Source organism: Triticum urartu, chromosome 7A, assembly GCF_056163025.1.
Source record: "Triticum urartu cultivar PI428250 chromosome 7A, HENAU_Tu73, whole genome shotgun sequence".
Taxonomy (NCBI): Eukaryota; Viridiplantae; Streptophyta; class Magnoliopsida; order Poales; family Poaceae; genus Triticum; species Triticum urartu.
In genome coordinates this window covers 708,039,792-708,111,880 of record NC_141879.1, presented here as the reverse complement: position 1 = coordinate 708,111,880, position 72,089 = coordinate 708,039,792, and the positions used below count along the sequence as shown (strand labels likewise).

The 72,089-nt window shown below is 50.1% G+C and overlaps 1 protein-coding gene across 1 annotated transcript; it reads left to right on the top strand.

The window, feature by feature from the left end:
- Positions 1-30,372: 30,372 nt before the first annotated feature.
- LOC147961867 (uncharacterized) lies at positions 30,373-45,489 on the top strand. The gene is made up of 2 exons (XM_087533972.1): positions 30,373-30,505; positions 44,984-45,489. Exons 1-2 carry the CDS (start codon positions 30,373-30,375, stop codon positions 45,487-45,489), a joined length of 639 nt encoding a protein of 212 aa, XP_087390098.1.
- The last annotated feature ends 26,600 nt before the right edge of the window (positions 45,490-72,089 follow it).

The window sequence follows — 72,089 nt, the reverse complement described above, 5'->3', positions numbered from 1 at the left end:
TAGGAACACAACATGGCTCAATCAATTCCTACACATGCTAGTGGGTTTTAACTATTTACTGTGGCAATGACAGGTCATGCAGAGGAATGGGTTCAACTACCGCAGCATAAAGTAGCAGTTGAATTGTTGTTGTCCTAATGCAATAAATGAGAGCAGGAGCGAGAGAGTGGGATTGTATCGGAATGAACAAGGGGGGTTTTGCTTGCCTGGTAGATCAACAAGGAAAGCACTGCTCCTCAGACAGGTACTCTGGAACGGTCTTCGGAGCAGGACCTATCGAGAAGGAACGGTGTCGACAATCAATACACAAGCATATGCAAAAATATGATGCATGAACATGGCATAAAGATGTGATGTTGTTTGAGCTAATGCAAATAGCATTCATTTGGTTAAAGTCCATTTGAACTAAAGATTCAAATGCAACTCCAAAATAAGCTCTTAAATATGCCATAAGTGTGTTTTCACATATACAGCATGTATAGGTTGGTTTATCATTCATGAAAATGGTACAGATGGATAGATTGAATTTTTCTGATAATTTTTCATATATAAATTATCTCAATCTGAGCTACGGTTGAATTTCTATGAATTTTTGAAGTCTATATCATTTTCTGGAATTTCCTGATTAATTTTAATACCAGAAAATGATTTATTACATCAGCACAGCGTCATGCTTGCGTCAGCAAGTCAAAGGAGCAGACCAAGTCAAACCTGACGTGTGGGGTTCACACGTCAGTGTCTGTGGCTAATCCTAATTAAATTAAAACTAAACTGGCTTAGTGACCCAATTAATTAAAGGGTTAAATTAGTTGTTAAACTAATCCTAACTAAAGATTAATAGGGCCGGGCCCCACAAGTCAGCGACCCACGGGAGGTCAAACCTCCTGGTCAGCGGGGTCAACACCCGCCGGCGGCTTGACGCCAGCAAGCCAGACGCGGCGGAGGGGCTCGGGATCGCCGTTCCGGCGACCATTTGGGCAGCGGAGGCCACGGGTGAGGAGCCCGGGCTCGCCTGCATCGTTTGGAGCAAGCGGGGGCTGCGGGGGTGGCTTGAGCTCGCCGGAGCAGAGCTCGCGGCGGCGGCCGGAGCTCGGGCTCGCTCGGGGTCGAGGCTACAAGGCACGGGGAGGCAAGCGGAGAGGTTCTACGGGCTCCTGGCGTCACCAGGAGCACGGTGACACGCGCGGGTGCGGCTGGCTCGGCCCCTGGCCATGGTGGCGCCATTGCCGGCGGCGAGGAGCTCGCGGGCGCGGTGGTTGAGCTAGCTGGATGGGGCAAACGAGCACGGGGAGGAGGGGGAAACGAGGTAGAGCTCACGGCGGAGTTGCTGAGCAGGCCAGTGGGCTCAGGGAGGCGCTGAAGATGGCGAATCGGAGTCGGCGATCGGCGGCGTCCAAGGAGGAAGATGATGGCGACGGCGGCTCCACAGGGCGTCCGGCGTCTTGTGGCTTGACGAGGAGGGAGAGGGGATCGCGGAGGAGCTGTGGAGCGCGTCGGGGAGGCGAGGCCGTGGCTGTGGCCGCGGCAGCAGTGATCGGTGGCGGTGGTGGCGCTCGGCCGTGAGAGAGAGAGCGAGGGAGAGGAGAGGACTGGAGAGAGTGAGAGGGGTACGGGGCGGCGCGTGGCGTCGTTCGGGCGTTCCAGGGCGACGAGGAGGACGCCAGGCAGGCAGTTGCGTGCCGGCGCGCACGGCGTCGGGCACAGCTTCCCCTCTGCCTACTGGCAAGAGGAGGAAGATGCCCATGCCCCTGGTGGGCTGGGCCAGAACAGAGATGGGCCGGCCAGAGGCGCCAGGTAAGAAGCCCAGGTAAGTTCCTAAACTGTTTTCTGTTTCTTTTCTATTTTTCTGACATTTGTTCTGATTTAATAAAATACTAAATCACTTTTATATTCTTCTGAAAATTATTGTAGGAACTAATTGGATTATTCCAAAGCCCCACAGTAAAAATCAGAATTATTGGAGTATATTTGAATATATAACAAATATAAATCCAATGCAAATAATTATGCATTAATTCCAAATGGCCAAAATAAATATTTATGAGCTCCTGAAAATATTGGTTTGAATTTTACCTCTCACCAATATTTTCAGAGAGAGACATGAACATTTTCTTGGACCTTTTTGGAGCAATTTTTATCTGGGTCATTTTCAAAAATGATTTCTGAGGGTTTCACAAATCCCCATTTCAAATTTAAATGGAGTTTAAACATGATGCAAGCATGAAGGGCTAGCCTAGGTTATACCAGAACTAGGGATGTGACAGTCGAGGTGTTGCTGTGGACGACGTCGTCGGGGAAGAGGCTCCGGCTGGGTGGCAGACGGAGCAGAGTGTGGGGTTTCGTCGCGGGTTTTCGCGGCTCGGTGTACGAATGGGTGGGCGGATGGGATGGCAGTGGGGAACCATGGCTTAGAGACGCACTTGTCCAAAATGTAGGGTAAGTTACTATAGTACCCGCACCGATTTGAGGCGGTTCTTTCGGTTCAGGGGTACCACGGGCATTTCGCGTGTCGGGATTTCACAGGAGGTGGGAGTTTTCACGCGCTTTGTAATTTCGGAATAGCAAGGCGCGGGTTGAGCTGGAGGGAGTTGTCGAAGCACAATGAGACAAAGATATATCTTAAATATTTCGGGCTAACAAGGCGCGGGTTGAAGAGGCGGGAGTTTCGCAGCACGATAGACAAAGACGCTAGCTTGAATTTTCGGCATAACAAGGCGCGGCTTGAAATTTCGGAAGAACAAGCTTAACGTGTACAAAAAAAGACAATTTGCACCTCAACACGCACAACACACACACACACAAACACCATTTAGGCTAGAGTATGGTACACGTGCATTGCACACATGAGATTTGGCAACCAAATTATGAATAAATACCACATTATAGCATGCAAGCTTTGAGTCATATATGCATGTTGTAGATGTTCGTTTAATTCTTATAGTTCATTTCATTCTAAATCATCTAGTTTTTATAAGAAAGCTAATCTATTTTAAGATTCATGGAATTGTGCGTCGTAAGACATAAAGTAAAAACAAATAATGGCAAATCATGTAGAAAAACATTTGGGCAATTCTGATACGAAAGATTCTAGAACAAATAAGAAGTGCTTGTGTTTTCATGTTTGTGCATTATGCTTAAGTTCAACCATGGAGTCTTCTAGATTATACATGTGGCGAAATCTGGTGCAATCTAGATGATATCCAACGGCCAGTAGTGCTCAAATTTGCCATCTTTGGACCATCGGATTCGCCTCATCCAACGACCTTTCAAAGTTAAAGTTACCCGCACACAATATAAAAAAAATATATAATATCATATATATAGGGGTATAGATATAGATATGTGATGCAAAAGCCGCCCATCATCTCCAATTAGAATAGTGTGTCCATGCACAGATGCGACGTGGCCAAATGATGTCTTCCATCGGTATCTAATATTCAAATCAGTCTGACCTTGTTCAATGTGTATACATTACAACATGCTCGTTTCCAAACCACACCGCGCAGATCTCCGTTATATTCATGCATGCATCGGTTTCAAACATCAGGATCTCTTATTCAAATATTTGAATTCAACTTTACATTGATTGGGATCTGACCTATTCAGCTATTCTTTTACACCCACACAGTAGTCTTCTCTTTATAATTGTACCACTAACTTCCTCTCGTGCATGCATGCACACACACTACCAGTCGGCATTATCCATCGCACGCATGCAATCTTTTTCGTCAGGTCGGTCTCCCATGAAGGCACACACCAACACACACACCCCTCTCCATCATATCGGGCATTCTTTATCTCTCACGCGTGCATGCGCAACGATCGATGTTCCTCTATGTATGTGTGTATATAGCTAGGTCTTTGATAGTTTTTCACACAAATCGATCAATCGATATTTCCAGTGAGGTCTCACCCTCTTTCCCACATCCACATCGATCAATCTATACCTCTCTATATAGGATTAACATATATAGCTAATACACCCACATTAATTATGTATCCAACGTCCCCCGCTCATCATCCATGCCTTCCGCTTCATCTCTCAGAATCGTGCACAATGGCGAAGACAGGGGGCAGTAAGGGCCCTGCCCCCCTCCCCCCTAACATCACTATATATGAAGGCTAATATGAATGTGATCATTAAACAATTGCTGCTAAAAATGGTTTAAGTTCATGAATTGACCCTCCTTGTAAAGGATTAGCAATGCTTGGCCCCCTAGCTCATTTATTTTTCATGGCTCCGCCACTGCGCATCAGCGCACGTGTTCGCCCCCTCTCTCTAAATATCAATCTCGCACTTGTTCATCCCTCCTTGTCTCCCTCCACTCGGCCCCTCGCACCATCTTCTAGCCCCCCACCGGATTTTGCCACATGTACAATCTAGCAGACTCCATGGTTAAACTTAAGCATAATGCACAAACCTCAAAACAACAGTGGTTCTCTTTTGTTCTAGAATCTTCCGTATCATAACTGCCCAAACTTTTTTTCTAGTTGAATTGCCATTATTTGTTTTTACTTTATGCTTTACAACGCACAATTCCATGAATCATAAAATAGATTAAGGGCTTCTTTGATTCAAAGGATTCTCAAAGGAATTTTGGAGGATTCTAATCATTAGGAATTTTTCCTATCTTGGTTGTTTGATTCGTAGGATTGTAAACCACAGGAATTTTTCCATATGATTCATTTGCACTAGATTTCATAGGAAACATCCCATCCACTCAAACCTCTTTGAAATAATTCTACGTTTTTTCTATGCACAATCAAACACTCGTACAATCCTCTAGGATTCAAGACGACATTCCACTATAATCCCATGTTTTTCCTATTCCCGCGTTCTTAGCTTTTTTATAAAAACTAATTGATATTGAATGAGTGAACTATAAGAATTAAACGAAGGGCTACATCAGGCATATATGACTCAGAGCTTACATGCTACAGTGTGGTATTTATTCATAATTTGGTTGCAAAATCTGATGCGTGCAATGCACGTGTACCTTACTAGTACTTCGTGTTTGTGCAAAACACGTAAATTAGAATACCAATGGCACGCTACACAGTGTCTCTCTTACAGTTCATGAAGCCACGTGACATATGTGTAGGCGTTGTCGCGACCTCCTTGCGTGGATTGATCACAATGACATGCTGCTGGTTCCAGAAGAATGTACTCGTCCTCCCTGAGCCATACTGGCGGTACATGCACGAAGCGAAGATGTGCACGCACGTCATGCACGCACTCATTCCTCACACGCACATGCGGGTACACGGGCGGACGCAATTTTGTGCCAAGATCCACCCCATTTGATAATTTGACGCGTGTAAAGTCGTTCACTTCATTGATGGTCAATTAATACAGCGTATGCAAATTGAGTGGACGTGAGGGCAGAAGAAAGACATTATTACTCCACTGCGCGCATGCGAGTAGTGAAATCGTGGGTTGCTAGTAGTACTTCCATTGGTCTCCTTCGTATTTTGTGCCAATTTTTGACAGTAACATAATATTTACGCATTTGAGCAGTGTAGTACTTGAAATTTATGTTCCGCTAAACTCATCGGGAGCCGTTTCGGGCCTCGAAACCAAAACCATCAATTAATCTTTACCTTGTTCCCATCACATTCGAAAGCCTGCTCACACCTACTAGTAGTACGTACCAAACCTGAACGTGTTCCCACTATGCAAGTATTAGTACTAGTGCTAGTACTTAGGTTATAAAAAGGGGAATTACCTAAACGAAAATCACTCTACCTTTCATCCTCATAAGTGCTTCTTCTTCGTCCGTTGTTGCCATGGCCGGTGAGCAGAGCTCTAGGTCGAGAACTACTCGTAACAAGGAAGCGACAACCAAGGCTGCAGAAAAAAAAGAGAGGGCTCGCCGCCACGCAGAGACCTCGAAAGATCTCTCACGGGCAGGCGATGGCTCCCAGGAGCTACCTACCCGCGGAGGCGAACATGCCGAGCCGGCAGAGCTGGAGTCGTTATCCCTCGACGGCATGCCCGATCAGGTCAATAAGCAGAAGGAGTTGATCCAAGGCTTGATGGAGTTGCTGAAGGAGAGCCTCGATGACATGCCCACTGAGCTCAATCAGCAGGGGGAGTTGACCGTCGGCTTGGTGATGCTGCTGAAGAAGAGCATTTCCTCGGAGAAGAAGGTGACCGGTGAAATCCTGCGACTTCGGGAGGACAATGCGAAGCTCTGCCACGAGATCGACCTGTTGAAGGAGAAGAACGCCGGCTGGAAGAAGCTGCATGAGAATAGTAGTTCCTCGATGAAGATGCTGCAGGCCCTCGCCATGGAACAGAAGGAAGAGTTGGCGAAGCTCCGCATCGAGCACCTGGCTGCTGTCAAGGTACGTAATATGGCCGTGGAACATATGATGAAGGCTCGCGTCGAGAAATGCCGCGTCATTGACACAATGATGAAGATGGCGGAGGAGATGCGCAAGGAGATGGAGGTCGTGGAGGCGATGAAGAAGCAGTTACGACTCCGCGGCGAATTAGCTCATTTGGGGTGATAATCTTCTTTCTTCTTTTGCTCCTGTGTTTCATCTTTTGCTTCGGGTGTTTCACCGCACGTGTCACGTTCTCTGCAAGGCATGAATAGAACAATGTTTTTTTTGAGGGAATGAATAGAACAATGCTAACGATGGGATGACTAGCAAATTAGATCATTTTTTATCGCGATATGGCACTGGGCTGCCGTGTTTCGTGCTCCTCCGTCGGAGTACTACTCCAGTGGAAAACTTGAGTATACCGCACGGTTCTTTGCTCCTCCTCGATCAGGTCGTCGGCGCATTTATACGAGGCCCCGCCTTCCAGCAGTAATGAGCCATCAAATCACAAAGGCCCTCGCCTCTCGTGAAACCGACCAAGCTAGACTGCCCCGCCCTCTAGCCTTTTAAAAAAATGTATACTTTTGTACAACAGTAGTATCAATGGATTGCGCCATGGAGCAAAACTTGAAATTAAAAAAAAAGGTGGTATATATAGAGAGCGCTCGTCGCCAAATTATGCATATAGTACTATTCAAAAGGCTAGTCACAATAATGGTGTCTAGCACAACCTACCCCTCAAATAAAACTAAGAGGCTGCTTTGATACGTTTTAGTCCCATGACTAAAAGTAGTGGGACTAAAACATGCTAGCCTCACCCATGCTTGGATCCAAATACTAAAAAGGCTAAAATCAAGTTAATGAGCCTTTATTATCCTCCAAACCCTCCAATCCAGAACTCGTCTGTGTTAAAGGAGAGGAGTTAAATGAGTAGAGAGAGAGAGGACTAATCCACATTTTAGTAGGGGTACACCTGACTAAATTTTTTTAATCTCAGGACTAGTTTTAGCCCCTCTTTAGTCACGGGTGCTTGGAACTTTAGCCTCTTAAAGAGACTATTGTCGGTGTCAAAACCGGCGGATCTCGGGTAGGGGGTCCCGAACTATGCGTCTAGGCGGATGGTAACAGGAGACAAGGGACACAATGTTTTACCCAGGTTCGGGCCCTCTTGATGGAGGTAAAACCCTACGTCCTGCTTGATTAATATTGAAGATATGGGTAGTACAAGAGTAGATCTACCACGAGATCAAGGAGGCTAAACCCTAGAAGCTAGCCTATGGTATGATTGTTGTATGTTGTCCTACGGACTAAAACCCTCCGGTTTATATAGACACCGGAGAGGGTTAGGGTTACACAAAGTCGGTTAAAATTGTAGGAGATCTAAATATCCACATCGCCAAGCTTGCCTTCCACGCCAAGGAAAGTCCCATCTGGACACGGGACGAAGTCTTCAATCTTGTATCTTCATAGTCCAGGAGTCTGGCGGAAGATATAGTCCGGACACCCCCTAATCCAGGACTCGATCAGTAACCCCTGAACCAGGCTTCAATGACGACGAGTCCAGCACGCAGATTGTCTTCGGCATTTTAAGGCGGGTTCCTCCTCCAAGTACTTCATAAAAGATTGTAAACACTAAGGATAGTGTCCGGCTCTGCAATAAATTTCCACATATTGCCATAGAGAGAATAATATTTGCACAGATCTAATCTGCTGACGTATTCCATAGTGTGAAACCACACCACGGCCATGCCTTTATTCGAATCATTTTTGCTTCCCCACCTCAGCACATTTTGCGAGGCGGTTTCCTTGGCACGTCTTGTTAAAGCAGAGATCATGTCCCCTCATTTACGGGATTCTCATCAATACGGACGTGGGTAACCCAACCACGCCATTTATCACGGCGCTTGGGAAATAAGCGAGTTTTAGCAGGCTGGTGGGGACGCATACTCGCATCCGCCCATATAAGGGGATAAGGATCCACCTTTCTACCTACGCCTTCTTCCTCCTTTGCCTATCCATCTTCCACGCGAGCTCCAGCGCCCAAGTCCGCACTTCCCACCCCAACCTTCTCCAGCCATGTCCGCAGCGGGAGGCAAGTGGATGGTCTCCTCCGTCACGGAGGGCCACATCAAAAAACCGAGGAAGGCCGGATACTTTTCTAACGACATCGCGCACCGGCTTCCCGAAAAGGGGCAGCTCCTCCCCACCCCAAGGCCCCATGAGAGGGTAGTATTCCTTCCCCACTTCCTCCGCGGACTGGGTTTTCCTCTCCACCCGTTCGTCCTGGGGCTCATGTTCTACTATGGCCTGGATTTCCATGATCTGGCCCCGAACTTTGTCCTCAACATATCAGCGTTTATCGTCGTGTGCGAGGCTTTCCTCTGCATCCGCCCCCATTTCGGCCTATGGCTCAAGACCTTCAACATCAAGCCGAAGGTGGTGCGTGGCAACCAGGCAGAATGCGGAGGCGCCATGGCGGGCAAGATGGCCAACGTCCTATGGCTCGAGGGCTCCTTTGTGGAGACCCTGAAGGGGTGGCAGTTAGGGTGGTTTTACATCACCGAGCCACGCGATCCGGAATGGATCGCAGCCCCTGAGTTCCGGTCCGGGCCCCCTACACGGCTCACGTCCTGGAAAGAGACGGGCCTGTCGTGGGGCGACGAAGGAGAGGTGACTGGACTGCAGACATGCATCCAGTCCCTGGTGAACAAGCAGCTCAAGCTTGTCAATGTAGTCCAGGTTATGCTCATCCGTCGGATCCTCCCGTGTCAACAACGGGACTTCAACTTGTGGGAGTTCAACCCGGCGCAGCACCAAACTCTGAGCAGGCTCTTCGACACGATGTACGAAGATGCCTGGAAGGGGCTAACCAACGGCGCCGAGGCTCCCACATCCGCTTCCGAGGATCGCGGATTTAGCACGTAGCGTCAAGCTAGTGCGGTAAGCTATTTTTACCTTTTACAGGATGTTGGTTTTTCATAGTTCGACTCTATGCGGGATCTAAACTCCCTTGCCTTTGACAGGCTTGGCAGGTGAAGTCCGGACCGATTAACTATCCGGCTCCTTTGCCCGAAGACCCAGCCAATGCTCGCTTAGCGAAGCTGCTGGTTCCGGCACCTTATATGGTGCCGGAGAAGATGGCCAAGAAGAAGGCCACGGGGACTCGAAAGAGTGCCCGACGTCTGGAGGTGTTAGATTCATCATCCAACGAATCCGAGACGCACTCCTCCCGTGAAGACGAGGAGGAGGAAGAAGAAACCTCTCCCCCTCCAGCGGGGGGAGGAAAGAAGAGGAAGGCCGCCCCGACGGGGGTGGCAGAAGGGTCCAAGAAGGGGAAGACCCTCCCTCCGGACTACTCCACCGACGCCGACGAGGGCAAAGAGGAGTAGCCGCACAGGGCCAAGCGCCCAGCGGAATCGTAAGTATTCGGATGCCAGAGTAACTCATAGTATTTCTTTGTTGCACAGCTTTTCCTTATGTCGGATATAATTGTGCAGCCCGCCCAAGGCCGGGCTCGACGAGTCGTCGATTGGCTCCCTGGATTAATCGGACGTGAATTCAGTTCCGCCCGCTGCCTCCCCCCGCGCTGCGGACGACGCCGAAGTGGCGTCGCAACAAGTTCCGGGCCAAGAGGAGGTGGTCCTGGAGGAGCCGCAAGGCGACTTCCCGGACTCCGGGAGTAAGGGGGACAAGACCCCTCAGGGCTCCAAGTCCGGCTTTGCGCCGGACACCGCGCCGAAATCCTGAATGGTTCCGGACTGCGGCAGGCGACCTCCTTCTAAGAGGAGCAAGCCTACTGAGCCGGCGGCCTCCGTCTAGCCGGAGGCACCGGACAATCTGCTGGAGGTGCTTAAGGGCGCCTCCATTTACGAGGAGCACCGTACTATTATGAGTGCGGTGATCCAGAAGGTTCAGTCCGCCAAGAGCGGACTGACTGACGCTTGTGCCAGCCTTCTAACAGGCTTCGAGGTAAGCAAAAAATATGTAAGAATATTACCGCATAGACAGTAGCCCCTGATGCTCTGTTTGGCGTTCGGAAGGAAAAGCCGAATAGAGGATCTAATAAATTTCGCAGGAGTCTAACAAAAATGAGTCAATATGCGTATGCAGGCTTCGCTGCTTCCGACCGCCGCACTAACTGCGGAGGTGGGCACACTGAAAATTGGGGATTTCCATACCTTGAAAACCACCCATGAGTTATGTTTTTGCCCATGTGGTAAAACCCGTCCAAAACCTTCCCTCCTCCTTGAAAACAATCTAAGTTCTCTGTCCCAACTAGTCCAAACAAGTTTTGGATTTTATTTTAATTATTTCATCTCTCAAATCTTTTCTGACATCTATTTTGAACCTGAGTCATTTTCAAAGCAAGTACCCTTTTGCATTTGGGTTTGAACCTCAAACCAACTCTCCTGGATAGTCCTTGGTACCCTTAACCTAGAATCATCTTGACTCACTCCCCTTCTTTTCAAAATTTTCAAAATTCAGCCTCTGCAAGTTTGGACCAGATTTGCCAAATTTGGTCAAACTCATATTTCCACTTCTCCAAAAATCCTACCAAAAATCAGGCAGCCTACTGGAGCAATGAGAAGCCACTCCACCAAAAACCAGCCCAAGGAAAAATCCCTTCATGCCAAAATCATTCTGTCGAACACCTGGCATGCACTGTTGCCATTCATATTCAGTAAAATTCTGAGTTCAGTGTCGTTTCTTCGTCAGATTTTCAGTCACGAGGAAACTGTGCATTTGGCTCGTGCTCGCCGCCTCTTCCTCCTGTCTGGAGCACCACACGCGCACTTGGCGCCTTCCTGGCGTCGGTGGCGCCCTGGCCCGCCAGCTCCGGCGTGTCCCGCGGCGGCAGAGCCTCCATAGCGGCCGACAGGGGGCAACACTGCGGCATAACGCCGTTCAGCACCGGCCAAACCCCCTGAGGGCTCCGCGTGGCCACCTCCTTGCCAGCGCACGCATGCAGCACCGTCGCCGTGGCCTGGCACGCGCAGAGCGCGTTCTCTGCCGTCGGCGTGCCGTGCGGCCGTTCCGTCGAGGGCAGGCCGTAATCCTCCCTCCCGTGCTGAGTTGGACACTGGGATGGCACCAGTGCTTCACCTAGTCGATGCTCAAGCCCGTAAGCCAGCCGTCCACCCACAGTGCCGTCGTAATCGCCCGCCGGACTTATCCGTTCACGGCAACCGCCTCGGACCGCCTATATATAGCCCCCACGAGCTTGCTCTTGCCCCCGCACAACTCCACCACCTCGCCAGACCCCGCCTAGCCTCTGGAAGGGCCTCGAGGGGCCTTTCTTCCTCGACTCCGGCCACCTCCGCCCGCCTCGGGCTCCGGCAACATTCTCTCCAGTGAGAACTCCTCCGCCGCCCTGCTCTCGCCCGTAGCCTTCTCTTACACCTAGTGCTCTAACCCCCACCTCAATTTGATGCCTGCAGCCCTCTCCGGCGAGCTCCATCCACGCCCGAACCGCCGTCCGCCGGAGCAGGAGCCACCGTCGACGTGGTGCTCGCCAGTGACCACCACCACCACCAACCGATGCGGAATAGCACCCTGAGCATGTAGGTATCTTCCGTTCCCCCTGCCTCGCCGTGGATCGCCGCCGGCGATCGCCGCGGCTCTCTGGCGCCAAAAGCTCTGCCTCCGTTTTCAAACCCGACGGGTGGGACCGCCCCGTCAGATTTTTATTCTTTTCGAACCGTTTTCTGAAAACGCCTTCGGGCAAAGTATGCTTTCTCCTCTGAACTGGCGTATTCGGACTGAAGCGCTTGCTATTTTTATAAAGAAAACCCTAGAAAGTTTCTGTTTCATTACAGATGGGTCCCTGGACAAAAACCTTTATAACTTTTAAACAGGATAGTATTTTTGATTGATTCTTTTTCCGTCCTCTTTAAAATTTTGTCTAGTTTTTTATCAGATTTATTTGAAAAATATTTTGAATCATTTTTCTGCACCTCTCGGTATTTACGTTAGCGCGTGTGTTTTCTCTATACCGTAGATACCGACGGAGGTGACGGGACCGCGAACTTCGCCGAGCTAGAGTCCGACTACTCTGAACCAGGCAAGCATGTTGAGACTTTTGATATGAGGAGTGTTTTGGCATGTTTGCATTTAGCTAGTTTCATGGCATGTTGGTGAGCATACCGATAAACGTTAATTTTCATGCAAAGTTGATGCAAGTGAGTTCGATAATCCATACGTTGTTGGATGAGAATGTGCATGGCCATGTGTTGGCATGAGGATGGGTAAGATGGCAGTGTTGTAGCATGCCAGTCTTATGCCATACTGTTTGACTCAGTGTCAGCCCGTACCGGTTCGGTTCCCATCCATTTCCCTTCCCGTACTACCACAAGTTTTCCGCAAGGGATATGGCTTAGTAGGTTGCAAACCGCTTACCTGGTACACACCAAAAGGAGAGGCCGTGATGATGGTTCCATGGCCCTGGATTAAAGCCAGTCATGCGGTCAGGGGGCATGGGTATTTCCGGTTGGGACCGAGAGGCGGGCACCCCTTAGAGCGCGCGTATATAAATTTGATCCCATGCTATTCGAGATTGTGATCTCCCCGTCTCAAAAGTTTTTCTTGGACGATGTCTAGGGTGATTCCTGGCATCGAGAGGTTGGATGGGTGTGTACTGGTTAGCTGTGTTTTCTTCCAAAATACCGTAAACGGAACTAGTCCTTCGTGACTACGGAAATCCGTTAACTGTGGGAAAATTTTTGTACAAACTCTGCAGAGTCATAAATCTTCAAATCATCTTATCCATGTCCAAGTTCTGTGCTAACTTATTCTGACGAGTGCCAGTTTTGGTGACAGATATTCCGGTGAATCACATGAGTGCTAAGTCCGGTTAAGTGTTTATTCCTGTGGATGGACTAACCCGTTTATTTTTTTCAAAAGTTGAATATTTATTATGAGTATTATTTCCTTTTCAGTAAAAGCCCTTTCTGCGATGTCGCTTAGACGTCCGACTGTGGCATTTTTATTATTTACGTTTTTCTTTTTAAGCCCTTTATGTGGTGTCTCTTAGACGCCCGACTGTGGCATTTCTTTTAAGCCCTTTCTGTGATGTCGCCCCGACGTCCGACTGTGGCCTTTCTTTATAAGCCCTTTATGTGATGTCGCCCCGACGTCCGACTGTGGCATTTCCTTTTTAAGCCCTTTATGTGGTGTCGCTTGGACGCCCGAATGTGGCATTTCTTTTAAGCCCTTTCTGCGATGTCGCCCCGACGTCCGACTGTGGCCTTTCTTTATAAGCCCTTTATGTGATGTCGCCCCGACGTCCGACTGTGGCATTTCCTTTTTAAGCCCCTTATGTGGTGTCGCTCAGACGCCCGACTGTGGCATGATCTTTATTTTAATTGTTTACCTTTCGAGGCGTCGCTTCAGACACCCGATCGGTTCCTTTCTATTTTGTTGGGATTTCAGGCGGACTACCGCCGATTCCCTTTACTTACTTCGTTCACTAAATTTTTGAATATGCATTGGGGAATTAAATTTGACGCATTCATGCATGCATTTGTATATCTTACGTCCGAACTATCTTGCGAGTACTTTCAAAGTACTCACTGGCTTTTTGATTTGGCCAGATGCTGACGAAGGCGATCTCATGGATGAAGAGTTTGATAGCGAGTCCGACACCTAGAGGAATCCCAGTCAGTCTCGTGCGACCCTGGATTTGGTCACTGTATTATAACCGCTTCCGCAACCCGAATAAATTCATCGAGCCTCACCTCGACGCTTGATGAGATGCTAGTTTGAGAGTCATGTTATCCACTCCCCACTATAACTTTTCCACCATCGTTTTATCCTCGAGTCAGTAGTATGCCACCAAACCATTGTGTTATATCCGCCATTATGTATAATTATTGGCGCGCTTGTAATAATTTGTTGAGCACCCTCAGCTCAACCCTGTAATATATCTTATGCTACTGGCTTATTGTATCAAGCATTTGTCTACCAGTGAGGAGTTTTTCTCTCAAACTAGACTCAAAAGATTGGTTTCTCAATAAATATTTTTATTGGAAAACCGGTCGTGACAAGCTTGGTACCAGAGCCAGGCTGACTGTAGGAAGCCACTAGGTGCGATCGCTAATCGGTTATTAGCATGATAGAGCCAGATTATATTTTTGCAATTGTAGTCATTTTTCTGACAGTCAGCATATGTTTATGACCTGACTATTCAGAATTTTTGCCTACTTTTGTAGATGGCCGACAACAGCTGCGAGTCTCAGACCTTCGCCAATGTGCCCGATGGGTTCATCAAGCTTCTCTCCTTCATCGTTCAGGTCGCGATGGGGCCATCTATACGTCCAGCCGTCACCCTGTGCCAGCACAGAGTCAGCGACAGTCTGACCATGCACCAAGCCTCGGAGCAGTTCAAGGGAGGGCGTGGTGAGTTACGCCGCTTCCGGTTCGTGGGAACAGCCATTCCTACGGAGAGGCATGCTATTCAGATGGCAGCCCGCGAGGCGATAGCTCGTCTCAGGGATGTCCTCCCCATAATGAAGACTCGTCGTTACCGCTATCTTCCGTGCCATGTGCCCTATACCTGTCACTACGCATTCTCCTGCCCCAGAGGAGAACGAGATGAGGCTTTTGAGATGCTTATTGAGTATCTTCGAGCCCTGGAGGCAGCCTTCGACAACTTGGTGGACGACTTCGTGGCCGCCCGCATGGACTCAGTCCATGGCTGTGCTGCCAATAGGAGGGAGCTCCTGCCCGCCGCACCGCCTCTGACGTTTGTCTCGTCCTCAGCGTCTTATGCACCGACTCGTCGCCTGCCTTCTACCGAAGAGTTCAACCGAGCCATTGCGCCCACTCCAGCGCGCACTGCACCACCCTTCACACCCACTCCCGTCCGTGTGATTCCGCCCCTGGCACCCGCTCCATCCACTCGGCGCAGCGCTACTCGTATGGAGCCTATTAGCGAGGAGGAAGTTGAGTCCCCAGCCTCGCTACGCCTCACCCTTGGCAGGGCCAAGGAAATCGTCAACATCTCCGACTAAGTACGCTTAGCCGTCATGCGATGTACCGCCATGTAAGATGTGGGAAGTAGCCTGTTTGCGCATCATGTAGGAGGTGGAGATGTGCACTCGCCTAAATAACATGTCAGGATTATGTACGCATATCCTGAGTGATGTATTGTATAATTATCGCCCGCGTGTAAGATACGTAATGAGCAATTCTTCTCCGTACGCAACTCGATTTGTCTTCCTTAAATGATCTTGGCTATTTAATTTATTTGCCAGCCTTGTGCATTATTGGATTTGTTTTTGCGCCCATTTTCGCTTTTCTTATGGGTTTTACAAAATATATCCCCAGAGTGAAAAATGTATCGTCTATGGACTCGCTCCATGCCTACTCCGCCAGAGGAAAACTATGACACTCAACATGGCAACAATTTCACACAAAGGCAGTCGAGTCAACAGGACAGTGAAACGGCACATTCCCAAATGTGCCGCCTTTATGAACAGAGTCAGCAACAACATAGGGAAATGATGAACCAAGTCATCAACATGGGAAATCACCATGGGCAGTATCAACAGCATTCTAAGTTATCTGAGTTACAGAAGACACGTCCCCAAACATTTTCTCACACTGACAAGCCGCTTGAGGCCGAAGACTGGCTTCGAAATATGGAGAGGAAATTAATTATTGCAAAATGTTCAGACCACGAAAAGGTATTGTATGCTCCGCATTACCTCACTGGAGCAGCCGCATCGTGGTGGGAGAATTTCTTGCACATGCATCCCAACGAAAATGATATAACCTGGGATGATTTCAAGGAAGGTTTCCGTGGTGCACACATTCCTAAGAGTATCATGAAAATCAAGAACAGAGAGTTCGATGACCTCAAACAAAGGAACATGACAGTGTCAGATTATAACGGTCAGTTTACTCTATTGTCTCGCTACGCCAATGAAGAGTGTATGACTGAAAGCAAGAAAATGGAGAAATTCCTTTACGGTCTGGCACCCGCGCTTAAATGCCAACTGGTCGTGCACACTTTTCCAGATTTTAAAACACTCGTGGACAAAGCGATTACTCTGGAAAATGAGAGACGCAGCTTGGAAGATATCCGCAAGCGAAAAAGGGACCAGACTAATCATACTCGCAATCACCGAAGCAAGACAGATTTTCAAAAGGGTGGGACGCACAAATCCTCATCCAACGTCTCACACCCAGTCAAGAATTTTCATGCAAGGGACAAGGAGTTCACATATCGCCCCGGCGTTACTTGTTACGCCTGTGGAGAAGAAGGACACTATGCCAAGCAGTGTCCCAAGCCTAGAAACTCAACCCCAAAGCCGAACAACGGCGGCAATAATACAGTGCCCAAGCGAAACAATTTCAATCCCAACAACAACCACAGGAAGGGTCATCTGAACCACGTAACCAAAGAGGAGGCACAAAATGCTCTGGATATCGTACTCGGTACATTTCCTGTCAACACAATACCTGCAATGGTTTTGTTTGATTCTGGAGCTTCTCACTCCTTCATTTCAAAAAGTTTTGCTTTGCAAAATAATTTTTCGATGCTTCCTTTGGAGAAATCCATGATCATCAAGTCCCCTGGGATTCAGCAAGTTACTCAGAGTTACTGTCAGGATGTGATTATTGAGTTTGAAGGGGTGATGTCTCACGCAAATCTTATTGTGTTAGAAAATAAAGGACTGGATGTCATCCTCGGCATGGACTGGCTAACCACCAATGAAGGTTTCATTGACTGTTTCAACCGGACCGTAATCCTCACACATCACCACGGGAAGACAATAAGGGTATCCGCCAAGGAAAGAAAAATACCCCGGCAACCGAGATTGAATAAGGTGGACGTTTTTGAGCTAAACCAGGTTCCAGTAGTATGTGAATTTCCAGATGTATTCCCCGAAGAGCTACCAGGCATGCCACCAGACCGAGAGATAGAATTCAGCATTGAGCTCGCACCAGGAACCAACCCCATATACAAGAAACCATACAGAATGGCACCATCCGATTTGGTCGAGTTGAAGAAACAAATAAAGGAATTGCTGGACAAAGGATACATTCGAGCCAGTTCCTCACCTTGGGGATCACCAATCTTATTTGCCAAAAAGAAATACGGAACACTGAGATTGTGTATTGACTATCGAGCACTTAACCTGGTCACAATCAAGAACAAATACCCAATGCCAAGGATAAACGATTTGTTTGATCAGCTCGCTCAGGCCAAGGTATTCTCAAAAATTGACTTAAGGTCAGGATACCATCAATTAAAGGTGCGAACAGAAGATATCCCCAAGACAGCATTCACCTCCAGATATGGACTGTATGAGTTCACAGTAATGCCATTTGGACTAACAAACGCCCCCGCATATTTTTTTCACCTCATGAACAAAGTATTTATGAAGTTTATGGACAAGTTCGTTGTGGTGTTCATCGACGATATCCTGGTATACTCCAAGACACCGGAAGAGCACGCGGAACATCTCAGAATTGTGCTAGGAGAACTCAGGAAACACCAATTGTATGCCAAGTTCAGCAAATGTGAATTTTGGCTGAGACAAGTAGGCTTTCTAGGCCACGTGCTGACCCAAGACGGTATTGCAGTGGACCCAGAGAAAGTCAAGGCCGTACTTGGCTGGAAGTCACCAGCCAGCGTAACGGACATACGAAGTTTCTTGGGAATGGCAGGATATTACCGCAGATTTATTGAAGGACTCTCCACCATAGCCAAGCCTATGACGCAGTTACTCAAGAAAGACAAGAAGTTTGAATGGACAGAAGTCTGCGAGAAAAGTTTCCAAGAGCTGAAGCGGAAATTGATGACAGCACCAGTATTAATTGTGCCAGACACACACAAGAATTTTGAAGTGTATTGTGACGTGTCCAGAAAAGGTCTCGGATGCGTATTGATGCAAGAAGGCAAGGTTGTCGCCTACGCTTCAAGGCAGCTCCGCAAGCATGAGGAAAATTATCCCACTCATGACTTAGAAATGGCAGCTGTCATTCATGCACTTAAGGAATGGAGGCATTTCTTACTTGGAAATCGATGTGAAATATACACGGAGCATAAAAGTCTCAAATATATTTTCACACAGCCAGAACTAAATTTATGACAATGACGCTGGTTGGAATTGGTAAAGGATTATGATGTTGGTATCCATTATCATCCAGGAAAGGCAAATGTAGTGGCCGATGCTCTTAGCCGGAACCCCAGCTCCGACGAGAATAGTCTGCAAAGCTTGAGGCCCGAATTCCAACAAGAATTTGCCAAATTCAACTTGTTAATGGTGGCCGAAGGCACCATAACAAAGTTGGAGATACAACCTGACCCCGTGGAGAAAATTAAAGGAGCTTAACCTGGTCACCCCAGCATCGAAGGCATCAAAAGAAAGGTGAGTATGGGCAAGTCCTCGGAATTCGTCGTAGACGATGGAGGGATATTATGGTACGGAGAAAGACTCTGCATGCCAAACATAGAAGACCTTAAACAGCAAATTTTAGCTGAAGCCCACACCGCCCCATACTCGATTCACCCCGGGGGAACCAAAATGTTTAAAGATATTCAGGAAAGATTTTGGTGGCACGGTATGAAGAGGGACATAGCCACCTTCAATGCATGTTGCGACTCATGTCAACGCATAAAAGCTGAGCATCATAGACCAGCCAGACTGCTGCAACCGAACAAAATACCTGAGTGGAAACGGGATGAAATAGGAATGGATTTCATTGTCGGACTACCTCGGTCACGACACGGAAATGATGCCATATGGGTCATCACCGACAGGTTAACCAAAGTGGCACATTTTATTCCAGTCAAGACGACCCACACCACTCAGAGGCTTGCCAGGATTTATCTCTCCCGCATAGTTTGTCTGCACGGTGTTCTGAAGACTATAATTCCGACAGAGGCACTCAATTCTTCTCGAGATTTTGGCATCATTTACAACAGGCTCTGGGAACTCAACTAGCCTTCAGTACAGCATACCACCCCGAGACTGATGGATAAACGGAACGCGTAAACCAAGTTTTGGAGGACATGCTGAGAGCATGTGTCCTCACCTATGGAGCCAGTTGGGAAGAAAGCCTGCCATACGCCGAGTTCGCGTACAACAACAGTTACCAGGCCAGCCTGCAGATGGCACCGTTTGAAGCTTTATACGGACGGAGATGTTGTACCCCATTAAATTGGTCAGAGACCGGAGACGGCCGCATCTTCGGCCCAGACATGCTCAGGGAAGCCAAGGAAAAAGTCAAGCTAATCAGAGATCGACTCAAGACCGCTCAAAGCCGACAGAAGAGTTATTACGATCAAAAACATCGTGGGGTCAACTTCAAACCCGGTGAATTCGTGTACCTAAGAGAATCCCCTATGAGGGGATTGCAACGATTCAAGTTTAAAGGGAAGCTAGCACCAAGATTCATCGGACCATTCTGTATAATGGCACGAAGAGGCACGGTAGCCTTCCAGCTAGACTTACCCGAGGAATTGTCCGATATCCACAACGTATTTCACGTTTCGCAGTTAAGGAAGTGCGTAAGCAACCCAGAGAAACAAGTATTCCATGAGAGCATCGACGTGCAGCCAGACCTCACCTATCGGGAACGCCCGGTAAAAATATTAGAGGTGTCTGAAAGGAGGACCCGACAGAAAACCATCAAGTTTTTCAAAGTTCAGTGGAGCAATCACACCGAGAGTGAAGCAACTTGGGAAAGAGAGGATTTCCTCCGGACAGAGCATCCACACTTATTTAAGGATCAGATGAAATCTCGGGGACGAGATTTTTCCTAAGGGGGTAGGTGTTGTGACACTCCAATTTTTTTAATTGGTTTTTAACAAAAACCTTGCTGGTTTTTCTTTTGTTAAAAGAGGCCATTTAAATTTTTCAGAAAACCATCCTCTTAAGATTTGCTTTTCTTTGGCAAGGATTGTTATCTCTGTTTCATCTTCAAACTATGATGTTTGATCATTTTTAAAACTTATCCTCTGATGGCTCCTTTCTCAAAATATATTTCTGAAAATTAATAATTTTCTTTTTTTTTAAAAGAAACTCTATGAAAATTGGGGATTTCCATACCTTGAAAACCACCCATGAGTTATGTTTTTGCCCATGTGGTAAAACCCCTCCAAAACCTTCCCTCCTCCTTGAAAACAATCTAAGTTCTCTGTCCCAACTAGTCCAAACAAGTTTTGGATTTTATTTTAATTATTTCATCTCTCAAATCTTTTCTAACATCTATTTTGAACCTGAGTCATTTTCAAAGCAAGTACCCTTTTGCATTTGTGTTTGAACCTCAAACCAACTCTCCTGGATAGTCCTTGGTACCCTTAACCTAGAACCAACTTGACTCACTCCCCTTCTTTTCAAATTTTTCAAAATTCAGCCTCTGCAAGTTTGGACCAGATTTGCCAAATTTGGTCAAACTCATATTTCCACTTCTCCAAAAATCCTACCAAAAATCAGGCAGCCTACTGGAGCAATGAGAAGCCACTCCACCAAAAACCAGCCCAAGGAAAAATCCCTTCAAGACAAAATCATTCTGTCGAACACCTGGCATGCACTGTTGCCGTTCATATTCAGTAAATTCTGAGTTCAGTGTCGTTTCTTCGTCAGAGTTTCAGTCACGAGGAAACTGTGCATTTGGCTCGTGCTCGCCACCTCTTCCTCCTGTCTGGAGCACTTGGCGCCTTCCGGGCGTCGGTGGCGCCCTGGCCCGCCGGCGCCGGCGTGTCCCGCGATGGCAGAGCCTTCGTAGCGGCCGACAGGGGGCAACACTGCGGCATAACGCCGTTCAGCACCGGCCAAACCCCCTGAGGGCTCCGCGTGGCCACCTCCTTGCCAGCGCATCCATGCAGCACCGTCGCCGTGGCCTGGCACGCGCAGAGCGCGTTCTCTGCCGCCGGCGTGCTGTGCGGCCGTTCCGTCGAGGGCAGGCCGTAATCCTCCCTCCCGTGCTGAGTTGGACACTGGGATGGCACCAGTGCTTCACCTAGTCGATGCTCAAGCCCGTAAGCCAGCCGTCCACCCACAGCGCCGCCGTAATCGCCCGCCGGACTTATCCGTTCACGGCAACCGCCTCGGACCGCCTATATATAGCCCCCCCGAGCTTGCTCTTGCCCCCGCACAACTCCACCACCATGCCAGACCCCGCCTAGCCTCTGGAAGGGCCTCGAGGGGCCTTTCTTCCTCGACTCCGGCCACCTCCGCCCGCCTCGGGCTCCGGCAATGTTCTCTCCAGTGAGAACTCCTCCGCCGCCCTGCTCTCACCCGTAGCCTTCTCTTACACCTAGTGCTCTAACCCCCACCTCAATTTGATGCCTGCAGCCCTCTCCGGCGAGCTCCATCCACGCCCGAACCGCCGTCCGCCGGAGCAGGAGCCACCGTCGACGTGGTGCTCGCCGGTGACCACCACCACCACCAACCGACGCGGAATAGCACCCTGAGCACGTAGGTAACTTCCGACCCCCCTGCCTCGGCGTGGATCGCCGCCGGCGATCGCCGCGGCTCTCTGGCGCCAAAAGCTCTGCCTCCGTTTTCAAACCCGACGGGTGGGACCGCCCCGTCAGATTTTTATTCTTTTCGAACCGTTTTCTGAAAACGCCTTTGGGCAAAGTACGCTTTCTCCTCTGAACTGGCGTATTCAGACTGAAGCGCTTCCTGTTTTTATAAAGAAAACCCTGGAAAGTTTCTGTTTCATTACAGATGGGTCCCTCGACAAAAACCTTTATAACTTTTAAACAAGATAGTATTTTTGATTGATTCTTTTTCTGTCCTCTTTAAAATTTTGTCTAGTTTTTTATCAGATTTATTTGAAAAATATTTGGAATCATTTTTCTGCACCTCTAGGTATTTACGTTAGCGAGTGTGTTTTCTCTATACCGTAGATACCGACGGAGGTGACGGGACCGCGAACTTCGCCGAGCTAGACTCCGACAACTCTGAACCAGGCAAGCATGTTGAGACTTTTGATATGAGGAGTGTTTTGGCATGTTTGCATTTAGCTAGTTTCATGGCATGTTGGTGAGCATACCGATAAACGTTAATTTTCATGCAAAGTTGATGCAAGTGAGTTCGATAATCCATACGTTGTTGGATGAGAATGTGCATGGCCATGTGTTGGCATGAGGATGGGTAAGATGGCAGTGTTGTAGCATGCCAGTCTTATGCCATACTGTTTGACTCAGTGTCAGCCCGTACCGGTTCGGTTCCCATCCATTTCCCTTCCCGTACTACCACAAGTTTTCCGCAAGGGATATGGCTTAGTAGGTTGCAAACCGCTTACCTGGTACACACCAAAAGGAGAGGCCGTGATGATGGTTCCATGGCCCTGGATTAAAGCCAGTCATGCGGTCAGGGGGCATGGGTATTTCCGGTTGGGACCGAGAGGCGGGCACCCCTTAGAGCGCGCGTATATAAATTTGATCCCATGCTATTCGAGATTGTGATCTCCCCGTCTCAAAAGTTTTTCTTGGACGATGTCTAGGGTGATTCCTGGCATCGAGAGGTTGGATGGGTGTGTACTGGTTAGCTGTGTTTTCTTCCAAAATACCGTAAACGGAACTAGTCCTTCGTGACTACGGAAATCCGTTAACTGTGGGAAAATTTTTGTACAAACTCTGCAGAGTCATAAATCTTCAAATCATCTTATCCATGTCCAAGTTCTGTGCTAACTTATTCTGACGAGTGCCAGTTTTGGTGACAGATATTCCGGTGAATCACATGAGTGCTAAGTCCGGTTAAGTGTTTATTCCTGTGGATGGACTAACCCGTTTATTTTTTTCAAAAGTTGAATATTTATTATGAGTATTATTTCCTTTTCAGTAAAAGCCCTTTCTGCGATGTCGCTTAGACGTCCGACTGTGGCATTTTTATTATTTACGTTTTTCTTTTTAAGCCCTTTATGTGGTGTCTCTTAGACGCCCGACTGTGGCATTTCTTTTAAGCCCTTTCTGCAATGTCGCCCCGACGTCCGACTGTGGCCTTTCTTTATAAGCCCTTTATGTGATGTCGCCCCGACGTCCGACTGTGGCATTTCCTTTTTAAGCCCTTTATGTGGTGTCTCTTGGACGCCCGACTGTGGCATTTCTTTTAAGCCCTTTCTGCGATGTCGCCCCGACGTCCGACTGTGGCCTTTCTTTATAAGCCCTTTATGTGATGTCGCCCCGACGTCCGACTGTGGCATTTCCTTTTTAAGCCCCTTATGTGGTGTCGCTCAGACGCCCGACTGTGGCATGATCTTTATTTTAATTGTTTACCTTTCGAGGCGTCGCTTCAGACACCCGATCGGTTCCTTTCTATTTTGTTGGGATTTCAGGCGGACTACCGCCGATTCCCTTTACTTACTTCGTTCACTAAATTTTTGAATATGCATTGGGGAATTAAATTTGACGGATTCATGCATGCATTTGTATATCTTACGTCCGAACTATCTTGCGAGTACTTTCAAAGTACTCACTGGCTTGTTGATTTGGCCAGATGCTGACGAAGGCGATCTCATGGATGAAGAGTTTGATAGCGAGTCCGACACCTAGAGGAATCCCAGTCAGTCTCGTGCGACCCTGGATTTGGTCACTGTATTATAACCGCTTCCGCAACCCGAATAAATTCATCGAGCCTCACCTCGACGCTCGATGAGATGCTAGTTTGAGCTGTTTGGCCTCCTTCCACCATCATTTTATCCTCGAGTCAGTAGTATGCCACCAAACCATTGTGTTATATCCGCCATTATGTATAATTATTGGCGCGCTTGTAATAATTTGTCGAGCACCCTCAGCTCAACCTTGTAATATATCTTATGCTACTGGCTTATTGTATCAAGCATTTGTCTACCAGTGAGGAGTTTTTCTCTCAAACTGGACTCAAAAGATTGGTTTCTCAATAAATATTTTTATTGGAAAACCGGTCATGACAAAACCCTATGCCCTTGAGCGACCAGCTGAAGCAGCTGGTCGAGCTCCATAAGCTGGCCGAACAGGCCATGAAGGGCCTCATAGTTCGGCTGTGGCCTGGAGAGGCCCTGCCCGGGAGCTACTTCGGGCTGGTGCGGCGGATGATGGAGTCCTGTCCACGGCTCGAGGTCATCAAGCGCTCCGTCTGCATCGAAGGTGCCCGGAGGGTCCTTGCCTGTGCTAAGGTACACTGGGTTAAGCTGGACGGTGAGAAGCTTGTGAGGGACGGGCCACCGGCGGGGAAAGAGCATCGCAAGCCCGAGAACTATTATAAGGATGTTCTGAAGGGTGCCCGCCTTATGGCGGATGAATGTACCATGGATGTAATTTTGAGTAAACTCGCTTGTATGGTCCTGTGCGCCGAAAAGTTGTTCATATGCGCTAAGCAATGCTTGTTGAATTTAAAATATTACTTTCTGTGCGGCCGTTTATCAAAAAAAATTGAGAGATGGCCAGTCGTTGGCTTCTGCCCCCATGCCGCTAGTGCTGGGGTGTTCGGGATAAACCTGAGCGCTCTTTTTCCCATGTTTAGGTCCTTCGAGGGAGGCGCTCAGCACAACGAACAAGGCAATCGGACTATAATGCTTGAACACTCTCACTTAGCCATAGAACTCTATAATTTTAAATTTTGGCGAAGCCCCTAGTATTCGGAAGGCCGAGTTCGGGGCGCTATCCATGCCTTGGCCGGACAAAGCCGGTTCCTCGCTCGAAGCGGCATAAGTCTTTAGGGACTCGAAAAACCTCTCGAACAGCGACTGGTCTCTCGCTTCATCATGACATTCAGTTTTAGCTTTCTCTACTGAGGTGCTCAGCCCAGCTCAACTGGGGCACAATCGCAGTAGTTCTCCTAGTGCTACCTTAGCCGATATAGCGAAATGTAAGGCACCAAAACATAGGAGCCAGGCAAACCCAACTATTGACCCAAGACATGATTCGGAGCCGATGCATATAATGCTATAAGTTCGGGGTGCCACACTTGTTAAAGTGTTCGGACTTCTCACACCATATTGAGGGGTACTGAATCCCCTGGTGTATTTGCCGTACCATAGTGTACGGGTGCAACATGTCATCAACGAGCATATATTCATAAAAAAAGGCAATGCAAAAATAGGTAGAAGCTATGCATTGTTTATTAAAAATGCTGCGATCGAAGCAGAACGATACAAATAGCGCGATAAGCAAAAGGTTGGACTATTTAACATGTCCGGTCCAGGGGCAGGCCGCAGAATTGTATGCAAAATAGGTATACTGCTCGTGATAGAGACCACCTTGGAGTTCCATAATGCGGCATGGCTTGTGTCGGGTGGTTGGTGCGACATATGCCAACGGGTGGCTTATCTGTGTGGGAGCCAGTAAGACGTCGCCGGTGCCTGGAAGCAGGATAAGGCGAAGACATGCACGCCGGTGAATCTTACCCAGCTTCGGGGCTCTCCTTGGAGATAACACCCCTACTGCTGCTCTGCGGGGTCTCCGCATGATCACTCAACGAACAAGTAGTTACAAGGTGCTCCTCGAGCTGTTTGGCGAGAGGAAGAAGAAGGGCAAGGCTAGCTCTACTCTTCTCTCTATGTGGTGTCTAACTTAGATGAGATCAACCCTTTGCATGGGTGCCCCGGGGGGTTTATATAGGCCCACACCCTGGGGGTTCAATGGTAATCCGGATAGGCGCGGGCCCTAGCCGTCAGTGTCTACGCTGGCCGACTTCTGCGCCGGCTGCTGGGGCCCGCCGGCCGCAGGCTTCTTGGTCGACAGGCAGGCCCTACGGCCTAGGGCTCTGCCGGTGGCTGGTTACTGTTGCCTCAATCCTGATGATGAGGGCTTTATCGAGGTAAGCGTGGCTACAGTGCCGCCGCCGGGCGGGCGATCACTGTAGCCTCACGTCGTCTTGTCTCCTTAATGGGGCGCCTCCTTCGAGGGAGGGGGCAAGCCGGCTTGGGGAAACCGGCCATGTCCTCAGCCGACTGGGGGAGGCCGAGCCACCTTTGGGCATCTCTCTGCCCGAAGGGGCCCACCGCCCGTGGGCCGCGCTGACAGCCTGTCGTGGACGGCGCCATAATCATCATGGCAACAGTGCTGCGCCGAACGGGTCAGGGCTACTCCGTACGGCACGGTATGCCAGGCGTGCTTCGGGTTTCGGGGGTGGCAGGCTTCACTGTAGCCACGCCCCGTCCCATCGCCGTTATGTGGGTGCGGTCTTCGAGGGTACGATCTTGACCGCGTTGTGGGAGCCGGCTTCTTGGAGTCGGCCTTCTCGTGGCCGGCTTCTTGGAGCCGGCCCTCCCGCGGCTTTCTTCATGAGGGTCGAGGCCGGGCCGCCTTCCGGTAGTCGGCTTGAGAGGTAGCCGGGAGGGGGAAGGCGTCCCCATGTCTTGGATCTTTGGAGGCCGGATTCGGCTTGTGATTTTTTCTGAAGCGTCATGGGGAGCCGGCTAGGCTACCCGTGGTCATTTACCCCGACAATAGTCCCTGAAGCTGATCGCGCTCCAAGGCTGGCAAGGGGGACAAGAAGCTCGGTCAGCTTCCTATATCGAGGAGCCGGCAGCTGGGAGCCGGCCCCGATTACTCGCGCCGCCTTGGGGGGACGCGGTGGACTCGTCAACGGGGTCGTGGGCCAACCTGCGCGCTGACCGCGCGCCTCCCCGCAGGTCACGTGGCAGAAAAGGCCTGCCACTGCGTGTGCGTGACGGGACCTCGCCGCAGGCCCGGGCCCGCCACTCCTGGCCTCGGCCCAGGCGCGGATCTTCTGTGGCCCAAGATGGGCTGTTGGCCTTCCCGCGGCGGTTTCGCCACGCCGTCAAGGCGCAGTTATGGCAGGACGTGGAGGAGTGGGCGCAGTTAATCCCACGTCCCCCGCTCCACGCCTCCTCGGCAACACCGCGCGGGGCTATAAGTAGGGGGAGGAGAGGGAGCTGCAAGGGCTCGCACGCTCTCCCTCGCTCCACCCTTTTCTCCTTCTATCTTCATTCTCTTCGCCGTCGCAGCGCCTCGCCACAGCGCCACTTCGCCGTCGCCATGCTTTGCTCCTCGTCGCGCCGCCCCAATGGCGTTGTCAAGCTCGTGGCACGGCTCCAACGTCCTCGATGAGCACATCGAGTTCCTCCGCCAGACACGGCGTCTACCCGGCGAGAACTATGTGCGGGTTCGGCGCGTGCCAGAGAAGGAGATCTCACCGGTGCCGGAGGAGGGCGAATGGGTGGTCTTCCGATCGCACTTCCTACGCGGCTTCGGCCTCCCGGCAAGTGGGTTTCTTCGCTCCTTCCTCGACTTCTACCATCTCTAGCTGCACCACCTCACCCCCAACGCGGTGCTTCTGCTGTCGGCCTTCGTCACCCTCTGCGAGGGCTTCCTTGGCGTCCTCCCCACCCTGGAGCTATGGGGGGAGTTCTTTCAAAGCAAGCTCGGCACCGTCGTCACGGGCGTGCCCGCGCCGTGCGGAGCCTACGTCGCCTTGAGGCGGACGGGCGAGAACAATCCGTTCCCGTCCATCACGCTGATCCAGTCGGTGAAGCTTTGGCAGAAATCTTACTTCTACATGAGGAACGTCACCTCTCAAGGCGACTGGGTCAAATTGCCGGCTTACGTAGCTGGCCCGCCGGCTTCGAGGCCGCCCTCGTGGAGCTTCCGGGTCAAGACGCTGTCCCAGGCCGGGAACGCCGCCGTCGCCCGGCTCCGGCTGATGGCGCGGTCGGCGGGCCTAGTCGGAGCCGACCTCGTGGCCGCCTTCATGGAGCGCCAGGTATTCCCGCTCCAAGGCCGGCCGCACATGATCTGCCAAATGAGCGGCCGCTTCGACCCATGCCAGCTGAGCACCAGGGAGATGCCTCATGCCGAGGTGTCCTACCTGGTGAACTATATCGCCAACTGCAAGCTTCCCGAGGATTGGCGGTACGGCAAGGGGCCGTACTCTCGCGCCAACCCCTCGCCTGCCGTAAGTCTTTCTTCTTTCCTTTTCTTTCTTCCTTTTGTAGTCGGTCTCATGGTGGTCGGCTTCTGATTAGCCGGCTTGTCTTCTGCAAAATCCCCTTCTTCCACCGGCGGCCGGGGCCGCAGGGGCAGAGCGCCAGTTCCTCCCTGACCGTACGGTGGACGACGTCGACGATCCGGATCTTGGAGCGGCCGCCATGGAAGACGCCGCCTTGGGGGAAGGCGGCGATGTAGGCGGCGCGGGGCCCGGAGCTGGCTTCGAGGACACGGCCCGGCGATGTAGGCGGCGCGGGTCCGTCTGCCGCGCCGGGAGCCCGCGGTGGCGCGCCGAAGCGCCGGGCCGTGTCGACCTACTTCGGAAGTCGGCCGAAGAAGGCAAAGGGCACCGAGGGAAGAGGCAGCCACGAGGGAAGCCCGCTTCCAGAAGGTTGTGAAGCAACCGTAGGCGGTTTCGGCGTAAGTGTTTGAAGCGTCTTGCATTCTTGCCGTGTTCTTCAATTGAAGCTCTTTACAAATTCTTTCTTGATCACTCGGCCAGGGCGCCGCTTTCCCTCGAGCGGGGTCCTTCCGGCTCCGTGATTGGATCACACGGAGGGTCTTCAAGCTCCCGCCGCGTGGATCCCCGCGCCGACCTCATGGAGTCCATGGAGCGGAATGCGCAGGAAGCGCGGGAGGAGCGGGAGGCGTCGGAGCGAAGGGCCGCCCAGGCGGCGAAGGAGCAGGCCGACACGGCGGCCAAGGCCCTGGCGGAGGCGGCGGCCGTGGAGAGGGAGGCGGAGGCCTCGCGCAACCGGCCTCCCCAGCTCGTCGTTCCCCTCCGGAGCGTGGCTCCCGACGTCCCCGTGCCTCCGTTAGAGGACGCCAACCGCAGCCGGTCGGAGGCAGAGCGAGGGGAGGAGAACGTGATTGTCTTGGACGAGGTGCCGCGGACGGCGCCGACTGGGACGGGCCAGGGCGACCAGCCGGCTACGGTGCCGGAGCAGCCGGCGGTGAGCGAGCCGGCAGTAGGAGCCGGCCTCCAAGTGCAGCCGGCATCGGGCCGGAGCGCGGAGGGAACTACTCCCGTGCCGGAGCCGGACAGAGCCGGGAGCGCCAGCCGGACGGCAGAAGCCTTGGAGGCGCCCAGCTCCGGCACGTCCGAGTGGGCGCTGAGCGGGGAGACGGGCGAGCTGAGCACGTCGGCCCAGGAGGTCCGGAGCCAGCTTCAGGCTCATGCCACCACGCTGCAGCGATACACACGCTATTTCCTTGTGACGCGGGCCGTCATTCGGGTGAGTCTTCTGGCCTTGGTTGTTTTGCTTTTTGGATTTCTTCCGTGGGGGCGCGTCAGCGCACCCACTGGGTGTAGTCCCCGAGTTCCGAGTCGGCTGCTGAGCAGGCGGCTTGGAACTTACTAGGTCCTGACAGTTATGTTATTCTTGCATCCTGTCTGATCTTCTAGGAGTACCATAACCGGAGTGCCGCCTCCTTTGACTCCCAGGCTCGGGAGCTGCGCCAGAAGAGCGAGGATTTGACCGATAGTAGGAGTGCGTGCTCTATTTTGCTCATATCCTGTGGGGGCACGTCAGCGCACCCACTGGGTGTAGTCCTCGAGATCCGGGCCGACTGCTGAGCAGCCGGGTCGGATCTTCCCTGACAACTTCTTCCTTATTGCTTCTTCTTTCGTCTTCATGCTTGCAGGGGCCAACGCCGACTTGAGGGAGCAGCTCGGCGGGGCCCAAACCGCCCTTCACGCCAAGGAGGCTGAGTGCAACGCCTTAATCCTGGAGTGTGACCGCCTGGCCAAGAAATTGGCCGACCAGGAGGAGAGCCAGGAGGCGGCCCTGAAGAAGGCGCAGGACAGTGAGGCCGCCCTCAAAGCCGAGTTCGAGACTGAAGCGGCGGGCTGGGCTGAGGCAAAACAAGCGCTGAGGGAGGGTTACGGCCGGATCGAGGATCTGATCGACGGTGAGCCGCCTTCCTCACTCCTCACTCGCCTCTTGCCCTTTGGTTCATCTTCTGATTTGTGCTGCTTCTTTGTTTTTCGCGCAGACTACTTCCCCGGCCATTCCGTCATGGCCACCCAGACCATCGAGGCCCACCGCGAAGCACGCCGACAGGCGGGAGTAGAGATCGCGCCGGACACGGACCGGACGCTTGAGGAGCAGCTCTTAGCGATCCAAGCCCAGTTGCAGCCGGCGCACCGCATGCTCCGCCGCCTCCAGCGTGCTGGGGCGCAGGTACTGGCTGCCCTCTGGCCAGGCGAAGCGATTCCCCGCACCCCGAGCCGGACTGCCGACTGGTTGGAGGTGGCTGTCGGCCGCTTTGAGGCCTGGAAGGCCTCCTGTAAGTGCATCTAGTGCCACCCCTAGTTGGTTTTGGAGTATTGACGACAAACCTAGTTGAGGGACTAATGTGTCTGTGAGAATTGCGGGATAACATAGGTAGAAGTCCCTCATTGATTCGGTTTTACTACCAGAGATGACCCCAAAAATGTATGAAGACATTGAAGACAATGGTGGTACATGAAGATATTCACATTGAAGTCTATGACAAGAGAAGACACCACGTGAAGCCTATGGAACTCGAAGACTTAGATTCTTTGTAGTTTTATTTCATTTGTGTTGAGTCATAGGAACCACCGTACTGTTAAGAGGGGTCCAAGAGAACCAGTCAGAATGACTGAAGTGATGCCTAATTCAAATCCTATGTCTTCGAGCGAAGACTATGAGAGCAAATCTTGTCCAGAGTCGGACAAGTCAGCTTTACTTGCAGCCCAAGTAAAGTTGCCATGTGAGTTCAAAATCTGACCGTTGGAACACGTGTCAGTTCCTTAGTGACCCAAGGTCATTTCGGACAAATCAGGTCGGGTTGCCCAGTGGCTATAAATAGTCCACCCCTACAACCATAAACGGTTGGCTGCTGAGATTTCAGTGCACGCTTTTGTCGTTTGAGAGCAACCCACCTCGAAGCCTTTGAGAGAAAATTCCTAGTGAGGAGAAAATCCCTAACCACCCAGAGCCAGAGTAAATTGGGCATCACTTAAGTCTTCCTGTCTGAGTGATCTGAAGACTTATTACACTTGAGGACTGTGCATCCTCCAGATGGTTAGGCGTCGCGTTCTGAGCATCCAAGAGAAATTGTGGATTGCCGGTGAACAAAGTCTGTGAAGGTTTGGGAGTCTACCTTGAAGACTTACCAGAGTGATTGGGCGAGATCTGTGTGACCTTAGGTCAAGGAGAATACGGTGAGGACTGGGTATCCTGAGCTGCGTGTTCAGGACTGGGTGTCTGGGACTGTGTGTCCTTTGGTTTAAATACCTAGCCGCTCCAACCAGACGTACAGTTGTCACAGCAACTGGAACTGGTCCAACAAATCATTGTCTGCAGCGTGTCACTAGTTTCGTCTTCACTTCCTTAACTTACTGTTGTTCATTGTGAAGCCATTGCATGCTTGCTCTATCTTTTGTCTTCACAACGTAACTGTATGATTTGACTAGCTTCATAACTTCTTCTGACCTGATCCTTATTACACTGCAGCTACTTGTCACTATGCTTTCACTCTATTGTATACTTGACCATGGCTTGCCTAGTGTAATCTAACTTCCGCTGCATAAGAGATAGGCATATCTGATCTGTTTGTCTTCATAACCTTCACGTTTTGAAGAATTTCACAAAAATCGCCTATTCACCCCACCTCTAGTCGATATAACGCACTTTCAATTGGTATCAGAGCAAGGTGCTCCCTTGTTCTGTGTGATTCGGTTTAACCACCTGGAGTTTTAGCTATGTCGACTACAGGGATAATCAAAGTCTCCGCTGCGTGCCCCGTCTTCGATGGAACTGAATATCCCTACTGGAAGAATAAGATGCGCATGCATCTTGAAGCCATTGACGTCGACCTATGGTATGTCGTCGAAAACGGCATTCCCAAGGCTGGAGAAGGTGTCACTGCTGCTGATGTCAAGAAGTTCACTCAACTGGACTCTACTGCCAAGAATATCATCTGTGGTCATCTGACCAAAGGACAGTATGGCCGTGTGAGTGCTTTGAAGACATCCAAGCTGGTCTGGGACCGGCTCTCCAAGGTGAATGAAGGCATCTCAACCTAGAGAGATCAGAGAATCAGTGTTCTTCGCAACCTCTTCAACCGCTTCAAGCGAAATGATAATGAGAATGTCCAGCACACATTTAACCGGCTCACTGACATCACAAATGAGCTTCAAGCCCTCAGCGCCACTGAGATCACCAAACATGAAATCGTCAAGACGCTGCTGAGATCACTTGATAGCTCGTTTGACATCCTAGCCCTGATGATTCAAGAACGTCCTGATTTCAAGACACTCGATCCGTCAGACATACTTGAGAGGCTCAACACACATGAGTTTCAGCTTTCTGAGAAAAGAGATATCTATGTTCCAAACTATGGGCGAACTCGTGCCTTGAAGGCAAAAGCTGTTTTCTCATCTGAAGAAGAATCTGACAGCAGTTCTGATGATCCTGAAGACATTGGAAGGGAACTTGCAATGCTAGTGAAGAAGTTCCAGAAATTCACCAAGAAGAAAGGCTTCATAAAGTCTTCACGATCAAGCTCAAGGAATGATGAAGCTTCTGCTCATGACTACAAGAAGAAAACATGCCACAAGTGCAAGAAAACTGGACACTTCATCTCTGAGTGTCCAAAGTGGGACAATGAGAACAGAAGGAAGAAGAAGAGCAAGGAATATGACTCTGACGACAACAAGAAAAAGAAATACTCAAAGTCTTCTTCCAAGTCTTCCTCAAAGTCTTCATCACACAAGAAGAGCTCATCTGGCAAGGCACGTGCGTTTGTTGGCAAGGAAATGGATTCTGAGGAGGAGTCCGCCTCTGAGGAGGCAGAGGTGGAGTCTGAGGAGGAATCTGATTCTGGCATTGCGAGTCTGGCTACAACATACGTTGCCAAGTCCATCTTCAACACTAAAGACAATGACTTCATCACCAACACCGATGCAAATGACAAGGACGACTCCACTCCTACCTACTGCTTCATGGCCCGTGGTGCCAAGGTAACCAAACGCACTACTCACTATCAAACATCCAGTGACGATGACTCTGATTGTGATTCAAAACCCAGCTACAAAACACTTGCTAAAATTGCAACTAAACAACAAAAGTCCATGGAACATATTCAAAAAATGATAGACAGAAGCGATGATCAGTTGGGTGCTGAAATGACTCGATCTGAATCCTTAATTGAAGACATAAAAAATCTTCACGTTAAGTATCAGGAACTTGAAGATCGTCTTGAGACTCTCTCAACTACTCATGAAAAGCTTTCCTATGATTATCTTCAAAGGAAGCAAGAACTTGCGAAGTTGAGAGCGGATCATGAAGATCTTCAAAAGGAAAACGAGTCACTTCGAGCCGAACAGATCAGTTCCGCTCAGGAAGGATTTGAACCACCATGCCTTAAATGCATTGAGCGTGATAATGCTACTTCTGTTGCTGAATGTTCCACTGCTACTGCTGTTGCAATATCTTCAACTGTTGAAATGGTAACTAACCCCTCTACTGAGGATACCACTGCTATTGCTGATGAGAATGCTAGGTTGAAGACATTGCTTGAAACAGGGATGTACAAAAGTCTTAAAGGGCATCAGACGTTATGTGATGTCCTTAAGAAGCAGATTCTAAACCGAAACCCTAGGAAAGAGGGTGTTGGGTTCGTGAGGAAAATTAATGCAGATGGCACTTACTGGAAACCTGAGCAGTACCCCGAAACCACATGGGTTGCTGCAAAGGAATCCTCAGCAGATCCATCCAATCTGTCTGGCTTCACCTATGTTAACCCCATTATCATTGATGAATCCTTTGATGCAAACTATAAACTGTTTAAGAATCAGAATGGTGAAGTGTTTGCCAGGTACATTGGTACTAACTACAGGAATGGACCGCCTATGAAGAAGATCTAGGTTCCGAAAACATGTCTGGAAAATCTTCCTATGAATGTCTTCATGACACCTCACATGAAGAAGACAAACCTCAGCCCAAAGGCTTCATACAGACAGAGGACTCACCTGAGTCGCACTAATGCAAATGTTTTGCAGGGAAACCATACACAGGCATATGAATATGAGAGCGGTTCATCAAACCGTCATGTTCATATGACCAAGAACTATTCTGCCTATTCTTATGAGTACTATTGTCCTCCTGCTAGACTGTTTGCTAGGGTTGCAAAGCCAAAATTCTTAGATGCTGCACTTAGACTTATTACTTCTAAGCCACCCTTGAAGATGTGGGTGGTTAAGAAAGCTTAACTCTCTTTTGCAGGGAAAGGTCTCCAGCAGAAAACCAAAGTCCTCTGGCGCTATTGCTGGGGACCTTAAAAATCTTGCAGGGCGCAAGATAAAATGCCCTAATGGCATCACTATGTATTTCATTCCTGAATCGCATGCTACTCTCCCTATTAGTCCTAATCTGGATCTAAGTTTTCATAACCCACTGGTTCATCAAATGTTTTTGCTTCACAATTCTCTTCGTGAAGCCTATCCCCCTAACTGCACTGTAGGGTATGACACCAGTGTCTTCAGAGTCTTCAGAATGGATTATTGACAGTGGGTGTACAAATCACATGACTGGCAAAAGAAGCCTCTTTATGGACTCAACCTTACGTCCATCCGACAAGAGCCACATCACATTTGCTGACACTAGTAAAAGTAAGGTATTGGGTCTAGGTAGATTTGCAATCTCAAAGGATCAACACATGGACAAAGTCATGCTTGTTGAATCCCTTGGCTTCAACTTAATGTCTGTCTCAATGCTTTGCGATTTGAACATGGTCGTAATATTTGGAAAATATCATTGCCTGGTACTAATGGAATCTGACAAGTCTCTAGTGTTTGAAGGGTACCGGAAAGATGATTTGTATGTGGTAGATTTCTCAGTAGGGCCACAGCTTGCAGTATGTCTTCTGGCAAAGGCTTCAGAATGCTGACTTTGGCATCGGAGGCTTGGGCATGCTGGCATGAGGAATCTCCACACCCTTGCACAGAAGGCGTCAAGTTCAAGAAAGATCACTTATGCGGTGCCTGTGAAGCAGGGAAAATGACGAGGGCAAAACATCCTTCGAAGACAATCATGACCACTACTCGACCCTTCGAACTACTTCACATGGATTTGTTTGGTCCCACTCACTACTCAACTTTTTCCAGTACTGCTTGTCTCCATGGCTTCGTCATTGTTGATGATTACTCTAGATATACTTGGGTGCACATAATCCTTTTCAAGACTGAAGTGCAGGATGTCTTCAGAAGCTTCGCCAATCGTGCTATGAACAACTATGGTGCAAAGATAAAGCACATCAGAAGTGACAATGGCACTGAATTCAAGAACACTGGCCTTGACACATATCTTGATACATTGGGCATCACTCATGAATTCTCAGCTCCGTATACGCCACAGCAAAATGGCATCGTTGAATGCAAGAACAGAACACTCATTGAGATGGCCAGAACAACGCTAGATGAATACAAGACTCCAAGAAAATTCTGGACTGAAGATATTGACACTGCATGCCATACAATCAATCGTGTTTATCTTCACAAGCTTCTGAACAAGACATCTTATGAACTCCTAACTGGCAAGAAGCCAAATGTCAGTTACTTCAGAGTATTGGCGCAAGATGCTGGATCAAGGACCCACACCACACCTCAAAGTTTGCACCGAAAGCACATGAGGGCTTCATGCTTGGATATGGAAAGGATTCGCACTCCTACAGAGTCTTCAATCTCTTTCACTAAAAAGTGGTTGAAATAGTGGATGTGCGGTTCGATGAAACCAATGGTTCACAAAGAGAGCAACTGCCAAATGTGCTAGATGAAGTTCCAGCTAGTGAATCAATCAAGCTTATGGGAACTGAAGAAATTGTACCTTCTGAAGCTCATCCTGAAGAAGAACTTATCATCTCAGCACCTGATCCACATGAAGACAATGCTCAGCCTGAAGATATTTCTCACAACGACAACACAGATCAACAAGAGCAAAGTATTCGCCCTATACATCCTCGTGTTGCCAATGACGTGCAGATTGACAGAATAATTGATAGCATCAATGCACCTAGTCCACTCACTCGTTCAAGGGAAACTCAACTGGCAAATTTCTGTGGGCACTTCGCATTCGTCTCAATTTCAGAACCCAAGAAAGTCGAAGAAGCCTTTATGGAACCTGAATGGATTCAAGCAATGCAAGAAGAGCTTCAACAGTTTGAACTGAACAATGTATGGGAATTGGTTAAGTGTCCTGATCCACGGAAGCATAACATAATAGGCACCAAATGGATATACCGCAACAAGCAAGATGAGCATGATCAAATCATCAGAAACAAAGCTCGCCTCGTTGCTCAAGGATATACTCAAGTGGAAGGCATTGACTTCGATGAAACATTTTCTCCTGTGGCTAGACTTGAAGCCATACGTATACTGTTGGCCTATGCAAATCATCACAACATAATTCTGTATCAAATGGATGTGAAGAGTGCCTTTCTCAATGGCAAGATTGAAGAAGAAGTGTATGTTGCACAACCACCAGGGTTTGAAGATCCAAAACATCCTGACATGGTATACAAGATCACTAAGGCACTGTATGGCCTCAAACAATCCCCTCGGGCCTGGTATGACACACTCAAATACTTCCTAAAGAGCAGAGGCTTCATACCTGGTTCCCTAGATCCCACTCTCTTCATCAAGACATATGATGGTGAACTGTTTGTATGCCAAATATATGTGGATGACATTGTCTTCGGCTGCACCAATCAGAAGTACAGTGAAGAGTTTGGCTATATGATGCAAGAGCAATATCAGATGTCCATGATGGGCGAGCTGAAGTTCTTCCTCGGTCTTCAAATACGGCAACAACACAACAGCATTTTCATATCTCAAGAGAAATATCTTAAAGAGTGCCTGAAGAAGTTCGGTATGCAAGACTGCAAAGGCTTCACAACACGAATGCCAGCCAAACATCATCTGGGTCCCGACGACAATGGTAAAGAGTTTGATCAAAAGGTATACCGCTCCATGATTGGTTCTTTGCTTTATTTATGTGCATCTAGGCCAGATATTATGCTTAGTGTTTGCATGTGTGCTCGCTTTCAAGCGGCACCAAAGGAGTCGCATCACATAGCTGTGAAGCGAATTCTTCGATATTTGGCTCACACCCCAACTCTAGGATTATGGTATCCAAAGGGCTCAGAGTTTGATCTGGTTGGATTCTCGGATGCTGATTATGCTGGTGACAAGGTTGATCGGAAGTCTACATCAGGCACATGCCACTTTCTGGGACGATCACTTGTATGTTGGTCTTCAAAGAAGCAGAACTATGTATCTCTCTCCACTTCTGAATCTGAATACATTGCTGCTGGATCTTGCTGCACTCAGCTTCTATGGATGAAGCAAACTCTCAAGGACTACGGCATTCATCTGAAGCAAGTGCCACTCTACTGCGACAACGAAAGCACCATCAAGATTGCCAACAACCCTGTTCAGCACTCGAAGACAAAGAACATTGAAATTCGTCATCACTTTCTCAGGGATCATGTTGCAAAGGAAGATATTGATATCATACACGTCAACACCGAAGAGCAATTGGCAGATATCTTTACCAAGCCCTTGGATGAGAAGAGATTTTGCAAGTTACGGTGTGAGCTAAATATCTTGGAATCCTCAAATGTCCTGTGATCAGGCACACATCCTAACACTTATGCATATTGATGACTTAGATGTGCAACACACGAAGTAACGTATATCTTCAATCAATGAAGACATACATTCTAAGTGTGAATACATTAATGTGGAATTTGACTTCGGAGCGCCACGACAATTGTGCACCGTGTCTGGGTCTAATACTTCCTCTACGGTGGGTAACGCCACCACCAAACGTTCTATTTTGAAGTGTTTCACTCATGGCGTTACCTCGCAATGTCTTCACATTTGGTTTGGCTTCAATCTCAATATGTCTTCATGATTATCTTCACTACGTTGATTATATAGATATATATGTACTAGTGTTCTATCCTCTACAGCATTCACTTATAGTTATGTTTTCTTGTTTGAATCTTTTGAACTAAGTGAATGTGATCGGACCCTAACCTTTCTATGCTTCCTACCTCAAACTCTATCTCTCCAAGTCATATGCATTCTATTGAAACTGTCGAATGTCTTCTCTGCGTCCTTGTCAGCAGAAGACACAGAGACAAACTTTAAAATCATTTTCAATGCTGATTCATCCACAAGAAATCCGAAGAAGTAGGAACGACCACCCGACAATCTAGGCGTGCGTGGGATGTGGAACTGCCCCCGATATTTCGCATGGTGGACATGTGCTGTTCAGATGCGAATCGCCAGGGTCACCTGTGTAATAGCACAGTGCCGCCTCTATACCTATAAATACACGATTCACCGCGGTCATTATCTCATCTTCCACCCTTGCACGAACCCTAGCGCCACCGCTAGCTCTCGACGACGCCGGCGACGAAGCGCTTCACTGCCGCAACCACTCCGACGCCGTTTTCACGCCGACAGCGGACATCGTTCTCTCCGCCGTCGCCGTAGGTGTCTTCCGTCGCCAAGTTAGGGCACGGAGGATCGAACTGCTTGGCCTCATCTCCCACTCTGTCTAGCAGTTCCAAGTGTGGTAAATAAAACCTCTTTTTACAGCCTCTCTTGATCCTATAGTTCAGTCACTTTCTGCCACAAGAAGTTTCTGTTCTCACAAGTTAGATCTCTCTCAGTATGCATCTCATAACCTGCCTAGAATATTCACTTATGCTTCATGAAGTAGTTAGATTCCTCACTTGTACTGATCTGTGGGTTCGTACAAATCTGGAACCAACTTCTTTTCTATCAGTGAATGTCTTCGCAAGCTGAGGTCAATGTCTTCTATACCGATTTATCTTCAAAATCTTCTGAGAATGCATATGACCTCTTCCCCTTCCCTCGCACCTTAATGCTGTCACAGGTACATGTCCGTGGGAGAATCCTTTGGTTCTCATAGTCTGCATTCATTTGCAGAATTCTTACAGCATCACATCAACTCTCCTGAAGCCAGCTCTTGTTGGTCAAGCAAAAGAAAACCTTTGAAGCCTTTGAATATCTGGAAGCCTTCCAAGTTAAGATTTATGGCTTCAGAAACAGCAGCAAGGAAGGGAGGCAGACAACGACGTGGTGGAACGTCCAAAGATCTGCTTGATGAATTGGCAGAGATGTACAAAACTGATCCTGAAGAAAACTATGGTCAGCGCAAGACACGAATCCAATGGATTCGAAGATATTGGGCAGAGCAATGGTTCCTCTACCGCTTCTTCACTCAGGAGTATGCGGAGAAATGCGCCATCAAGAGACTGTGGGGAGACGTGCTATATAAAAATCTAGTACCCAGGTCCAGAGACGAAGCCATTGCTCATGGCTTCTATCCATGCATGGTCCGAGGACCGCAGCCAGCTAAAGCACATCCGTCATCACTCCTCTGGTGTCGCGATGACAATCTGTTCAAGCGCAACTTTCAGTTTGCTTAGAACTCTGCGAAGCAAAAAAAGAAGAAGCTGGGGTTACACTTCAACCCTGGTCCATCTGCGCCAAGGGCGGATGGCACACGCGACGCCGAACCCAATGTCATCGGTCCGTATGCCAATCTAGCAGGCCTCATCACCCGCATCCTAGTCCAAGGGACTGCCGTGAATGACCCTCCAGCAGACACTGAGTCTGATGACGCACCTGCTGCACCGAAGCCAAAGCAGATGAAGAAATCAAAAGCTTCAAAGCCAGCCCCCTCACCCAAAATCTCAAGAGCAAAGCCATTGGCAACTGCACCTCCTGAAGCCAGTGTGCAGTCTGAAGACTTAACACGAGTCTCCAAGCCCCAAGAAGCCAAGAAGCCTCAGCCACACACAGGCAAAGAGCTCATAGCTGCTGCCATTCTGCGCAGCGAAACCATTGATCTGTCAAGCGATGAAGATCTTGGAGATGACGCTCTTGAGCAGCTCATCAAGAGCAAGGAAGAGGCTGAAATCTTCAACAATCTGCCTCTGTTTGATGTCGCCATCATCCACAACTTCATCGATGAATGGTTTGCCTCACCGAACATCAGCTTCGAAGACCTTCAGTTGCCCGTTGGCCTCAGCGTCGCTTTCCAAGGCGCTATTGCTTTAGAACCTGGAATTTCCCAGCGCATTGTTGAACTGAAGCAGAAAATTGATTTTGAAAAAGCTCAGTTCAAGAAGCACATGGCCAAGCTCAGTGTGCAAGAAGTGAAAAACTTAAAAATCATGTTGCACGAGCTAAAGGAGAACTTCCTGAAGAAGCGTGCCGAAGCTCAAGGTTCGCGGGAGCGAATGAAGACTCTGGCTGATCGCTGTGTGCAGGCCTACAATGAGGCCGAGAAGCGCAAGGTGCTTGGGCGTCCCGACATCGACCCTAGGATGGCCGCTAAGAAAAAGAAGAAGACTGCCTCCACTAAACCAGAGGCACCAAGATAAGAAGCTGCTCCAATTGTCTTCCCCACTGCTATGACTGGCTCGAAGCCAAAGAGCCGGTCCACTGCGTCAGGGCTCAAGAAGACAAGGACAGCTGAGGCTGAAGCTAGGAAGAGGAAACACTCTGAAGCCTCTCCTTCTGACCCCACCACCAAGAAGCGCAAGACCAAGAAATCTCGGGCTGCTCCCACAGAGCCCTTGATAGTTGAACCCCTCTCCGTCCTCGATCCTGACGCCGAACGTCAGCTGACAGTTCATGAGCCTGCTCTCACAGAGGCTCCTGAAGTTGAAGACATTCCAGCAGGCGACCCCATCGCTGCTGAAGACATTGGTCTCCAAGACAATGTACAAGATGATGCAGCCCTTCCTCAGCTTGAGACAAGCAAACTGATCAGTATTGGTCGTCCATTGACGCCAATTACGCAAGATGCATCGTGGGAAGATCACCCACAAGAGGAAGACACTGAGGCCCAGCCCACTCCGACTCCAACGGCGTCGTCTGCATTCCGCAGGCTTCACAAGGGACCAAGGCCTCAAGATCCTGCTGAAGACATTCCGGCTGCATCAGCCGAAGAGAATGAAGAAGAACCACAAGCTCCAACACCACCGCTCCAACAAGAAGCAGTTCTCCAGGAGAACGTGCCTAAGGTTGTACCTCCTACTACACGAGTGGAGGCTGAAAATGCTGAGGATGCCACAAACAACACCGAAGCAAATGTGGAGCCCTCCCCAACAACAGCTTCAGAAGACACTGAAGCTACTGCTCTTGACACTTCTGTGCCTGAGTCTGCTGCTGGTCCCCAATTCAACTATCATGTTGCGCACAGGCCTCAGGTCCAGAAGCCGATCCCACGACTACCAAGGTTCCCAGGTCCTGCATCAACTCCTGGCTCCTTTAACATCAATAGCTTCAGGGCAGATAACACGTTCTTCAACAGCTCCAAGAACCCTTATTCAAGGGAACAGATTGTATCAGACAGGTTCTGGAGCTATCCACGATGCAGCTATTATTCGTGTATCCTATACAACCAAGGTCGCATCTTCCCGCACAAGCGCCTTGAGGTTGAAGCTGTTGCTGGTCTGCCTGGCCTGGAAGAAGCATTGGATTTCTTCAAGCAAGTGGGTCTGCTGCCATTTATCACAGATGAAGAGCACTGGAATGAAGAGCTTCTGCTTCAATTCTATGCCACCCTTCATATCAAAGGCTACAACAGAGATCTGAAGACTTGGGTCCTGGAGTGGATGACCGGCAATATCCATCATGAAGCCAATGCATTCGATATCATTGAGCTGACCGGCCTGCCCACTCCTGGCGAATTCTTCGAGGAAGGCTGTCAACTCCATGCTGAAGAAATTGAGAGCATATTCCAGCGGCCTGAGCTAAATATGAGTCAGATGCTCTCAATGATGAAGCCATTGCCTCATGATGCACCCTATCCAACTGAGTTCTTCATTGAAGACTTAGAGTACCTGCCCAGAACCATATATCACATCATAAGGCGGACTCTCTGGCCCATTAAGGGACACTCTCCATATGCCAAGATTGAAGGTGCAATGAAGACTCATATTCTGTATTCTTCATGGAAAATGCTTCAACGCACAGGATTTCTTCATCCGTCAACTTGCAGCATCCGGCTCAGATCTCTTTGGCTTGAAGTTTTATGCTCCTTGGGTTATGAGGCTGATCAAACTGCACTCTGCAATCTCATATCAGCCTTCAGCCCGCAACCATCGGATTTTCTTGCCAGATGTGGACACACCTGCTGAAGAAATATATCTTGAGCCTGCCAAGCAACCATTAAGTCTTCAGAATGCAGAACACCAGAGCTTCACTCAGAATGTTGAAGGTGTTGAAGCCATCTCCAGAGTGTATCCGTTGGCTGGCACCACACGTGCACCTGCATCTACTGAAGCCACTGACAGCACAGCTGCTCAGAGACCCAAGAAGCGCGCTCGTGCCCTCACTGACTGAGAGCTTCTTGTGGCTCTTCACCAAAAGCAAGATAGGCATCACGACTGGCTCAAGAGGCAGATGAAAAGCATCTTGGTGGATGTCAACCACATCAGAAATCTTGCCACCAAGAATGCATTTGTAGCACATGAAACTTGTCGCCGTACCTGGAAAGGACTCACAATGCTGTGCTCTGAAGCTGATCTTCACGAGGATGGCTTCAGAGAGAGATTCAACTTTGACTCCACACCTCCCAGAAGAGCTGTGCTGCGCGGAACTCCGTCACTTGAAGACTCCGAGTTCTCTTCCTCTGCTGCCATGGTGTCTGCCCGGATTATCGAAGAAGAAGATGATGCTACATCACCTCCACCTACTTCAGCGCGCGTCGAATCTGCACCAAGCTCGTCTGCACCACCAAACACCACCACCGACCCTGCTGCGCCTGGGAACGCGTAGAAAACTCTATGTCTTCAAACCTTTTTGGTCATCACTGACAAAAGGGGGAGAAGCATTTGATGTTTATAGTCTTCAAGCGGGTCACTATGGGCGGGTGTCTTCATATTTTGCTACATTTTGCTTCGTGCTTACAACTCCCGTTTTTGCTACATTTGCTTCTTTGAGTTGTAACACTTAGACTTGATGGTCGTCTGCTACCTGTTTGTCACTCTGTTATGCATAGATAAATTCCGCATGTGCGACGATAAATTCCGCACTTAGATCATTCTGCAGGCGTCCATTTTCCATTATGCATGTCATTATCTTCGTATACTCTTACATGCATAGTGGATTGTCATCATAAGTTGAAGTGGATCTCCACAAGTACAACCTGCCATGTGCATTTGCATTCAAAAAGCAAATTACTTATATGCACATCTTCAGGGGGAGCCCTTGCAGCTTATGAAGACAATCCCTTTAAAATTTCACAAATTATGTTCCCCGTTGAAAACTTCAACTAGTTTGTCATCAATCACCAAAAAGGGGGAGATTGTAAGTGCATCTAGTGCCACCCCTAGTTGGTTTTCGAGTATTGACGACAAACCTAGTTGATGGACTAATGTGTCTGTGAGAATTGCAAGATAACACAGGTAGAAGTCCCTCATTGATTCGGTTTTACTACCAGAGATGACCCCAAAAATGTATGAAGACATTGAAGACAATGGTGGTACATGAAGATATTCACATTGAAGTCTATGACAAGAGAAGACACCATGTGAAGCCTATGGAACTCGAAGACTTAGATTCTTTTTAGTTTTATTTCATTTGGGTTGAGTCATAGGAACCACCGTACTGTTAAGTGGGGTCCAAGAGAACCAGTTAGAATGACTGAAGTGATGCCTAATTCAAATCCTATGTCTTCGAGCGAAGACTATGAGAGAAAATCTTGTACAGAGTCGGACAAGTCAGCTTTACTTGCAGCCCAAGTAAAGTTGCCATGTGAGTTCGAAATCTGACCGTTGGAACACGTGTCAGTTCCTTAGTGACCCAGGGTCATTTCGGACAAATCAGGTCGGGTTGCCCAGTGGCTATAAATAGTCCACCCCTACAACCATTAACGGTTGGCTGCTCAGATTTCAGTGCACGGCTTTTGTCGTTTGATAGCAACCCACCTCGAAGCCTTTGAGAGAAAATTCCTAGTGAGGAGAAAAGCCCTAACCACCCAGAGCCAGAGTAAATTGGGCATCACTTAAGTCTTCCTGTCTGAGTGATCTGAAGACTTATTACACTTGAGGACTATGCATCCTCCAGACGGTTAGGCGTCGTGTTCTGAGCATCCAAGAGAAATTGTGGATTGCCGGTGAACGAAGTCTGTGAAGGTTTGGGAGTCTACCTTGAAGACTTACCAGAGTGATTGGGCGAGGTTTGTGTGACCTTAGCTCAAGGAGAATACGGTGTGGACTGGGTGTCCTGAGCTGCGTGTTCAAGACTGGGTGTCCGGGACTGTGTGTCCTTTGGTTTAAATACCTAGCCGCTCCAACCAGACGTACAGTTGTCACAGCAACTGGAACTGGTCCAACAAATCATTGTCTTCAACGTGTCACTGGTTTCATCTTCACTTCCTTAACTTACTATTGTTCATTGTGAAGCCATTGCATGCTTGCTCTATCTTTTGTCTTCACAACGTAACTGTATGATTTGACTGGCTTCATAACTTCTTCCTACCTGATCCTTATTACACTGCAGCTACTTGTCACTGTGCTTCCACTCTATTGTATACTTGACCATGGCTTGCCTAGTGTAATCTAACTTCCGCCGCATAAGAGATAGGCATATCTGATCTGTTTGTCTTCATAACCTTCATGTTTTGAAGACTTTCACAAAAATCGCCTATTCACCCCCCCTCTAGTCGATATAACGCACTTTCACCTCCGCTGCTCGATCTGGTGCCAGGCGGGTGCTGGAATTCGTCTGGGCCTGGTACCCTGGGCTGAACTTGGAGCAACTGAGGACCTGGCGGGAGGAGGCCGACGAAGAGCTGGTGGAGGTGCGGCCGGCTATCATCCAGCGCGCTTCGGCTCTTGCCGAATTTACCGACACCAGCGTCTTCATTCCTGAGGTGGACGTCAACGGCGTCGCCCAGCCGGAGGAGTGGTTCGGGCTGAACCCGGCAGACGGTGAGGACTCGGTGGAGGAGATCGCCTCCAGCGACGAAGGCGAAGACGAGGAAGGGGAGGAGGGCGAAGACGTCGAGCCGACTGGTGAAGCAACCAGCCAGCCTCAGCATGATCGTGCCTCCAGCAACGAGGCTCGCGCTGGTGCGCCCTCAGCGGGAGGCAGTGATCATGCCGAGGTTCATCAGCCGGCCACTCCTCCAGCCGGCGCTTCCGCCTCAGCCGACCTTCCCGACACGCCAGTCGTTCCCTTGGCTTGACCTGCCGTCTTTGCTTTTCCTGCTTTGTTACTCTTTGAACAATTTCTATTAAGCTTGCGCAGTTCCACCCACTGGGGGTGTATTCAAACTATGTTGAATGTTGGCCTTTTCAAGGCCTTTTGTGTAATATGATCATGCATGTGTTTGGCTTCCATTCTCGTGTGCTCTTTATCCTTAGGCTGTTTCCTTTGCCGCCTTCCCCTGATTGCCGCCTTCCCAGCCGGCAGCTGCTCTGCAGTCTGTGGCTAAGGAAGGAGTCGACTATCTTGTTGGGGAAGGCAAGTACTCGAGCTTTATTAGATTGTAGCGAAGTGAATGGAAGCCGGCCGGCCGGCTACTCTTGTAACCGGTCGGCGGTAGGTAAAAAGCCGGCTTTCGTTATATTAGTCCATTGGTCCCTAGCCGTTTTTCGTGTGGGCGTCCTTTCCCGCCTTTGTTCTTGCCAGCTGGACAGCCGGTTCTTCGTACTGCGGCTTTTGGCAAGAGAGGGCTTAGGTGCCGACACACTACTTGTCTGACCGCGGGTAGGACTTCTAATATAATCTCAAGGCCGCCAGTCCCCGGGCCGACTAGTCGAACCCGGTGTCGGACGAAAGAAGTGAATGTAATGACGTAATCATAAGCATGATACTTTTCATTCATAGATAAAAGATGGAAGTCCACGAGTTCTACTCGGGGGGCCCATTGTCTCGTACTTAGTACAAAAGTTAGCGTGGTACATACTGCATTTCAACTGTAAAATCTTCGGAGGAGGTTGGCGTTCCATGGTCGTTCCGACTCCTTGCCGGAGTCGTCTCTCTTCCATGCCTTCGGCTTCTGTGCGTCGATCAGGTAGTAGGAGTCATTTCCTAGCACTCTGCTGATGACGAAGGGGCCTTCCCAGGGGGCTGAGAGCTTGTGCTGGCCGGCTGTTCGCTGGATCAGCCGGAGCACAAGGTCACCCTCTTGGAAGGATCTTGGCTTGACCTTCCGGCTGTGGTAGCGACGCAGGCCCTGCTGGTAGATGATGGACCGGCTGAGGGCTAACAGCCGGCTTTCTTCCAGTAGGTCGACGCCGTCTTCTCATGCTTCCTTGGCTTCCGCCTCCGTGTACATGGTCACCCGAGGCGAGTCGAACTCGATGTCGATTGGGATGACCGCCTCGGCACCATACACGAGGAAGAAAGGAGTGAAGCCGGTTGACCTATTTGGGGTAGTGCGCAGACTCCAGAGGACGGCTGGCAGCTCATCGAGCCAACAGCCGGCCGAGCACTCCAGTGGCACGACCGGTCGGGGCTTGATGCCGGAGAGGATGAGGCCATTAGCTCGCTCGACTTGGTCGTTTTACTGCGGGTGGGCAACGGACACTAAGTCCATTCGGATGCCCTGCGTCGCGCAGAAACGTGCCAATGCTCCCTTGGTGAAGTTCATGCCATTGTCGGTGATGATGCTATGCGGCACGCCGTACCGAGTTGTTATGTCTGCGATGAATGTCACGGCAGTCGGCCCATTCAGCTTCTTGATCGGCTTCACTTCGATCCACTTGGTGAACTTGTCCACGGCGACAAGCAGATGTGTCATGCCGCCGCGCGCCGTCTTGAATGGGCCCACCATGTCCAGACCCCAAACGGCGAAGGGCCAAGTGAGGGGAATGGTCTTGAGTGCCGAAGCCGGCAGGTGTTGCTTGGAGCTGAAGACTTGGCACCCTTTGCAATGCTTGACTAATTCCTTGGCGTCATCCAAAGCAGTCGGCCAAAAGAATCCATGGCGGAAAGCTTTGGCGACGAGTGATCTTGAGGCCGCATGGTGGCCGCATTCACCTTGGTGGATGTCTCTGAGGATTGCTATGCCCTTCTCTTGCTCGACGCATCGCTGGAAAACTCCAGTGACGCTGCGCCTGACGAGCTCTCTGTTGATGATTGTGTATGCTCCGGCTCGGCGTTGGACTTGTCTTGCTTCTGTCTCATCAGCCGGCAGATCTTGGTTTATCAGAAAGTTGAGGATGGGCTGGGCCCATGACGGAGCTGTGACTTCTTCTATGGCTAACACGGCTACTGCGACCAGGGTGGGCGGGCTGGGTGTTGAAATGATCCTTGTCCCCAAAGAGGACATCAATCTTGATCTTGCCAATGGGGGCGCAGGACAAGCCGGGTACGATGCCGTGGAACACAGTCCGGGTAGGCATGAGCTGCTTTGTCTTGACGTTGAGCTTCTCCAGGGTGTCACGGTACAGGATGTTGATGCTGCTCCCGCCGTCTATCAGCACGCGGGAGAAACGGGCGGCGCGCCTGTCCGTTGCAAGGGTAGCATCCAAAACCAACGCATAAGAGCCGGGAGACGGCATCTCCTCTGGGTGGTCGGCCCGGCTCCAGCTGATAGGCTTTTCTGACCAGTGCATGTGCTCGGAGGGATTGGCAGCGACCGCATTGACTTCCTGGTGCTCTCGGCGTCTGCTGCGCCGATCTTTAGGCTGGCTTGTGAAGACGACGTAGGCGGCGTGCTCATCAGGGAACTCATCGTGCACCGTTCCGACTGCTGGCTGAGCGGCCGGCTGCTGCGGAGCCGGAGGCGGCGGACCAGTAGGTGGAGGCAGCGCGAGTCCTTCGCCTTTGGAGATTCAGGTGAGCCAGTGGCACTTCCGGGTTGTGTGGTTGGATGGCTTCGCGCCGCTGTGGAACTTGCATGGGGCGTCGAGGGTTTGTTCGTAGGAGAAGGCCGGCTGCCAAGCCGGCCTGCCGCCTTTCTGCTTCTTGGGTGTGGGCCGACCTTCGGGCTGCTCGCCCTCGACCGTGGCCACCTGCCGACTGGTGGAAGGCGGCGTCGGGCCCTTGCGCTTGTGGTCGTTTTGGTACGGGCGTCGGCCGGAGTCCCCAGCCGGCGTCTTGGGTGCCGGGTTGAGTACCTTCCCGGACGCGTCTACCTGGAGTTCAGCCTTCATTGAGGAGTCTGCGGTGGCGTATTTGTCCGCTATGACCAGAAGCTCATGGAGGGTAGTCGGCTCGTCGCAGAGGAGCTTGTGCTTGAGGAGGGTGCCTTCTCGGCAGTCGGCTGTGAAGTACTCTATGGCTTGCACCTCGTGCACTCCCTCGCAAGAATTGCGGAGCTCGGCCCAACGAGTGAGGTAGTCGCGAGTGGACTCGGCGGGGCCTTGCACGCACAAGGAGAGTTGTCTGGGCTTGGGAGCCCGCTTGTAGGTGCTGGTGAAGTTGCGAACGAAGGCTTCTGTGATGTCTAGCCAGCTGTTGACACTGTATGGCTTAAGGCTGTTGAGCCAGGTCCACGCCGTGCCTTGCAGCATGAGGGGCACGTACTTCACGGCAACGCGCCTGTTGCCGTTCGCGATGCGTACTGCAGTGGAGTAGTCGATCAACCAATCTTCCGGCTTCACGGAGCCGTTGTACTTGGGCGTGTCTCTTGGGAGTGAGAACCCTTTGGGGAAGGGCTCGTCGCGGATGCGGGGGCCAAAGTAAGGCGGGCCGACATCGTCTTCTTCTTATAGGGCCAGGGATCGCGCTAGGCGGTCGATCCGATGGCGGGCGTCGTTCTCGCCGACTCCTTCGCGGCGACCTAGTCGGCCGCTGAGAGTCAGATGTGTGACAGGCGGTGGGGTGGGGTACCTCTCCCCACGAGGGGAGGCAGAGGCGGATTGCCCAGCCATTCCACGGCTCTAGGGCGGCCTTCTGCGTCTCGCTCGATGGAGATCCAGGTTCGGCTTCGGCTGGCAGCCGGCTCTTTCTCGTATCGCGCGCGGGTTTTACCCGCAGTCGGCGTCCGGGACGTCGCGCCGTGCTCTCGGCGCGGAGGAGGGCTTTCCGCGCGAGCGTCGGCATCGTGCCGCTGCGCGGCTGCATCGATCAGCTGCTGGACGCGTCTGACCATGTGGGGGAGTTCTTCGGCCCCCAGTCCGTCCAGCTCATCTGCGGCCGCCTGGGCGGCGTGCAGGTTCTCGAGTGGGGTGGCGTAGACTGGGCGGTCGACTCCAAGCATTTCGGCGATGGCAGCGCCACGCTGTCTGACGATGCCGCCTCGGCTGGGTCCGCCAGGAGGTGGCGTGCCGAAGGCGGCGCGGTCGAATTCGCGCTGGTGGGCCTCCGTGAGGCGTCTCATGGAAGCTATCTTCCGGCCCTCCGCGTGAAGGGCGAGGCGGCGAGCCTCCAGTGCTTCAGCGTTGGCGTCAGTCGGGAGAGGGACGGACAAGTCGTGGTCCGCCGTTTGTGGAGCGCCGTGGGCGTTCTGGCCAGAAGCGCCGCCGTGGCTGATGACCATCACCTCGGCGGTGGCACCGTCACAGCCATCGGCTCGGGGAAGCGGGTCGTCGTAGATCACGACATCGGCAGGGAAGGCGTCGGGCGAGGCCGTGTCAGAATCGACAGGCATCGGATCGGTGGAGCCAACGGACTCTTGGTCCACAGCGGGCTCGCTGGAGACGTGGAGCTGGCCGAGGAGGCCGACGAGGTGGTCGGTGCCCGCGTCGGAGGCGGACTCGCTGGAGATGAGGGCCTCACCAAGGGGATCGGCGAGGCTGCCTGCCGTGCAGGCGTGGGCGACGCTTTGCAGCGCGTCGTGGAAAGCGCCATCGGGCGTGCCGGGCTGGCTACGCTCGCTGGGGAGAAAGAGGGTTCCCGTCCAGAACAGGTCTCCGGACGACGGTGCACCTGGCCCCACGGTGGACGCCAAATGTCGGGTGGTTGGTGCGACATATGCCAATGGGTGGCTTATCTGTGTGGGAGCCAGTAAGACGTCGCCGGTGCCTGGAAGCGGGATAAGGCAAAGACATGCACGCCGGCGAATCTTACCCAGCTTCGGGGCTCTCCTTGGAGATAACACCCCTACTGCTGCTCTGCGGGGTCTCCGCATGATCACTCAACGAACAAGTAGTTACAAGGTGCTCCTCGAGCTGTTTGGCGAGAGGAAGAAGAAGGGCAAGGCTAGCTCTACTCTTTTCTCTATGTGGTGTCTAACTTAGATGTGATCAACCCTTTGCATGGGTGCCCCGGGGGGTTTATATAGGCCTACCCCCCAGGGGTACAATGGTAATCCGGCTGGGCGCGGGCCCTAGCCGTCAGTGTCTACGCTGGCCGACTTCTGCGCCGGCTGTTGGGGCCCGCCGGCCGCAGGCTTCTTGGTCGACAGGCAGGCCCTACGGCCTAGGGCTCTATCGGTGGCTGGTTACTGTTGCCTCAATCCTGATGATGAGGGCTTTATTGAGGTAAGCATGGCTACAGTGCCGCCGCCGGGCGGGCGATCACTGTAGCCTCACGTCGTCTTGTCTCCTTAATGGGGTGCCTCCTTCGAGGGAGGGGGCAAGCCGGCTTGGGGCAACCGGCTATGTCCTCGGCCGACTGGGGGAGGCCGAGCCGCCTTCGGGCGCCTCTCTGCCTGAAGGGGCCCACCGCCCGTGGGCCGCGCTGACAGCCTGTCGTGGATGGCGCCATAATCATCATGGCAACAGTGCCGCGCTGAACGGGTTAGGGCTACTCCGTACGGCGCGCTATGCCAGGCGTACTCCGGGTTTCGGGGGTGGCAGGCTTCACTGTAGCCACGCCCCATCCCATCGCCGTTATGTGGGTGCGGTCTTCGAGGGTACGATCTTGACCGCGTTGTGGGAGCCGGCTTCTTGGAGTCGGCCTTCTCGTGGCCGGCTTCTTGGAGCCGGCCCTCCCGCGGCTTTCTTCATGAGGGTCGAGGCCGGGCCGCCTTCCGGTAGTCGGCTTGAGAGGTAGCCGGCAGGGGGAAGGCGGCCCCATGTCTTGGATCTTTGGAGGCCGGATTCGGCTGGTGATTTTTTCTGAAGCGTCATGGGGAGCCGGCTAGGCTACCCGTGGTCATTTACCCCGACACCTTGTCTGCGTCCCTAGTTCTTGCATCGTTTGTGCGGCAGTTGAGTTGCCGAACAGGTCGTCCGAAGTATGGAGTCCTGAAAGTAAGAGAAGATAAAGAAAGAATTCGGCATCCCCTACTACGGTTTAATCCGTGTTTTGGGCGAGCCGTGATGGTGCCCCTCCCCTTGTGCCCATGGTATTTCGAGAGCGTAGTTATGTACGCGAAGCACTGGTTTCGCTATTTCGCGAGGGCTGGGGTTGGGGCCGCATTGCTACGCCTGCTCAGAACGTGCCAGGCGGTCGTGTTGTAGGTTACTCCGGGCGCGCTTGACAGTGTCCGGCCTTTTAACGGCCGGACTGGAGAACTGCCTAGAAAGGCTGCTTTGTACTTCCGCTGCGAGGGCCGCCGTGTGCTCCTCCGTTCGGAGGGAGCGTTCGGTGTTTCCATTGACTGTGATTACTCCTCGAGGGCCTGGCATCTTGATCTTGAGGTATGCATAGTGCGGTACCGCATTGAACTTTGCAAATGCGGTTCGCCCGAGCAATGCGTGATAACCACTGCGGAACGGGACTATGTCGAAGATTAACTCCTCGCTTCAGAAATTTTCTGGAGATCCGAAGACCACTTCAAGTGTGACTGAGCCTGTACAGTTGGCCTCTACACCTGGTATGATGCCTTTAAAGGTCGTTTTGGTGGGCTTAATCCTTGAGTGATCTATGCCCATTTTCCGCACTGTATCCTGGTAAAGCAGGTTCAGGCTGCAGCCGCCGTCCATAAGGACTCTTGTGAGATGAAATCCGTCAATAATTGGGTCTAGAACCAATGCGGCCATGACGGATGCTAGTGGGGTGGTCCCTTCGATCAAAAATGATCGGGCAGGAGGACCATGGGTTGAACTTTGGGGCGACTGGCTCCATCGCGTATACGTTCCGTAACGCACGCTTCCGCTCCCTCTTGGGGATGTGGGTTGCGTATATCATGTTCACCGTCCGCACTTGTGGGGGAAAAACCCTTCTGTCCACTATTGTTCGGCGGCCTGGGCTCCTCCTCGTCGTCGCTACGCAGCCCCTTGTCTCTATTTTCGGCATTAACTTGCCTGCCTGCTTGAACACCCAACAATCCTTGTTGGTGTGATTGGCTGGCTTTTCGGGGGTGCCATGTATCTGGCACAAGCGGTCGAGTATTCGGTCCAAACTGGACGGGACCTGAGTATTTCTTTTGAATGGCTTTTTCCGCTGACCGGATTTGTAGCCTCTGAATCTGGCATTGACTGCCGCATCCTCGTTGCTGTCCCTGTTAACGCGGCGCTTTTGCTTGTTCCGACGTGACCTGCCACTTTTGTCCTTGGTGTCCGAATTACCAAGGTTCTTGGTTAAGTTATTGCTATGAGCTAGCCAGGTGTCTTCTCCCGCGCAAAAGCGGGTCATGAGTGTCGTGAGGGCTGCCATAGATTTCAGCTTTTCCTGTCCAAGGTGCCGGGCAAGCCTCTCATCGCGGATATTATGCTTGAAGGCTGCTAAGGCCTCTGCGTCCGGACAGTCGACTATTTGGTTTTTCTTTGTTAGGAACCGTGTCCAGAATTGCCTGGCCGATTCCTTTGGCTGCTGAATGTTGTGGCTTAGGTCATCAGCGTCCGGTGGTCGCACATAGGTACCCTGGAAATTGTCGAGGAATGCGGCTTCCAGGTCCTCCCCAGAACCGATTGATTCTGCCGGCAAGCTGTTAAGCCAATGCCGGGCTGGTCCCTTAAGTTTGAGTGGGAGGTATTTGATTGCGTGTAGATCATCGCCGCGGGCCATGTGGATACGTAGGAGATAGTCCTTGATCCATACCGCAGGGTCTATTGTGCCATCATATGATTCGATGTTCACGGGTTTGAAACCCTTAGGGATTTTATGATCCATTACTTCATCTGTGAAGCATAGTGGGTGTGCGGCGCCTCTGTATTGGGCTATATCACGACGTAGCTCAAACGAGCTTTGTCTATTGAGTTCGGCTCGGCCGGATTTATTGTATCCGGAGTGACGATCACCGTCACATGCTGTGGGGCGCCCGCGCGATCCGTAGATCGATCTTGTTTGCCTTGCCTTGTCCTCCAGTATGTCTCGCAGGTCTGGCGCATTTTCCCGTGCCTTAGTATGTTTTGTGCGGCGCTGGGGCGCGGCTTGAGTGGAGGGCCAAGAGGCCTCTCTGTCACGGCCACGAGGTGGCCGGTTGGCCATGTCATGCGCTGGTGATGTAGGTTTAGGTGCTTCCTCCTCTAATCGGGGTAGCAGCCTGCACTTTGGGTAGCTCTTGGAGGGGTGTTCGAGTTCATACTCTTCGGCCGCAGGGACTTCAGTCCATCTGTCGGCTAGCAAATCTTGATCAGCTCTAAGTTGTTGCTGCTTTTTCTTGAGGCTGCTCGCCGCGGCCATAAGCCTGCGTTTGAAACGCTCTTGTTCGACGGGATCCTCTGGCACGACGAATTCGTCGTCGTCGAGGCTTGCCTCGTCTTAGGAGGGAGGCATATAATTATCATCCTCAACCTCTCTGTCTGCCGCTCTCTCATGAGGGCTGACTTTTCCGTCCTCCTGTGCTGAATCTTGCTGGAGGGGGTGTTCTTCGGCGCTATCCGGAGTATTATTATCTCCAGTGCCGGAATCATCATTCTTGCTTTGGCGGGATTTGGAGCGGCGCCGCTGACGCCAGCGCTTGGGCTGTTTCTTGGAGGAGTCATCCTCCGCTGTTCCATCACCATCACCTTCTTTTGGGGTGTCCACCATGTATATGTCATACAACGAGGTGGCTTTCCAGTGCCCTACAGGCGCTGGTTCTTGATCGTCTCCTACATCGGCGTCCATACCGTCGATGTCTTCGGAGTCGAAGTCGAGCATGTCGGTTAAGTCATCGACGGTGGCTACAAAGTGGGTGGTGGGTGGGCTTTGAATTTCTTCATCGTCCGTATCCCAACCTTGCTGACCGTAGTCCGGCCAGGGCTCTCCTAATAAAGAGAGAGACTTTACAGACTTCAGAATATCGCCAAAGGGCGAGTGCTGAAAGTTGTCTGCGGCGGTGAACTCCATAATCGGCGGCCAATCGGATCCGATCGGCAAGGGCGCGGAGGGCTCGGAGTCCGGGGTGGAGTCCGGCGCTTTGGAGTCGCGGGCTTCGTAGAGGACAAAATTGGTGTTCGGCTCAATCGCCATGGGGGTTGCAGCCCCCGAGGCGGTGTCCAACCATCCATCCTCGATTGGCGCGGTTAGCTCCGAATTAAGGGTCAGAGCTGGCGCGGGTGCGGCCTCCAGGGCATTGTTCGGCGGCAGAGCTAGATCATTCTCATCTAGACAGTGCGGCGTGCCCGGCTGCGGCTCGAATCCGTCGAAGATCAAATCTCCGCGGATATCAGCCGTTTAGTTTAATCTTCCAAATCTGACCTGATGGCCAGGGGCGTAGCTTTCGATCTGCTCCAGATGGCCAAGTGAATTGGCCCGCAGTGCGAAGCTGCCGAAGACGAAGATCTATCCGGGGAGAAAAGTCTCACCTTGGACTGCATTGTTATTGATGATCGGAGGAGCCATCGGGCCTAAAAGCGACGACACAGAGGAACTCTCAATGAAAGCACCAATGTCGGTGTCAAAACCGGCGGATCTCGGGTAGGGGGTCCCGAACTGTGCGTCTAGGCGGATGGTAATAGGAGACAAGGGACACAATGTTTTACCCAGGTTCGCGCCCTCTTGATGGAGGTAAAACCCTACGTCCTGCTTGATTAATATTGAAGATATGGGTAATACAAGAGTAGATCTACCACGAGATCAAGGAGGCTAAACCCTAGAAGCTAGCCTATGGTATGATTGTTGTATGTTGTCCTACGGACTAAAACCCTCCGGTTTATATAGACACCGGAGAGGGTTAGGGTTACACAAAGTCGGTTACAATGGTAGGAGATCTAAATATCCGCATCGCCAAGCTTGCCTTCCACGCCAAGTAAAGTCCCATCCGAACACGGGACGAAGTCTTCAATCTTGTATCTTCATAGTCCAGGAGTCCGGCGGAAGATATAGTCCGGCCATCCAGACACCCCCTAATCCAGGACTCCCTCAACTATTTTTAGTCAGACTAAAATAAGTCCCTTGGATCCAAGCACCCTCTAAGCATCCTGGAATTCTTTGACAAAACTAAGCACCCTTAAATTCTTTGACAACTAAACTGCTGGCTATATGATGTTGGCTATATATATTGTACGTATATAATGTGAAGAAATGAGTGGTAGTACTATACCAACTAAAAGATGAAATGTAAGAAATACTAGTATGTACGTACTGAAGAGTTAAAGTAACGAGAAGAAACATAACATAGTTCTGCTGGGGGCTCAGCACAACACACCCCTCAAATTAAATTAAGCACACCTGAAATTAAACTTTGCAACTATTCTGGTAGGCACTGCATTAGAACCACCATGAGCAACGACACTGCCACCTTACTCGGAGTCCTCGTCCACGTCCTCGACTTCGTCCTTGTCCCTCTTCCTCTTGGCCGATACTTCTTTACTTGAATTGCAGACTTGGCTATTGCTCTTCATCCAACCCTTGTAGATATTGAAGCAAAGGTAGCCATCCATTGCAGCGTAGTGGATGTGGTATATATCTAGTACATTCCCGCTGCCATGCATGATGATGAAACGTGTATGGAGGTTTCTCCAGTTTACCGTACGAAGGATGAACCATGGCTCCTGCCAGGGTCAGCATTGAAGGCTGAAGAGAGGACACCAGCCGATTCTTCTGGAGGTCGAAGGTGTTGCCTACAACGAGGCCTACCTGACGCATGACTTCTTTGTCATTACCAAAGTCCTTAAAATCCTGGCACTCAACGTCGGCATGGCATATGTGGTAGACCAAGCATAAGTCATGCACGCAAACCTGAATCACGGCGGGCTTCTTCCTCTCTTCGTCCTTTAGATCCTTCTCTCATCCCCGGACTATGGTGTACTCAACATCTAGCCCAGTGACTCACTCATCATCTGAGTTTTCGAACATGCATCTGAAGCGAGAAAGGCATCCTTTCACTGTCGCGGAAGAACAGGTGTAGATGACGTCGAACTCATCGCCGGTGATGGTTCTAACCTTGTACTCACCGTAGATCATGGAGATTTGGGACGCCACGGATTTGGGAGGAGGGTTAGGATTAATGGAACTGCCGTAATGTGAATGGACGGGACGCCTAGGAGTGAACCTCCGTAGTATTGAAGGACGTGCAGGGACGAGTAGGAGCAAACTGCCAGCGTGTGAACGGCAGGGTAGTCGCTTTCCATTCTCCCATGATACGGGCTTCCGAGAGCCCTTGGATCTGAGATCGAACGGTTGCATGGCGTGATTCTAGACCTATGGGTGAATATCCTATCGTGGAGGGTTATTCTGCATATTTTCAGCAACTTAGCATGCGACCGTTTGATCTCAGATCCAAGGGCTGCCAGCAGCCCGTATCATGGTCGCGCCTACCACGACTGTCGCATCGCTCGCGCGGTCGCACCCTTGGAGATTTAACATGGTGCGTTAGGCTATCTGATGTTGGCATGTCATACATAGTCATCACATAGTCACTCATACTACAACAAGGTTGGCTATAAGTGTATTTTTTTTACTCCTCTCAATCTCTTTCTTCATACTCAAGGAAGAAATGGTGCTAAGCGCGTGTATTTATTGCATTTGCCAAGGAGTGACCTCTTCCAATTAAATGGTGTTGGTAAGTTTGCTTCATTTAATTAGCTATAGACTCAAAATTGTCTTTTCACCTAGGTACACGCGCTTAGCACCATTTCTTCTTTGGGTCACCAAACTAGTCTCTCTCTTCTTGATTAACTTGCCACATCAGAATTTATGCCCATGTGGCAAGCTTAAGCACCTGTAGGAGCATGTAAAAGTAAGTACAACAGTGCGCTTTACATGGCATTTTTGCATATGTGGAGGAAATGAAGGCAAGGAAAAAGTGGAGAAGTGGGCTCTCATGCAAGAGCCAGCCTCTACTACATGGTGGAGCATTGGGAGAGGCACCTGTATGGAGCTGGTCAGGAATCTAGGAGACTCACGCCGGTCGTAGCCCCGCAGTTAAAATGATAATGGCAAGTCAAATCACAGGGCCCCACCTGTCCAGCAGTAACATGCTGTCAAATCACACATCCCTACGTTTGCAGCAACCTACTCCCTTGTCTTCTCGCGTCTCTGTCGAACCGACTAGGCGGAGCTGCCCCGCCGCCTATCGCGCAGGAAAAGCCCCGCCCTCGAATTTTAAATAGTATAGAGTATACTAATTTTGTATCCATGGATTGTGCCTGCGCCATGGAGCAAAGCGTCTAGAAAACAGAGGAGAGACGGTGGTCTTGCAATAGAGAAGAATGAGAGGCGAGACGATGGTTTTGGAATGGAGATGATGGAGAGGAGAGGAGGTGGTTTTGCAATGGAGAAGAGGGAGAGGAGCGTGCGGCAGCGATTTAGGAATGGACGAGAGGGCCGGCGCGCTCTGACTGGATCAAAATCAAAATCAATTTACCCATCAATTAAGAAAGCGACCCCACATTAACTAGTCTCCCTTTTATTCTGGGTCATAATTGACCATGATTTTCGCACATAAAATATATGTTATACGTTATATACAAGGCCACTATCAAAATTACAATTTGCAACTATACAAGGCCACTAACATTAATCGAGGAAAAATTGATGGCGTTTGCCTCGTACTAGCACCTGAGGACATTAATATCCCTTGTGTGCATGCAGGAGTGAGAAGGTTAGCTTGCATTCCCAACATTAATCAACCAATGAGGAGTAAGAGGGTCGGGTTGTTGTGCTTGGGAGAGAAAAACCACATTAATTAACACAACAATCAAGGTGACAAGATAGCTTGCAACATTGACTTAAACATAGCATTGATTTTTACCTTGGTACCTATAATACGAGTTTGTGGCCTTGTATACAAAAATGGAGGGAGTATAATTTGAAAGTACATTCAGATACGAACCAAACGATACAATTTTTTGTGACATGCATTCACATTTTGCTTGTCAAATATAGTACGTGGTCAAACTTTGACCCAAAATACGCGCAACAACAAAAAAATACTTCCAAGACCAGCGCCGCTCTTCCGCTCTTGTCCTCTTAAACCATCGCCGCTCCTCTCCTGTTCCAATCTAAATGCAGCACCGCTCCTCTCCTCTTCCATTTCAAAACCACCGCCCCTCCTCTCCTGGTCCAGTCCAAAACCAGCGTCGCTCCTCTCCCGTTCTAATCCAAAACTAGCGCTTCTCCTCTCCTCTTCCATTCAAAAACCACCGCCGGCGAGTGAAGGTGTTGTGGAGAAGTAGATCGATGGAGGAGTACAACCGATACGTGAGGATCGCAGACGGCGACCCTGTGAAGCTAGCTAGGATGTTGGAGATACAGTCTTGGTTTGACAACAAGGACCAACTAGCGGCGACGGCGACATCCATGGCTAAATATCTGCAACAGAGCGAAAAGGCTACGATACTCCCGGAGGAAGTCGCGCCGGAGTACATAGAGCTGCTCCTCTAGGCCATGGAGCAAACAGATTCACCGAATCCGATCATGAGGGAGCGGTGGTGGGTGTATCGATCCCAGATGGAGCATCCACCAGAGATTGAAGGATCAAGCATCTACAGGGTGCCGTTTGTGAGGGTGTCCTGCCAGAGCGAGCCGGTGGAGTCTTCGTCGACCGAACCCAACTGCAAGTGGAGAAAAGTAGTTGGCCCGACGACGTTTCCCCGCCAACGTCTCCCTCGCCATTCACATCGTCTCAAGGGGCGGCTGTCTGCCGCCGAGGAATAGGAGGGGGCTGCCCCCCCCCCCAGCCCAATAGTCGGGTAGGTTGTGAATTGTAAGGAGGAGCTTAGGGTTGTTCATATTTGCAGGTTGTGAATTGTGTTTTGTGTTGTGTATTTCGAGAGTACTTTCAGATATGAATGTCTTTTGAATTTTAGATTTGTAGTACTGAGCATATAAAGAATTTTATGAATTCTAGAGATCTATTTTTAGCACTTAAAAAAATGTAGTTACATAGGAGTATAAAAGTGCAGACAGTGTGATTCTCAGAGAAGAAACTTCAAGTTTCAATTTCAGATCAGAAACTGCAAGTTCAGTTTCAGATAAGAAACTGCAACTTTCAGAGGCAGAGCATTTATATTAACACGGCCTTTTCAAACAGGGTTAACACCATGTTGGAAGTTTTATTCATGGTCGAAAATGGAACTACCGGCCAGTTAACATCATGCTGATCAACACTCATGCATAGCACATCTTCATATGATGCACAGTCAAAATGCCCACACAATGCCGAGTGTGCGAAACACAGAGAAAACGAGGGACGATTTTTTACAAGTTTTGGACGTGGTTTTGGAGGTCCATAGGCCTGTTTGTATTTTCTTAGGGCCGTCATGTATCGACCGGCCTATGGACCTCCCATCCGAGGTTTTATTTTTGGCAGCCCAATCTATGTATTTTTTTGAACAAAACACAGAGGTGTGTTCTATTTTTCTATATAAGAATAGGAACGCTAGGTCCAACTTATGTTTCCCTTCTAACTATATTATATATATTTAAATTATTTTATATGTTGACTGTTTAGTTCACATACTCCCTCATTTTCGGTTTATAGGGCTTATCTCAAAATTTTAGTTTTTCCATTTTATAAGGCTCAATTTGGTTGTTTTCCATCACATGTTCAGATTCCAAGGTGCATTAAATCATTTCATGCAAGTATTAAATTGAAATTGACCAATGCATGTACTTTATGCATGCATGCATTGCAATTTATGCATTGATAAACATAATTTTTTGAGGAAAACAAGTGCATTAATTAGGTGCTTTTGCAAACTACAAAAAGTATTCCACCATTCATCATCTACCTTGGTTGGTGAGATTTTTGAATTGAGCCCTATAAAACAAAAAGGAGGGAGTAATTGGCAAATAGATCTCGCCGCCACCCCCCGCCTCCTGACTCCGGGCGCGCTTGCCCCCCTTAGCAAGTCCGCTCACGCGCCCCATGGAGTCGCCGGCCATATCCACGGGGGAATGGCTGGAAGACAGGCAGATGTACAAGATGCATCTCCCACATGTCTACAAAGCCTTCCCGCGGATGCTCCAGCCGCTCGACTCCGTCGCGCCGGCGGTGCTGCGGGAGACTCGAGGGAGGAGATGGTGGGAGCGGGTGATGTGGATCCGCGACGACGCTCTCTCCTAGACCCAGTGCATGCACGAATGGAGGGAAGCAGAGGAGGAAGCTGCGAGGGAGGAAGCCGAGGAGGGACCGAATCCGCTCTCTCACTCGCGCAGGTATGCTCGGATGTGCAAGGATCATGTGGATTGGGAGCTGCTGAATCTAGCCCTGCGGATCTACTTCGAAGGAGGTTTCTCGGAATAGCATAGGATGCCCCACCCCAGTGAGCCGCCGATTGCGTTCGTTCGATGGGCGAAAGGAGAAGTGAATTCAGGAGATCCACGCCGTGCTGCGAGATGGGAATGCTTGACTGGACTCCTGCCCACCAGCACGCCACCGGAGCCGGAGCAGGTGGATCCCCTACCTTACCTCTCCCCCAAACCCGCAGACGATTGAAATTAGGCTTGCAATCTGCTTCAATTGAGCTGTTTGGTGGTTATTTCTGCTTCCTGAGAGACAACATCTGGCTGGAGGATGAGAAGGAACCAGGAACTCCGATGAATTTCCCCTATCACAATGGGGGGGAGCGCCGGTTGGGTAGTGGTACAGCCCACCTCCGTCCCAAATGGGGGCACAATCTGGGCAGGCTCCTGTAATTGCACAAGATCAATCTGCTGGTGGTTCTGACTCTCAGATCAGTGGGAAATCTCAAGGCAAGAATCAGCAAAAGAAGAGATAGGACATCCAGAAAACTGCTCCTTCCCCTGCTTTGGGCCTTATGGCATACTCTGAGGTGATCTGCTATAACTGTGGGGAACTAGGGCATCATTTGGATAAATGTGTCAAGCCCAAGAGTTGTTTTATCTACAAAATGGTTACCCATAAAGTTGAGAATTGCCCTGTCAGATGGAAAACCCACAGTTCTGCTAGATATGTTGGAAGTGCTGCTCCAGGATTATGTCCACCATTGACAGAATTTTCTGTGACACAGAATTAGATAGTTTCTTTCCCCCTTCTAGTTGTAGAGCTCTGCCCAGATGTGGTAGTGACCACACTCCTTTGCTCTGGGACTCTGGTCTTAACCAAACTCCAAAGAGCAATAGTTTTAAATTTGAAAAGTGGTGGTTTCTTAGAGAAGATTTTACTGAGCTAGTCAGGAAAATCTGGAATGAGCCTACTGGGAGCAGCTACCCCCTAGAAAATTGGCAGATCAAAATCAGGAGATTTAAAAGAACTACCAAAGGGTGGAACTCCAATGAGGAAGCTAATCTTAGAAGATACAAAAGGCTTCTCCTCCTTGAGATTGATTCTCTAGATATTAAGGCAGAAACCACTGACCTCTCTGAGGCTGAGACTAATAGATTAAACTTTGTCCATGGAGAGCTCAAGAAAATTTGGCTTCAAGAAGAAATCAAAGCCAAACAAAGGTCTAGAGATAGGAACATTAAGGAGGGTGATATAAATACTGCTTACTTCCATGCAGTAGCTAACCAGAGGAGGAGGAAAACCCTCATTCACTCCCTTGATGGTCCTCATGGCCCTGTTACTGAGGTAGATGAGATGCTGAAAGTGGCTAGTGACTTCTACAAAGACCTATTTAGTAGTGGACGTTCTTACTAAAATGCTGAGAAAAGCTGCTGATCATCGTCTGAGTGCAGGGCTCTGTCCTGAGGTCTGCCCTAGTGGCATCATCTGCCTTCAATATGCAGATGATACCATCCTTTTCTTAGACAATGACTCCACACATGCTAGCAATCTGAAAACTGTTCTAACCTTGTTTGAACAAGTCTCAGGCATTAGAATCAACTACTCTAAAAGTGAACTCATCCCTATCAACATGGATGATCAGGAGTTAGCTGACTTCCTCTCTATTCTAGTCTGTAATAAAGGTAAATTCCCCATTAAGTACCTAGGTATGCCTCTCCACTATGATAAACTGAGGAGGGAGGATATCCAACCCCTTCTGAATAAAATCATTAAAAGGATTGCTGGGTGGAGGGGCAAACTTCTCTCTTACAGAGGTAGATTGATCCTCATACAAGCTTGTTCGGCTAGCATTCCAGTGTATCTCCTCTCCTTCTTCAAGTTCCCTAAATGGGCAGTGAACCTCATCAACTCAGATGACTCATTGCTTATGGAATGATTTTGAGGGAAATAGGAAGCTACACCTTGCTAATTGGGCCCTAGTCTCTATGAAAAAAGATTTTGGAGGCCTAGGCATACCTAACCTCCAAGAAATTAACATCTGTCTTCTAGGGTCTTGGATTAAAAGATTCTATGAGGAAGACCTGAAACCCTGGAAGCTTCTTATTGCCCATAAATACCTAGGAAATAAACCAAATATTTTTTCCCTTCCTCCAACGCTAAGACCTCTAGATTCTGGAAAGGATTAAAATCTATTATGCATGCTGTGAAATTTGGCTACAGATGGAACATAGGGGATGGGAGCAGAACCAGGTTCTGGGAAGATAGTTGGTTTGGCACATCCCCCCTAGCAGTCCAATTTTGGCTTATTTACTCTGTCCGCAATGAGCTTAACAAAAGTGTCAATGAAGTTTGGGACGGTCAATGCCTAAAACTCTCTTTAGAAAAGCATTATCTTTACTACCGAGCCGGATGCCCTGATTTGGCAGCTGGACAATAAGGGGAAGTATTCCTCCAGCTCCCTCTATCATGTTATCAACTTTAGAGGGGTTCAACCCGTGTTTATCCCTGCTGTCTGGAAATTGAGAGTTCCCCCTAAAATTCATGTATTTCTCTGGCTTCTCTCCAAAAACAAATTGATGACTAGGGATAACCTTAGGAAGAGACACATCATCAAACCCCTTGATTGTGTTTACTGCTTGGAACAAGAGTCTTGTTCTCACCTATTTTTTGAATGTATAGTTGCTAAACATCTCTGGGCCCACATTGAGGAATATTTCTCTAGTTAGATTGGCTCATCCTTCGAATCTGTCGCCAGATTCTGGATTGCTACCAAAAAGTGCTCAGTTTTAAACACTGTTAGCTCAGCTGTCTTTGGTGCCTCTGGAAATATAGAAATGCTATGATTTTTAGTAACACCTCCTGGATTTCCATTCCACAGGTCTTGAGGTTGATCAGGAACATGGTGAGGAACTGGGCGATTCTCTCCTCCGGATCGGACAAGGATAAGTTGATGAGCTTCATGGAAACCCTAACAAGATCCCTCCAGAAACCGTTGGCGATCACTTGTGGCTGAACAAGGCTCGACCTGCTCTGGGGCTGGACCCGTGGGCTCGTCTCAAGATCTCTGATGAAGATGATGGGCACCTGGCGCCGAAAAAGGGGGACATCCACCATGCTACGCCTTCCAGCCCGGTGTCTCCGCTTGCTTACTGGTCGCCGCAGGCTGACACGGCCCCTCGGCTGAAGACCATAAGGCTTCGCTAGACCCTCCTTGTGTCATTTGAGTGCTCTATCCGCTCTGCCTTTGGCACCGCTCGGGTAATTTGTGTTATTCAGAGAACTTGTTCATCCACCCCCCTAGTTTGTAGCTTTTCTACCTTTGCTTTGGAACTGCTCTTTGAGCTACTCTATAAGAATATGTTGTGGTTTTGTTCTCAGCAATGGAACCGGGGAGATGCTCCCTATTTTTCTAAAAAAAATTATTTCATATGTTATTATATATTATTGTTATTGTCATCATATATTTAACAGATACTTACATATGTAAGAAAACAATATCCCACATCTTATCCACCGTTGGCCAGGGCATCCCTCCACCCCTCCACACCTCCTGTTCTTCTCCACCGACAGCCGAACCACACCGCACTAGAACCAGTTAACCCTCGTACACCTCTCCGTCTGCGACTCTACTCTCGCGTCTTCCCATCTCCGGCTCGTTGCTGTCCGGGGCCTCGCCGTTGTCCACCACCTTGGATGCGCTCGGCGCGGCGTGGTCAACGTGGTCAACGAACAACACCATCGGAAGTAGACTGTGCGTGGAGAGGCTAACAGCTGAGTCCACGGCCGCACACAAGGAAATAACTCCTTATTACGCGCAAAATAATGATTCCTCCACCTGACATCTGGGACCCACCGGAAGGGCCTCTGTATTTCATGAAATAAAGTGCCCCTGGCTGACATGTCGGACCCACCAGCTATCTTCGCACGCAAGGAAGTGCCTCCTTATTACGCACAAAAAATGAATATTCCCCCTGCCAGCTGGAACCCAGCATAGTGGGAGGCTGACTTGTGGGCCTACCAAGTTGACGGGGATGGAGAGCCTTGTCAACTTAGTCAATATGAACGATTCTAGCTCCTGTTACCATACGATGTTCATCCAACGGCCGTAGTGCTTCTTCAACCTCTGGTCTTCTTGCTCCAGCCGCCCAAACCAGCGCCGGTCGTGCTGCGTGCTCCTGCCTCCCGTGGCCGGCTGTGATGCCGCGGAGGCCTCACCGCCCCCTACTACTCCCACCGCTGGCCAGGCCATCCCTCTACTCACCCACACCCCCTGTTATTCTACGATGACAGCAGCCTCACACCGCAGCCGAACCAGTGAAGTCTCGTACTCCTCTTCGCGTGGGCATCCACTGCTGCGTCTTCCCCGGCTCCGAGTCGACCCCTTCCTAGTCCTCGCCGTCGTCCGCCGCCCTGGTGCTCTCGGCTCGGCGTGGTCAACGTGGTCAATGACCGACTTCCATCAGAAGAGTACTGTACGTGGAGAGGCTGACAGCTGGGTCCACGGCAGCCATAAGGAAGTGCCTCCTTATTACGCGGAAAATAATTATTCCTCCACCTGACAGCAGGGACCCACCGGACGGGCCACCAGTATTTTGTGAAAAAAATCATTTCCCCCTGACTGCTGGGACCCACCGGACGGGCCACCATATTTCGCGAAAAAACGTTCCCCCCGCTATCAGCTCGGACCCACCGGAAGTGCCTCCTCATTACGCACAAAAAAATGAATACTCCCCCGACTAGTTGGGACCCACCTTGCTGGGAGGCTGACTTGTGGGCCTACTAAGTTGACGGGGACAAAGGGCTTTGTCAACTTAGTCAATATGAACGATTCTAGCTCCATTGACTGTACGATGTCCATCCAACGGCCGTAGTGCTTCTTCAACCTCTAGTCTTCTTGCTCCAGCCACCCAAAGCAGCGTTGGTCGTGCCGCATGCTCCTGCCTCCCATGGCGGGCTGTGCTGCCGCAGAGGCCTCACCGCCCCGTACTATTGCCACCGCTGGCCAGGCCCTGCGGCGACGGCAGCCTCACACCGCATTCGAACCAGTGAACCCTCGAAGTCCTCTTCGCGCGGGCTTCCGCTGCCGCGTCGTCCCCTTCCTAGCCCTCGCCGTCGTCCACCGCCGTGGTGCTCTCCGCGCGGCGTGGTCAACATGGTCAAGGAACGAATTCCATCGGAAGAGTACTGTACGTGGACAGGCTGACAGCTAGGTCCACGGCCACAGCCTAGTTTTTTGTGATTTGCCAAGTAAGTCGCTTTGTCAGGCCTGTTGGGCTCCAAATCTTTCAAGACGAGGAGGGCTTTCATTCGGCTGGCCGAGAAAATGGCCCATCAGTAATGATAAATGGGTTGTACATTTTTAAAACACATCAAACCGGCAATTAGTTTCAAACAACTTTTTTTTCATTTCAAGATTTTAAATTACATTAATTTTTATGCGTGGAGAATTTGTTGGATTTTATATTGATATACATTTATTTTTAAAATCAGTTTGAATGTGAGTCAAAATTTCGGGATTAAAAACAGTTCGGACCACACCAAAATATGCAAAATTTCGTATAATTTTTTAACCGTTGCCACAATATGGGCTGCAGTGCTAACAAAAAGAATATGGGCTCCAAATAAAACCTTAAGAATTAGCAAATGGGCAGTAAATTATTAGAAATAATGGCAGATGAGCTGTATGTTGTTTTCCACGGATTTGAGGCTTTCTTAAAAAAGGTTGACGCACAAGCACTGACTATTGGATGTCTATCCAACGGCCGTCGTGCTTCTTCAATCACTGCTCTTCCTGCTCCAGCCGCTCAAACAAGCGCCAGCGGGACTGCCTGCTCCCTCCTCCTCGCGGCCGACTGTATTGCCGCGCAGGCCTCACCGCCCGACCCTACTCCCATCAATGGCCTAGACATCCCTCTACTCACCCACACCTACTATTATTCTCCGGCGACGGCAAACGAACTAGTAAACCCTCGTACAGTCGTACTCCCCTCCGCGTGGGAAACAACTGCCGAGTCTTCCCTGTCTCCGTGTCGTCCCCTTTCTAGGCCTCGCCGTCGTCCACCGCCCTGGTGCTCTCGGCGCGGCGTGGTTAACGTGTTCAAGGAACGACTTCCATCGGACATGGACTGTACATGGAGAGGCTGACAGCTGGGTCCACGGTCGCAGCAAGGAAGTGCCTACTTATTACGCGGAAAATAATGTTTCCTCCACCTAACCACTACTAGGAAAAGGGCTATAGATAGGATTGATACTAATGGCGCACCATGGGAGCCGTGCACCACTAGTATATACTAATGGCGTACCTGTTGGTGATACGCCATTAGTGTGGAAGACACTAATGGCGCACCAGAAACAGGGTGCGCCACTAGTGTTAATTTTTTTTCCATTTTTCCATACATACTAATGGCGCATCAGGTCTATAATGCGCCATTACTAGTTATAACTACTAATGGCGCATCAAGCAGACAGTGCGCCATTACTGCAAATTTTTTTTATTCTTTTTTTTGCAAAACTACTAATGGCGCATCGTCCCACAGTGCGCCATTAGTATATATATATATATATATATATATTTATTTTTACTTTTTTGCAAAACTACTAATGGCGCACCACCTTCTGGTGTGCCATTAGTAACCAGGGTTACTAATGGCGCATTTGCAGGTGGTGCACCATTAGTAACCTGGGACCCCAACAAGATATTTTGGACAGCCCCACACCTACCCACTCACTTTCCCCACTTCATTCCCTCCACATCCTTCTCCAAGCTTTCGGCCATCTCCTCCTCCTCACCTCATTTCCACCATAGATTCATCAAAATTAAGTGGTGAAATTACCTTTTTTTGATAGGTAAGTAAGGGAAAGCTATCTTCATGATGTAGATCTACTTTTTTTCTCCCTAGCTCGGTCCAACAACGTGCACATGAACTTTTTGTGGCCTAGCTAGATCTATGTATGTTTGTGGTGTTGCATGTGTTTGTGGTGTTGCATATATGGTTGTGTCTGAAGGTACCGGTATTTGAAATGCGATAGTTGCCAATATTTTGCCGGAATGTTTTGATTCATTTCCGTTTCGGCGAGAATTTTGGCACTATGCATTCTTTTTGGTCCTATTTTTAGGGAAGGTCATGCCAAATTTTTTCTTGGTTCTAAAATATCGTTTTGCTCTACCCCGCAGGCGACCATGGTCAGCACGATGACTGAAGGCATCGTGAATAGGTTTTTGAGCTCCGCGAAGGCCGAGATGCTTCAAAAGAACGAGACGGAGATAAGATGTCCGTGTCGAAGATGCAAGCTGAAGAGCCTTATTGCGGACCCGGATTCCGGGCAGGTGCGGGACCACTTGCTCTTGCGTGGTTTCATGGATGGCTATCGGTGGCAAGGTGATGAAGATGACTATGAAGTCGTCCATGGCCGGCGCCGGGCATGAAATGAGGAAGGGCAACAAGACAAGTACCACCGCGGCGAGGGCGGGCGAGAAGACGAAGAATCTCCAGGACATGATCACGACGGTGATGCTGTACACAGTCATCATGTAGAAGATGTCGTACATGATGATGAGGAAGATCAAGACGAAGGGCATGATCATGAAGATGAAGATGCCGGAGTAGACGACGATGGAGGCTGGGTGCAGGTCCCTCATATTCAAGAGCTGCTTCTCAAGCAGACGGATAACGCAAGAGCTGCCGCCCGAGAGAAAGCCAAGCTGGATCAACTGGACATAGACGCGGTTACTCCATTGTATGAAGGATGCAAGCCCGAGGATACCCACCTGAAAGTAACGGTCATGGCTCTGGAGATGAAGGTAAAACACAAAATGACCGACGCATGCTTCGACGAGAACATATCATTCTGGCACGAACGTCTTCCCAAGGGGAACAAGTGCCCGACCAGTTTCGAGGAGGCGAAGAAAATCATGTGTCCTCTGGATTTACCGCACGTGAAATACCATGTGTGCATGAACAATTGTATCATTTATCGGGACGAGCAAGCGGAGTCTACCATATGTCCGATGTGCGGCGTCACTCGATACAAGAAGAGGAAGAAAGCTCCTCGAAAATCGGTGTGGTACTTTTCGATCACTCCTCGTCTGCAGCGGTATTTCACGGACCCTAAGGTAGCAAAGCTCCTGCGTTGGCACGCGGATAGGGAGGAGAAGAAGCAGGAAGATGACGGAAATGATCTGGAGATAAATAAAAAAGACAAGATGCTGAGTCACCCTAAGGATGCGAGCCAGTGGCAAGCGTTGAACTTCCAATGCCCAGAATTTGGGAAGGATCCAAGGAACATCGTGCTGGGCCTGAGCACCGATGGAGTCAATCCGTTTGGCAGCCAGAGAAGCACACATAGCACCTGGCCTGTGTTTGTGTGGATGTACAACCTTCCCCCCTGGTTGTGCATGAAGAGGAAGTACATTCACATGAGTATGCTAATTGAAGGGCCGAAACATCCAAGGAACGACATCAATCTGTATCTGGGGCTGCTGAAGGAGGAGCTAGACACACTGTGGAAAATGCCAGCCAATACGTGGGACGCCGCAGAGAAAGAATATTTCCCTATGAGAGCCGCACTGCTCACGACGGTGCACGACTATCTCGGTTATGGATATCTCACGGGGCAGGTAGTCCATGGATTTTCTGGATGCGTAAGGTGCATGGATGACACAACGTATCACCAGCTAGATAGAGATCCCGGGTCTTCGAAAACCGTGTTCATGGGACATCGAAGGTGGCTTCGCGACGATGACCCGTGGAGGAAACGCAAGGATCTGTTCGATGGTGAAACCGAACCCCGAAAACGCCCGTGTACAAGGAGCGGCGAGGAAATAGACAAGCTGTTGAAAAATTGGAAACACTGCCCACTGCCGGGAAAGAAGCAAAAGGCGCCAGAGCTGGGAAAGAAGCGAAAGGCGCCAGAGCTGCTGCTGAAGGTATGGAAAACGAGGTCTGTTTTCTGGGACTTGCCGTACTGGAAGATCCACCGTGTGCCTCAGAGCCTTGTTGTGATGCATATCACGAAGAACGTGTGCGAGAGTCTGCTTGGTACCCTGCTCAACATGCCAGAGAGGACCAAAGATGGGCCGAAAGCAAGGGCAGACTTGAAATCAATGGGCATCAGGCAGGAGCTTCACGCTAATGATGATGACGATGATGATGATGATGATGATGAGGCGAAGCAGGACACAGAAAGTCGTCGGAAAGGCAAAAAGGCCAAGAAGACCGGAAATGACTACCCACCCGCGTGCTTCACTCTAAGTCAGGAGGAGATCGAGCAGTTTTTCACCTGCCTCCTAGGAGTAAAACTTCCTTACGGTTACGCGGGGAAGATAAGCAGATACCTAGACCCAGCGAAGCAGAAGTTCAGCGGGATGAAGTCTCATGACTGTCACGTGCTGATGACGCAGATACTTCCAGTTGCAATCCGTGGGATCATGGACGCGCACGTCCGTGAAACACTATTTGGCCTATGCAACTTTTTCGACGTCATCTCTCAGAAGTCGATTGGTGTGAGGCAACTCAGAAGACTACAGGAAGAGATCGTGGTGATACTATGCGAGCTTGAGATGTACTTCCCGCCCGCATTCTTCGACGTTATGGTGCATCTGCTGGTCCATATCGTGGAGGATATCATCCAACTCGGGCCGACGTTCCTGCACAGCATGATGCCGTTCGAAAGGATGAATGGTGTCATCAAAGGAGACGTTCGCAACATGTCACGTCTAAAGGGAAGTATAGCCAGGGGCTTTCTGACCGAAGAGTGCATCTCCTACTGCACGAATTATCTAGGCATCGAGAACGCCGTTGGTCTGCCCGTCAACAGGCACCTCGGCAGGCTCGCTGGATGGGGTCACCGTGAGGGTCGCCGCGAAATGCATGTTGACTTCGAGGGTCGACTCGCCGACTTTGAAAGAGCAAACCTAGTCGCGCTACAACACATAGACGTGGCCGATCCGTGGGTGGTAGAGCACAAAACCTTTATTGAGAAGATGTACAATGACCGAGGCCAACAGAGGACGGACGGAGATATACTCAAAGAGCACAACTCATGTTTCACGCGTTGGTTCAAGCAGAAGCTTCTGTCGTACCCTTTACATGAGGATTATTCCGTGGAAGAACTACTCATATTCGCCTTGTCACAGGGCACCGAGCACAACCTGATGACCTATGAGGCGTACGATATCAACGGCTACACATTCTACACCGAGGACAAGGACATGAAGAGCGATGGTTATCAGAACTCCGAGGTAATGATGGAATCCTACACCGGCAATGACAAGGACAGATACTACGGAAGGATCGAGGAGATCTGGGAGCTGAGCTACGCTGGAGAGAAGGTCCCGATGTTCCGTGTCAGATCGGCCAAGAGGGTCCTAAAAGAAGACCGGTATTTCACCAGCATGGTTATACCCGAAGCGAAATCCAAGACCGCGGGCGCAAACGTCACCGCGAAAAATGAGCCATGGGTACTGGCTTCCCAAGTGGACCAATGCTTCTTCATTACCGACCCGTCAAAGCCCAGTCGTGTTGTCGTGAGGAGAGGCAAAAGGAAGATCATCGGAATGGATGGAGTAGCCAATGAGCAAGACTTCGACAAGTACGGCGACCCGAAGATCGAACATGACGACGACGATGAAGTAGCAGCACACCCCACAAGAAGAAGCAGGACCACCCTACCTAAAGGACGTCCGTTCCACAGAAGAACTCCATTTGCGAAAAAGAAGGGCAAGAAGATTGTGAACAGATAGCTAGCTAAGATCGATTGTATTTAAATCGTAGTCTTCATTTCTCGGGCACTTTTTGATATCATGAATATTTTTAAATTTCATGGGCACTTTTTGAATTCATGAATATTTTTTGATATTCATGGGCATTTTTTTAAATTTCATGGGCACTTTTTAAATTTCATGGGCACTTTTTGATATAATGAATTCTCGAGCACCCCCCGCACCCTCCCCCTGCTCCAGCGCCGCCGACGACCCCCCGCACCCTCCCCCGCTCCACCGCCGCCGACAACCCACCGCACCCTCCCCGGCCCGCTCCACCGCCGCCGCTGACACCCCGCACCTTCCCCCGGCCCGCTCCACCGCCGCGGCCGACACCCGCACCCTCCCCCACTTTTTGAAGATATTTTTAAATAACAAATTTGATGATATTTTCAAATAAGAAATTTGATGATATCTTGAAATAACAAATTTGATGATATTTTCAATTAAAAATAAAAAAACTAATTTGATGATTTTTTCAAAAAAATTTTGATGATATGTGATGATATCTTCTGTTCTAGTCCTCATGAAAATAACAAATTTGATAAAAAAACAAATTATTAGATGCAACAAGAAATAATGAAATTTTTTTTTACTAATGGCGCACCAGAGGAAGGTACGCCATTGCTGTCAGAAAAAAAAAACGTTACTAATGGCGCACCAGAGAAGGGTGCGCCATTACTATCAG

Bases quoted from the DNA above. Each gene is read 5' to 3' on its own strand.
- LOC147961867 (XM_087533972.1), top strand. From the start codon at position 30,373: ATGCTCCGCCGCCTCCAGCGTGCTGGGGCGCAGGTACTGGCTGCCCTC. The intron at 30,506-44,983 runs CCTCCTGTAAGT...AACGCACTTTCA, and splicing joins CCGCTTTGAGGCCTGGAAGG to CCTCCGCTGCTCGATCTGGT.